The following is a 72089-nucleotide window of genomic DNA, read 5'->3' on the forward strand; positions in this document are numbered from 1 at the left end:
CACCACACTCACTGACACACCCCACAGGAGAAGGTGACGTACAACCGCAGACAGTATCAGCTAACTGAAGGGGAACAGGCATGCCTGCATATCCTAACCCTGATGGAGGATACGGTGCTTAGTATTATTGAAGTGGCCATGGCCAGCGGCAGGGTTGGACCCATTGAAGATGACGGTATCCTCATACCTAATGCTCCTTCTTACATCCCACTTCCTGCTCATCCCACAATCCCTTCTGGTTTACAAGTTGCACATGGTCCACTGCCATTCGGCCCATCATGTCTGTGCTGCTCAAAAATGAGCTATCCAGCCTAATCCCACTTTCCAGCTCTTGGTCCGTAGCCTTGACGGGTATGACACTTCAAGTGCATATCCAAGTACTTTTTAAATGTGGTGAGGGTTTCTGCCTCTACCACCCTTTCAGGCAGTGAGTTCCAAATCCCCACCACCCTCTGGGTGAAAAAAGTTCTCCTCAACTCGCATCTAATCCTTCTATCAATTCTACTTTAAATCTATGCCCCTTAGTATTGACCTCTCTGCGAGGGGAAATAGGTCCTTCCTATCCACTCAATCTAGGCCATTCATAATTTTATACACCTTAATTAAGTCTCCTCCTCAGCCTCTTCTGTTTCAAAGAAAACAACTCCAGCCTATCTAATCTTACTTCATAGCTAAAATGCTCCAGTCCTGGCAACATCCTCGTAAATCTCCTCTGTACCCTCTCTAATGGTATCTTTCCTGTAATCTGGTGACCTAACTCTATGTAGTGCTCTAGCTGTGGCCTAACTAGTCACTTATAATCTATACCTCAACTAATAAAGGAATGTATCCTGCATGCCGCCTTAAGGCGTAAGCGTGCACCTCTTGCTTCCCCCCCCCTGCCCCACCCCACCTCCCCTCGTGTCTTTTTCCTTTCAAACACACAAGAACTCTAATAAGAACATAAGAAATAGGAACAGGAATAGGCCATATGGCCTCTCGAGCCTGCTCCACCATTCAATAAGATCATGGCTGATCCGATCATAGACTCAGCTCAACTTCCCCGCCCACTCCCCATAACCCCTTATCACCTTATCAATTAAGAAACTGTTTGAATAAATTTAAGACAGAGATAATGTCCCAGCTTCCACAGCTCTCTGAGGCAGCAAATTCCACAGATTTACAACTCTCTGAGAAGAAATTTTTCCTCATCTCAGTTTTAAATGGGTGGCCCCTTATTCTAAGATCATGCCCTCTAGTCTCCCCCATCAGTGGAAACATCCTCTCTGCATCCACCTTGTCAAGCCCCCTCATAATCTTATACGTTTTGATAAGATCACTTCTCATTCTTCTGAATTCCAATGAGTAGAGGCCCAACTTACTCAACCTTTCCTCATAAGTCAACCCCCTCATCCCCGGAATCAACCTAGTGAACCTTCTCTGAACTGCCTCCAAAGCAAATATATCCTTTCGTAAATATGGAAACCAAAACTGCACGCAGTATTCCAGATGTGGCCTCACCAATACGTTATATAGCTGTAGCAAGACATTTCTGCTTTTATACTCCATTCCCTTTGCAATAAAGGCCAAGATACAGTGGCCTTCCTGATCACTTGCTGTACCTGCATACTATCCTTTTGTGTTTCATGCACAAGTACCCCCAGGTCCCACTGTACTGCGGCACTTTGCAATCGTTCTCCATTTAAATAATAACTTGCTCTTTGATTTTTTTTTCTGCCAAAGTGCATGACCTCACACTTTCCAACATTATACTCCATCTGCCAAATTTTTGCCCACTCACTTAGCTTGTCTATGTCCTTTTGCAGATTTTTTGTGTCCTCCTCACACATTGCTTTTCCTCCATCTTTGTATCATCAGCAAACTTGGTCACATTACACTCAGTCCCTTCTTCCAAGTCGTTAATATAGATTGTAAATAGTTGGATTCCCAGCACCGATCCCTGTTACTGGTTGCCAACCAGAGAATGAACCATTTATTCCGACTCTGTTTTCTGTTAGTTTGCCAATCCTCTATCCATGCTAATATATTACTCCCAACCCCGTGAACTTTTATCTTGTGCCTTTTATGTGGCACCTTGTCAAAATGCCTTCTGGAAATCCAAATACACATTCACTGGTTCCCCTTTATCCACCCTGTTCGTTACATCCTCGAAGAATTCCAGCAAATTTGTCAAACATGACTTCCCCTTCATAAATCCATGCTGACTCTGCCTGACCGAATTTTAATTTTCCAAATGTCCTGCTTCCTTAATAATGGACTCCAGCATTTTCCCAACGACAGATGTTAGGCTAACTGGTCAATAGTTTCCTGCTTTTTGTCTCCCTCCTTTTTTAAATAGGGGCGGTACATTTGCGATTTTCCAATCCGCTGGGCCCGCCGCAGAATCCAGGGAATTTTGGTAGATTACAACCAATACATCCACTATCTCTGCAGCCACTTCTTTTAAGACCCTAGGATGCAGGCCATCAGGTCCAGGGAACTTGTCCACCTTTAGTCCCATTATTTTACCAAGTACTACTTCTTTGGTGATAGTGATTGTATTAAGTTCCTCCCTCTCTATAGTCCCTTGATTATCCACTATTGGGATGTTTTTAGTGCCTTCTACCCTGAAGACCGATACAAAATATTTGTTCAACGTCCCTTCCATTTCACTGTTCTCCATTACTAATTTCCCAGACTCATCTTCTAAGAGACCAACATTTACTTTAGCCGCTATTTTTCTTTTTATATACCTATCGAAACTCTTGCTATCTGTTTTTATATTTATGCTAGTTTACTGTCATAGTCTATCTTCCCTTTCTTAATCATATTTTTAGTCATTCTTTGCTGGCTTTTAAAAGCTTCCCAGTCTTCTGTCCTCCCACTAGTTTTGGATACTTTGTATGCCCTTGTTTTTAATTGGATACCCCTTTATTTCTTTAGTTAACCACAGATGGCTATCTTTTCTTTTACACCCTTTCCTCCTCACTGGAATATATTTTTCTTGAGAATTGTGAAATATCTCCTTAAATGTACACCACTGTTCATCAACCGTCCTACACTTTAATCTATTTTCCCAGTCCACTTTAGCCAACTCTGCCCTCATACCTTCATAGTCTCCTTTATTTAAACTTAGTACACTGGTTAGAGATCCAACTTTCTCATCCTCCATCTCAATTTGAAATTCAATCATGCTATGGTCACTCATTCCGAGGGGATCCTTTATGAGGAGATTGTTTATTAATCCTGTCTCATTACACAGGACCAGATCTAAGATAGCCTGCTCCCTGGTTGGTCCTACGCCCAACCATTATCAGCTGCTTCATCAATGACCTATCCTCCATCATAAGGTCAGAAATGGGAATGTTCGCTGATGACTGCACAGTGTTCAGTGCCATTCGCAACTCTTCAGATAATGAAATAGTTCGGGCCCACATGCAGCAAGACCTGGACAACATTCGGTTTAGGCTGATAAGTGTCAAGTAACATACATGCCACACAACAACCAGTCAATAATTATCTCCAACAAGCGAGAGTCGAACAAGCACCCCGTGACATTCAACAGCATTACCATCGCCGAATCCCCACCATCAACATCCTGGGGGTCACCATTGACCAGAAACTTAACTGGACCAGCCACATAAATACAGGTCAGAGGCTGGGTATTCTGCGGCAAGTGTCTCACCTCCTGACTCCCCAAAGCCTTTCCATCATCTACAAGGCACAAGTGATGGAGCGTGATGGAACCAACTGGGGGACAGGATATTTTACATCTAGTATTGTACATTGAGAAAGTGTTAATTGATAACCTTGTAGTAAAGGGGCCTTTAGGGAAGAGTGACCATAATATGATAGAATTTTATATTAAGTTTGAAAGTGATTCAGTTAAATCCGAAACTAGGGTCTTAAATCTAAACAAAGCAAACTATGTAGGTATGAAGGACGAGTTGGCTCAGATAGATTGGAAAAATACATTAAAATGTATGATGGTAGACAATCAATAGCTAGCATTTAAAGAATTAATACACAATTTACAACAAACATACATTCCTTCAAGGCACATAAACCCCACATGGGGTCTAACCATGTCTAACAAAAGAAGTTAAAGATGGTATTAGATCAAAGGAAGAGGCTAATAATGTTGCCAAAAAGAGTAGACCTGAGGATTGGGAGGATTGAAGGACCAAGAAATTGATAAAGAAAGGGAAAATACAATGAGAGTAAACTAGCGAAAGACATAAAAACAGACTGCAAATGCTTCGATAGGTATGTAAAAAGGAAAAGTTTAGTAAAAGTAAATGTGGGTCCCTTACAAGCTGAGATAGGAGAAATTATAATGGGGAATAAGGAATTGGCAGAGAAATTAAACAAATACTTTGTGTCTGTCTTCATGGAAGAAGATGTAAAAAACCTCCAGGAAATAGTGGAGAACCAAGGGTCTAGCGAGAATGAGGAACTGAAAGAAATTAGTATTAGTAAAAAATAGTACTGGGGAAATTAATGGGCCTGAAAGCCAACAAATCCCCTGCATCCTAGGGTTTTGAAAGAGATAGTAGATGCATTGGTTGTCATCTTTCAAAATTCCATAGATTCTCGAACTGTTCCCGCAGATTGGAAGGTAGAAAATGTAACTCATCTATTTAAGAAAGGAGGGAGAGAATAAACGGGGAACTACAGACCTATTAGCCTGACATCAGTAGGAGAAATGCTAGAATCTATTATTAAGACGTGGTAACAGATCACTTACAAAATAACAGGATTGGGCGGAGTCAACATGAATTTATGAAAGGGAAATCATGTCGGATAATATTTTGAGATTGTAACTAGCAGAATAGATAACGGGGGAACCAGTGGATGTGGTGTATTTGAATTTTCGAAGGCATTCAAAAAGGGGATATAGACAGGCTAAGTGAATGGGCAAGAACATGGCAAATGGAGTATAATGTGGAGAAATATGAAGTTATCCACTTTGGTAGGAAAAATAGAAAAGCAGAGTATTTTTTAAATGGTGAGAGATTGTGAAATGTTGGTGTTCAGAGGGACCTGGATGTCCTTGTACACGAATCACTGAAAGTTAACCTGCAGGTACAGCAAGCAATTAAGAAAGCAAATGGTATGTTGGCCTTTATTACAAGAGGATTTGAGTATAAGAGTAAAGATGTCTTATTGCAATTATATGATGCCCTGGTGAGACCGCACCTGGAGTGGCTCATGTACAAGTCTTAAGAGAAGTGGCTGCAGAGATAGTGGATGCATTGGTTGTAATCTACCAAAATTCCCTGGATTCTGGGGCGGTCCCAGCAGATTGGAAAACCGCAAACGTAACGCCCTTATTTTAAAAAGGAGGCAGACAGAAAGCAGGAAACTATAAACCAGTTCGCCTAACATCTGTCATTCGAAAAATGCTAAAGTTCATTATTAAGGAAGCAATAGTGGGACATTTGAAAAAGCATGATTCAATCAAGCAGTCAGCATGGTTTTATGAAAGGAAAATCATTTTGACAAATTTTCTGGAGTTTTTTGACGATGTAACGAGCAGGGTGGATAAGGGGGAACCAGTGGATATGGTGTATTTGGATTTCCAGAAGGCATTCGATAAGGTGCCACATAAAAGCTCACTGGCTTGGGGGTAATATATTAGCATGGATAGAAGATTGGCTAACTAACAGTAAATAGAGAATCGGGATAAATAGGTCATTTTCTGGTTGGCAAACAGTGACTAGTGGTGTGCTGCAGGAATCGGTGCTGGGTCCTCAACTATTTACAATCTCTATTGATGACTTGGATGAAGGGACTGAGTGTAATGTAGCCAAGTTTGCTGCTCATAGGACAATTCCCCCCATTCCAGGAATCAGTCAGGTGAACCTTTGTTGCACTCCCTCTATACAAGTATATCCTCCCTGAGGTAAGACGACCAAACATAAGAACATAAGAACACAAGAAATAGGAACAGGAGTCGGGGACCGGTGGTGGGGAAGGGTTCGGGACCAGCGCAGTTGGGGCGGGTCGGGACTGGCGCGGTCCAGGGGGGCTCGTGACCAGGGGGGTCAGGACCAGCGCAGTCAGGGGGGATCGGGACCAGGGGGAGTCAGGTCCGGCAGGGGTGCTGGACCGACGCGGTCCGGGGGAGGGTGGTGTCGGGACCAGGGGGGCTCGGGACCAGGGGTTCAGGGCCAGTGCAGTCGGGGGGAGTCGGGACCAGGGGGGTCAGGACCAGTGCAGTCGGGGGGGTCGGGACCGGGGGGGGTCGGGACCGGCGCGGCCCGGGGGAGGGGGGGTTGCGGTTTGGGACCGGCGGGTCCGGGGTGGGGAGAGTGGGGGGGAGGACTAGCACGGTTGGGTATGGAACAGACGGACAAGGCACGGCGGAGTGTCGAGGTCGGAGCCCAGAGGTGGAGCAGCGTGGACATGACCAAGGGAAGGTGCAGCACGGGCCGATAGCGAGGCTGTGACGTGGTGAGGCTGTGAATTCCACGTGGAGCGAGGTCCTGTGGGATGGAGGACAGTAAGAGTATGATTGAGTGTGTGTGTATGTATTGGTACATGTGGCGGAGCCTGGTCTCCAGTCGGACCCCTTTGCCACTGGACCAAGACCTTGCTCCGTCAAGCCCGTGTAGTGCAACGGCCACCCCACGTTAAAAGAACTCACGCACAGGCATTTTCCTCCATTTAAAATGAGTTCATCAGTCAGCTGAGTACTCATTTTGAGTGTGGAAACCAGCCATCCTCGGCCCCGAGGGACTGCCTATGATGCTGATGATGACCCACCATCTGCACCACAAGTATCACACAATGCTCCACACTCCCACCACTCACCTTCCAACAATCTCTACCTATCACCACTCATATGTCAGTCATAGCTTCACTTCCCCCTCAACCTTACCACTGCTGCAACACTCAAACCCACATCTCGCACCTTGCACACACTGACAGCTATTCAATTATTGCAGCAACATCAGCCAAACACATTACACTACACTCACGGACACACTTCCCTTTCTCTTGCATGCAAAGGTGGCACAGAACAGGAGGGAGCAGTGGCTGCCAAGAGGCGGCCAAGCTGCTATACGGAAGCACAGCAACCTCGTGGAATCTGTCCTTGACATAATTGGAAGGGCAGTGATGGATTCCGTGGCAACGGAAGAAGTTGAAGCCATTGCTGATAATGACGGTCATACCAATCTTTCTGCTCACTTCCCGCAATCTTGTCTCACTTACAGGCTGCTGATGGTTTATGCACGGATATCTTGTTTCAGCCCCCTCCCCGCACCACACCCTGATCCTTGTGCCCTTCTGCTTTCAGAGACCCAAGAGCTGCTACCAGCACAGCCTGTCCCTGAAATTATGGAGTAGAGTGATGGAGGAGAAGATGAAGACACTGCGTCACTGCATCTGACACCTTCAGAAAATGGCACTGCCCTGAATTTAGAGTGTAGTATAGAGGCAGGATCTGCACATGGTGAGGCACAGGGCATGAGTGGGCTGCAACAAGGCCAGGGGAAAGGGTAGCTCGGGGGCTAGCTCCCCAGAGGGCAAGTTTGCACACGACTTCTGCTGCACAGGACTCTGATGATGACCTCAGAAAAAGGGTGCTGGGTATGCAAACGGAAGTGCTAGGTGCAATGGGAATCCTACCAGATAACCTCAATGTCGAGGAGCATGGAGGATCCTGCTCCCAACAACTCCAGGAGACACCTTGTGGACCCAGCCATAATGTTGTGTGTGATGGGCGAGGTCGCAGCTTCCGTTACAGCACAGGCGGAAGTGACCCAAGGTCTCAGTGCTGCCCTCCTGCAGTCTCCGCTTGCTGCCACACAAGCTCAGACTGCTCTCGTGATTAAGAAGGCGGTAAGTGGAGTGGCAGTGGCAGAAATGGCAAAAAGTGCGTCAAGTGATCTTTTCACACTCACTGGTGTCATGATCTGCCTCATTTCCAGTTCTGTAGCGAGCGCAGGCAACAGAAGTGCTGCCAACCTGCCCAAAATGGAGGTGGCCGCGGGGCCCACCGGAAGCGAAGTGGCCGCCTTGTTCTTCATAAGGACCAATGCTAATCTCCTGAATTTCTGGACCACAGAATCTTACAGCACAGATGGTGTCTATTCGACCCATCGTGCCTGTGCCAACTCTTTGGAAGAGCGATCCAATTTAGTCCCATACCCTAGCTTTTTCCCCATAACCCTGCAAATTAGTCCATTTCAAATATATGTCGAATTGCCTTTTTGAAAGTTCCTATGGAATCTGACTCCACCACCATTTCAAGTAGCACATTCCAAATCATTACAGCCCTCTCGGCGGGGAAAAAATGTATCTTCAGCCCCTCTAGTTCTTTTGACAATTATTTTAAATCTCTGACCTCTGGTTACTGACACACTTGTCAGAGGAAACAGTTTCTCCCTACCTGCTGTATCAAAACCCCATTAATTTTGAATACCTCTATCAAATCTTCCTTTATCCTTCTCAGCTCTAAGGAGAACAATCCCAGCTTCTCCAAATAACTGAATCGCTCATCCTGTCATGTATGTAACCATCATGCAACGGTAACCTTCATGTAACTGTAACCTTCATGCAACCCCTGTACACTGTACTCATACCCTAGAAATACACACCCTGACCACAGTGGGTGAACTTGTGGGAGACACTCCTCACCTGGGTTTCCAGGTATAAAAGGGGAGGTTCCACTCCTTGGTCTTGGGAATCGAGGTTGTCACGTAGTGATTGTGTCTGCAGTACATGCCTCATGTGATTCAGTAGCAAGGTGCAGAGACACCACATTTGGCGACGAGAAACGAGAATCACCAAACCACAAGGATGGCCACCGGTAGCACAGAGGAATGTTACTGTGTGGGTGAGGACTGGGATGACTTCGTGGAGAGATTCCAGCAGAGCTTTGTCATGAAGGACTGGCTGGGAGCAGCAGCGGCTGACAAGCAGAGGGTGCATCTACTGACCAGCTGTGGACCACAGACGTATGCGCTGATGAAAGACCAGCTCGCACCCCAATAGCCAGCGGACAAGTCCTTTGAAGAGCTCAGCCGGCTGATCAGTGAGCATCTCAAGCCGGCGAGTAGCGTACACGTGGCCCAGCACCGGTTCTACACACACCGGCGTCGGGAGGGACAAAACATCTCGGACTTCTTTGCGGATCTGTGGCGCTTGGCCAGTCTCTGTAAGTTCACAGACGTCTGCAGGGGGGAGATGTTAAGGAATTTCTTCATTAAGGGTATTAACCATGCCGGGATTTTCAGGAAGCTCATAGAGACGAAGGACTTGACTTTAGAAGGGGCGGCATTGATAGCTCAGTCCTTCATGGCATGGGAAGAGGAGACCAAGCTAATTTACGCGTGCAGCCCTGGTCCCAACGTGGCGATGGACCAGGGAGTTAACATGGTGAACGCGGCTCGGGACCCCGCAGGCAGGCAAGGGCATTTCGAAACCGCCCAGGCAGCAACAGGCTCTAGGGTGGGCCCGCAACAGGGACAATGGAAAGGGGATCAGCAATTCACGCCATCACGAGGAACAATGCGTCCCGCGATGAGACCATTAACACCCACCATCAGAGTGCCTAGAAACAACCAAACTGGGCAATCAGAGAGGAATGCCTGGTAACAGTCCCTTTGTTAACAACAATCTCAGCTCATGCTGGAGGTGCGGGGTTAGACATACTGTGAAAAGCTGCAGGTTTCAGCAATTTACCTGTAGGATTTGTAACGTCAGTGGACACTTGGCCAGGATGTGCAAAAAGGCTGCAGCGAGGCTAATCTGCGAGACAGAGGAACCAGACGAGGGGTCTGCAATGCAGGATGGTGCCTGGGGAAAAGCCATGGATGCTGAAGTTCAGCGGGTTCATGTGGCTGATGTCCACAGCTCATACACTATAAAACGCCACCCATGATGATGGAAGTTTTATTGAATGGCATGGAGCTGGATACGGGAGCTAGCCAGTCACTTATGAGCGCCCAACAATTTGAGAGACTATGGCCACGCAGAGCTAGCAGGCCCAAACTGGAACGCATTGACACGTAGCTATGGATGTACACCAAAGAGATCATCCCAGTGCTAGGCAGTGCAAACTTGGTGGGAACACATAATGGATCACAGAACCAACTGTCACTCTGGATCATCCTGGAAAATGGCCCCGCGCTCTTGGGGAGGAGTTGGCTCGCCGAGATGAATTGGAAATGGGGGGTGTGCACGCCATTTCATCTGTGGAGCGAAGTTCATGCTCACAGGTCCTACAAAAATTCGGGTCACTGTTTCAACCCGCTGTCGGAGCGTTCAAGGGCACCAAAGTAGTGATACGCATCACCCCGGACGCCAGATCAGTGCACCACAAAGCCAGAGCGGTGCAGTATGTGATGCGTGAGGAAATTGAAAGTGAATTGGACAGGCTGCTCAGAGAGGGCATAAACTCGGCAATTGAATTCAGTGACTGGGCAAACCCCATCGTTCCTGTCCTTAAAGCGGATGGCTCGGTCAGGATTTGTGGCGACTACAAGGCCACCATCAACCGAGTGTCACTACAGGACCAATACCCACTCCCGAGAGCGGAGGACCTTTTTGTCACGCTGGCAGGTGGCAAGCTGTTCACGAAGCTGGACCTCACTTCGGCCTACATCACTCAGGAACTGGCTGAAGAATCCAAGCTTCCGACCACCATCACGACGCACAAGGGATTATTTATCTACAACAGGTGTCCGTTTGGTATTCGTTCAGCGGCAGCTATCTTTCAGAGGAACATGGAAAGCTTGCTCAAATCCATTCCTGGAACAATCGTGTTTCAAGACAACATCCTTATAATGGGTCGAGACATCAAGGAACCCTCCACAACCTGGAGGAGGTGCTACGCCGACTGGACCGGGTAGGTTTGCGGCTAAAAAAGGCCAAGTGTGTGTTTTTGGCCCCAGAGGTCGAGTTTTTGGGCAGGAGGGTTGCCGCAGACGGGATCCGGCCCACTGAATCAAAAACCCAGGCCCAGCAACACGTCGGAAGTGCGATCATTCCTGGGACTTTTGAACTATTTCGGGAACTTTCTGCTGAACTTAAGCACATTATTGGAGCCGTTACACATGCTCCTGCGTAAGGGTTGTGAATGGCTTTGGGGGGACTGTCAAGAATGAGCTTTCAATAAGGTGAGGAACCTGCTGTGTTCCAACAAACTGTTGACTTTGTATGACCCCTGTAAAAAACTGGTTTTAATGTGCGATGCATCATCCTATGGGGTTGGGTGTGTGTTGCAGCAGGATAATGATGACGGCCGACTCCAACTGGTGGCTTATGCCTCCAGGTCACTCTCCCAGCAGAGCGTGGGTACGGCATGGTCGAAAAGGAAGCACTCACTTGTGTTTATGGGGTGAAAAAGATGCACCAGTACCTTTTCGGTCGACGGTTCGAGCTAGAAACGGACCACAAGCCGTTAACATCCCTGTTGTCCGACAGCAAGGCTGTCAATGCCAATGCGTCAGCTCGCATACAGCGATGGGCTCTCACGCTGGCTGCATATGACTAAGCCATACGGCACCGGTCAGGCACCGAAAATTGCGCTGACGCGCTCAGCAGGCTCCCACTGGCCACCACTGAGGGGCGTCGGAGCAAAGTGCTGAGATGGTCATGGCCGTTGAGGCTTTTGACACCACAGGCTCCCCCATCACAGCCCACCAGATCAAACTCTGGACTAACAGAGACCCCTCCTATCCATGATAAAGAAATGTGTTCTGACTGGGGATTGGGCACTCGCACATGGGGCGTGCCCTGAGGAGGTCAGGCCGTTTCAGAGACGGATGGATGAGCTCTCCATCCAAGCCGACTGCCTGCTATGGGGCAGTTGGGTAGTCATGCCCCAGAAATGAAGGGAAACTTTCATCAGGGAACTCCACAGCGAGCACCCTGGCATCGTGTTAATGAAGGCCATTGCTCGGTCACATGTATGATGGCCGGGGATTGGCTCAGACCTGGAACACTGGGTTCGCAGGTGCATGACGTATGCCCAGCTGGGCAATGCCCCCAGGTAGGCCCCGCTCAGCCCGTGGCCCTGCCCACCATGCCATGGTCACATATTCACGTAGACTATGCGGGCCCGTTCATGGGGAAAATGTTCCTGATCATTGTCGATGCAAAAGGAGTTAGATGAGGTCCTTACTACTAGGGGGATCAAGGGGTATGGCGAGAAAGCAGGAATGGGGTACTGAAGTTGAATGTTCAGCCATGAACTCATTGAATGGCGGTGCAGGCTAGAAGGGCTGAATGGCCTACTCCTGCACCTATTTTCTATGTTTTCTACTCGAAATAGATCGAGTGCATCATATTAAACTCGTGCACAACATCCATCACCGTGGAGAGTCTGCATACGGTTTTCGCGAACCACGGCTTGCCAGACATCCTGGTCAGTGACAATGGCCCGTGTTTCACCAGCCATAAATTCCAGGACTTTATGTCGGGCAATGGTATCAAACGCGTCCAGACAGCGCCATTCAAGCCGGCTTCCAATACGGAACGTGAGGTCCAAGTCATAAAACAAGGCATGCTACGCATCCAAGGACCCTCCCTTCAGTACCGCCTATCACGCCTCCTGCTGGCCTACAGATCCTGCCCGCACTCGCTCACGGGAGTCCCGCCAGCGGAATTCCTCATGAAACGCACGCTTAAAACGCGGCAGTCCCTCATTCACCCAGCCCTGGCAGACATTGTTGAGGGCAAGCGCCAGTCCCAAACCAAGTTCCATGATCGAAACTCAAGGGGGTGGTAGATAGAAATGGATGACCCGATATTTGTTCTTAACCATGCTTTGGGACCCAAGTGGCTTGAGGGCACAGTAATTGGCAAAGAAGGAAATAGGGTCATAGTGGTCAGACTCAACAATGGGCAGATATGCCGCAAACACTTGGACCAAGTAAAGAAAAGGTTCAGCATAGACATGGAGGAACCTGAAGAAGAGCATGAGATGTCACCTACACCACTGCCAGTGGATGAGCAACAAGGACAATCCACAGCATGCACAGTCCCTGCGGCCAGCCCGGACAGGCCGGAATCACCTCAGACGACAGAGACGCATGCCAAGGCTCAGCCACCAGAGCCCCAACTGCGGCGCTCCACGAGAAAGCGTCGACCGCCTGAAAGACTTAACCTTTGACACAAAAAGACGTAAGGGGGGAGGTGATGTCATGTATGTAACCATCATGCAAATGTAACCTTCATGTAAATGTAACCTTCATGCAACTCCTGTACACTGTACTTATACCCTAGAAATACACACCCTGACCACAGGGGGTGAACTTGTGGGAGACACTCCTCACCTGGGTTTCCAGGTATAAAAGGGGAGATCCCACCCAGGGTCTGCACTCCTTGGTCCTGGGGAATAGAGGTTAAGGTCACGTAGTGACTGTGTCTGCAGTACATGCCTCGTGTGAGTTTGTAGTAAGGTGCAGGGACACCACACATCCCCCTCTACCCTCTCCAAGGCCTTGGCATCCTTCTGAATATGTCGTACCCAGAATCATGCACAACATTCCTGTTGAGGCCTAACCAGAGATTTGTAAAGGTTTAACATGGCTTCCTTGTTTTTGCATTCAATGCCCCTATTTACAAAGCCAAGTATCCCATACACTTTCTAAATACCTTATCAACTTGCCCTCCCACCTTCAAGGATTTGTGAATATGCACCCCCAGGTCTTGCACCCCTCTCAGAAGTGTGCCATTTAGATTAGATTGCCTCGCCAAGTTCTTTTTCCCAAAGTGTATCACTTCACATTTATCTGTATTAACTTGCATCTGCCATTTCACCAGTCTGTCTACGTTTTCCTGAGGTCTGCTACTATCCTGCTCACTATTTACTGCGTTGCCAAGATTTGTACCATCCGCAAACTCCGACATTGCAGTCTCTGGCCTGGAGTTCCCACTGGGTTGCGCTGGTTTATTTTCCAGCACAATTTGCCCAAAATCGGCCAAACCAGTGCAAAAGATCAAGGAATTTACAGTGCAAATTACGGCCAGTGCAAGTAGCATTTCTGTGATCCTTTGCACTGGTTTTAAAAACATCATGCTGGAAGATGTCCCTGCCCCCAGATTGAGTTAATTCCCATCACTCGTTTCCACTAATTGAGCCAGTTTGCTGGCCTACGAGGAGGCTTTTAAAATGAACCATCTTTTTTAAAGGTACAAGGACCCTAATTAATGCATTTTAAAAGCTTTTAAATATTAAAAAAATATTTAATTGACTAAGAAACTGTTCACCAATGAAACTAGTAAATGGTTCTGGATAGATTTTTAAAACTCTTTTGCTTATTTAAAATTGGGCTACTCACTGGTGATAGACTTTATTAAAAAATGCTTATTTTTTGCGATAAACCCATTTCCAGCTGTATTAATCAAACTGCAGCTGGTTAACACTCAAATATATAAAGGAATATTTTTGAAGCAACAAAAATGAACAATTACATTCTAAAATGCTGCCTGATTTCGCTGGTTCAGGGAAGGTTTTATGTTTGGCAGATGAGCTTGAGTGGAAACTTGAGCAAAATGTTCAATTCGAAAAACGAGTACAATTGAGAGCAACTTGCACTGTACAGCCGATTGCGCCAAAGCGGAAACTCTACCCCTCTAAACCCAAGTCCAGGTCATTTCTATAAACAAGAAAAGCAATGGTCCTAATACCGACCTCACTGCAGACTTCTTTCTAGTCAGAAAAACATCTGTTCACATCAGTTATCATCATCCCTTTAATATCATGTGCTTCTATGGTCCGAATCATGGTTATATGGTACTTTATCAAATGCCTTTTAAAATTCCATACATAAAAGTACTGCACTCCATCAACCCTTTGCTACTTCATCAAAGAAGAACCCAATCAGGCAGCATTTATTCGAGACATTCTCTGAAGACTACACTTCAAAAGAGTAAGTGATGTGCTACTCCACTTTATTGGACAACTTAAAGGAGTCACCATGAGAAAGGGAGTGTTTGGTCATGGGCATCTTGTTAGTGATCCACCTAGGTCTGGACGAGGAATGGGAAGAGGACATAGGGCCAGGCAGAGCAGCACCAGCTGCTGCAGGGGAGAGGGACAGGAGGGCGAGGCGGCGGCCTAGGAGGTGAGAGTAGAGGGGTTTAAGAAGATGGTTGGTAGAGGAAAAGAGAAGCCGGGGATTATCTTTGCATTCCAGGTTGATCAGTCTTGGCAGAGGCGAGTAGGACCCAATAATGCTTGATGTGGTCGAGCTACATCTACTGATGAATGGCTAAACCAGTTCTGCATCAGAGATGCTCAAGTCTGTGTCATGCCTGGGGAAACAACCAGGGTGGAAGAGCGTAAGCATTTTATTGGGGACAAGGCATCAAAAGTTTTCAAGGGGGCATAATATTTAAATTAGAGCCAGGACATTCAGGAGTAAAATTACATAAAGGGTAGTGGAAATCTGGAACTGTGGATTCTACGACAATTGGAGCTTTCAAGACTGAGACAGATAGAATTTTAATAGGTGAGGGTACTAAGGAATGTAGAGCAAAGGTAAATGTTGAGGTGCAGATCAGCCATGATCTAAGTGAATGGCAGAGCAAACCCAAAGGGCTGAATGTCCTCCTCCTGTTGCTATGAGAGAGTTTTTTAATGTAGGGATTGGAAAGATGTGGAGGGTTGTGGGTGATGCGAGGAATTAGTCAGAGATGGGTTTGCCAGTGATTGAGACAATGGGGTCAAGTTTCGGGCTGCGCCTAGAAAGGTCACGCCTGATTTCTGCGCTCAAAACCGCGCCGAAAACTTACCTCGGTATTCTCCACGATCCCTCAGGTCGATCCAGGCCCTCGGCGCAGCGCAGCACAAGCTGTGGGGGGCGGAGCCAGGTCCCTGCGCTGAAAACAGTGCCGGGACCTCTGCACAGGCACGCTACAGTGGGCGCGCATGTGCAGTAGCTCCAAGCGCCCGAAACTGTGTGAGAGGGGCCCAAAGCACGCCGCCCCTGGCCCTGGCCGAATGGGCTCACTGGGGCGATGTGGATCAGGCTGCACCTCCCTCCTCGAGCTCCTGCTCTGGCTCCGGCTCCGGCTCCCCACACGCACCCCCCCCCCCCATCAGCTCCCACTCCCTCTGGCTCTCTCCCGCACCCCCCACCCCCGCCCCTCCCCGGTTCAGCTCCCGCTCTGTTGCCTGCCACTACCCCCACCCCCAGCCCCCCTCCCCCTTCAGGTCCGGTCCGCTCTCTCTTCACGTCTTCGGTGGGGCCCACCCAGCCGGCATCATGCTGGGGGCGGGCTCTGCCCGAAGTCTTCGGCCCGGCTTCTTCTCATCGGCTGGGCCCATTCAGCCTCCCCCCTCACCTCCCTCTCCCTCCCTTTCCCCCCCTCCCTCCCCCCTCCCTCTCCCCCCCTCCCTCTCCTCTCCCTCTCCCCCTCCCTTTCCTCTCCTCTCCCTCCCTCCCCTCCCTCTCCTCTCCCTCTCCCCCCTCCCTCTCCTCTCCCTCCCTCCCCCTCCCTCTCCTCTCCCTCTCCCTCTCCCCCCCTCCTCCCTCCCTCCTCCCCTTCCCTCCCTCTCCTCTCCCTCCCTCCCCCTCCCTCTCCTCCTCCCTCCCCCTCCTCCCCCCACCCCTCGCTGTCAGAAACATAGAGACACTGACAGACAGAGACACTGACACAGAAAGAGGGAGAGAGAGACACTGACAGACAGAGAGAGAGAGAGACACTGACAGAGACAGAGAGAGTGACACTGGGGGGGCCCCATCCCAACACGCTGTTGGAGGGCTCCCGGTGCTGCAGTCGGTGAGTAGAAACTTAATTTTTTATTTATTGATTTTTTTTAATTTTTAATTTTTTAATTTTTTTGATTGATTTATTGGTTGATTTATTGATTTATTTGTTTCATTTATTATTAATGATGGCTCTTTATTTGTAAAAGTGAAGTGTTTAATGTTTGTAAACTTCCCTTCCCCCACCACCCCCATCTCTCGTTCCCTACGCCTGATTTATAAGTGTAGGCAAGGTTTTTCTGAGCGTACAAAAATCTACACTTACTCCATTCTAAGTTAGTTTGGAGTAAGTTTTTGCTGCCTAAACTTGCAAAACAGGCGTAAGTGGCCGGACACGCCCCCTTTTGAAAAAAATACCTGTTCTAAAATGAAACTATTCTAACTCACTAGAACTGGAGCAAACTAAATGCCGAGAATTGCAATTTCTAAGATACTCCATTCTAAACTAGTTGCTCAAAAAAAATAGGAGCAACTCAGGCCGAAACTTGAGCCAATGGAAGCAGTGAAGCCAGGGAAGATGGTAAAGTTGTGTGGGTAGCTGTGAGTTTAAGGGACCACAGGAGCATAGTAAAATCAGAGGATTTTAAAGGAGAGATGAGTGGAACAAGTGCTCTGATGTCACAACAACTTCCTCACAACATCATGAAGCAGCTTCAATCCCTTTAGAGCTTACTTCCTGCCAACATACAACAACTTGTATTTATATAGTGTCAACATAATAAAATGTCCCAAGGCACTTCACAGGAACATTCTAAAACAACATTTGACACCGAGCCACACAAGGAGATGTTAGGGCAGTCGACCAAAAGCTTGGGCAAAGAGGTAGGTTTTAAGCAGCGTCTTAAAGGAGGAAAGAGAGATTGAGAAGGAGTCCTCTGAATTTACCATTCCAATAGTGGAAGCTCGAGGCTATATCACCTCCCTGCTGCCCAACGACACATCAGGTTAGTTCCAGACAATCTATCTCTCTACAGGAAACAATCAGGGCATTTTTGCAGCAGAGGCCAGGATTTTCCCATTACCCACCCACACATGCGGGGGGCGGGGGGTCAGTCCAGTAGATGGCGAAACTCCCCGCACTTTGGAGTTTTAATCTGAGTGTGACATAATGGGTAGGTTCCCCGCCTGGAGGTTAGCCTGATTAACAGGCTGGCTTCCATTCGGGTGGGAAATGCTGACTAGGATACCACAGGACCAGGTAGGTGCTGGGTCCAGATGAGGTGGGGCAGGTGGGGGCGGGGCAAGCTTAATAAAGACCATGAGGGAGAAATTCAACAGCCACTGTGCTCCTGCAAAACATCATTAAAAGACATGGCAGTGAACTTCTGGACCCGATCTCAGACTTGATGTGCTGAGCATTCAGTTGAAGTCAGTTCGTTATGAGGAGGTGAAACTTTTGGTTCTACGGAGTATCGCCATACTGGCCTCACACAACACAGCAACAGTTGTGTCCTATCTCCTCACGTATTGCCCTGTCCCTTTGGACAAGTGCGTCAGTGACGTGTGGCGATCACTGGTCGAGGACACAGAATGTGCCACAAGTAAATGGGAGAGCTGCTGGATGTGGGAGCACAAGCCCACATTTCTGAAACACTTTGTTCGGCACAGTCTGGAGATATCGAAAGGGTTAAAGGTTGGAAGATTTAAGTTTGGATTAAAGCATGATGTTTGGTCTAAACAGGCTGCTAGACGATATGGAGCCAGTTAGCCATTCAAATGTGTCTATCTGATTGCCTGTGTGTTTACAGTACTTCATGGTGGGAGTCGATTTATGGCAGTGAGGCTTGACTTCAGGATAATGAAGTCCTGGCTGGTCATTTATCTGTATGTTGAATGTTTGAGTGTAACTTGTTACTTTGCGAATAATAATCTGAGTTGTGTATCATAATTCATGACATTGTCTGTATTTGAGAATAATAATCTGATGACATCATCTGTATGTTAAACGATCTGGTTTGTGTATAGTAATTCAGAAAGCAGTTAGTCGTGATTTCAGGACAATGCCATTTTGATTCTACATCATCTACATGTTAATTGTCTAAATGTACTATACAAAGTTCAAAGGCTTTTTTGGTATAAAGATGAGAGTTTGACACACAAATATTAGACACTAGACATTGGACATTCGGAAGATGTGTGCCTCATGAGCAGCCACGGAAATCGGAGCAAGCAGAGAGCTGCCTTTGTGACATGTCTCAGTAACTTTCATACTTGGTTTGTATAGCATGAATGTCTGAATAAAAGACCTGATTCTGCCTTTACTACAACTGAGTGTGTATGTAATTCAACGTTTAAAGCAACAAAGCGAAAAGAGCAAGAAAGCTGTATAACACTGGACAGACTGCGAAAAGCACAACCTATCCCATCAGAGATAAGACAACCCAGCATTCGACCCTTGAATGCCTGGCTGCCATCGATGGTCTGCATGAAATGATAACTGAGCCTGAGTCGGAAAGCGGTGTTTACGTTATTCCCGCAGATATTTAGTGCCCTACTCATTAATCTGAAGTCTTGTGTGAATGTTTGTCTGGGCAGTGGTTTTACTCCTGATGATCAATCGCAGCAGAGAGAATTCTCAGTTGAGCCTCTAACACCTGAAAGCAGCACTGTGTGTGTGGACCGTGTGGAGACACTGAAGGACCTGCTAGCTCAGATAGATAATGAACCAGTGCCTAATGTCATGCTGCAAAGTGGAGGATGGGACCAGATGCTGGATCTCTGCAAGTCCGACAAGCGTGTCCTGCTGGCCAGAGCAATGGTGAAATATGCTGGCCCCAGACTGACTGGCATTGTGAAACAGCTGGCAGCTCAAAATCTTACGGTCCAAGATTGTCAGCCAATCACCGTGGTTTTCTTTGGAGAGCTTTTAAAATCTCCCCTGGTTTCACAGCTGCAGCTCACAGACACTCTGGTGAGCAGATTGCTAAGATGTTTGCTCTATGTTTGCCCAGCTGCTGTGTGTCAGGTGCCTGAGCAACATTACAATTGGAACACATCACAAGACTGAAAGCTGGTCCTGGAAAGTGATGCACACAGTGATTGCTCTGTTGGGGAAGCAAGAAAACCAGAAGGAGGTGCTAATATTTGAGGTGCTGTCGTGCCTCTCGAAACACTTCATTCAGTTGTGAGAAAACACCATACAACCCTTTGGAAGGAAATTCCTCGCCAGGATTCAACCACTCTTTGAGGCAGAGTGTGATCACGTGCGGGTTGAAGCATTCAGCGTGTTGGGGAACTCGGCCAAATGTGGAATCAGAGGTTCCCGATCCTCCTCCTTCCAATGGGTCCACTCCGACCTGGTGCGATTGTTGTTGTACCTGATGGACAGAGTGAGGAGGTCACCAGGTCTTGTTGTTCAACACTACGGTTGTCATTGGCTCTGTCGAGGCTTCCTCGTTGATTGAGGAGTATCAGGAGAAGCCCACCAGGAGCTACATGCACTTCCTAAGTGCCTTTCACAGCAGTTGGCTCAAGATATCCTCAAATGGATCATCTCACATGTCACTGATTGTGAGTCCTACTTCCAGAACCCCCAGGAGTAACTGTGATCACATGCAGTGGCCTTTGCATCTTTACTTCACCGAGGGTCAGGACCTGTCCAACGCACACGGAGGGTCACCTGGTGGAACATGTGCGTCATGACCTGCTGCTGTTCACCATCAGACTGAAGACTAAAGGCTCAGGCCACCAACCTTCTCCACCTCCTCTTCGCAGCAAACTGATCATTCATTTAACATCATTTGTGAATTGTAAATAAATCGATATCCTGTTGTGCCATTGTAACTATCAGTGGATTTTCAAATGGTGCAGGTCCCACTGTAGTGTGACTGGGAGTGAACTCTCCTAATTCTCGCTCTTACTCTCAGACTCATACTTGCCATTAGATACAGATTCTGTCCCCCTCACTCCATGCAATTCCTCACTGGATCACCATGCTACTCCTTGGACACTGTTCCCTTACAAACTGTGCTGGGATTTGCCTGTGGGCATTCTCGGGCCGTGTCAGCCCAGGGCGGGGGAATATGTTTCATACATTACAACAATGACTACTCTTCAAAAAATACTTCACTAGCTGTAAAGCACTTTGGGATGTCCGGTGGTCATGAAAGGTGCTATATAAATGCAATTTGCTCTTTTATGGTCTTCCTGGGTCAGCCCAGGGCAGAGGGTGGGACTATGAGCACCCTGGGGCACCTTGAAAAGATAACATGGACTCAGGCACAATAAAGCGAGCTATTGGAAAAACAAGGGCGAGGAAGAGTTAAAATTTAAAAACATATTGAGACATTGGACCAAACTGTAAATATTTATTTATTCCTCGCTGGATTACCATGTTACTCTATTTATAGACACAGTACCCTTACAAACTGCTGGGATTTGCCTGTGGGTGGGTCTCGGGCCTTGTCAGCCCAGGGCAAGGGGACTATGGGCTTCTTGGGGCCGCGCAAGCCGGTGGGGGAAGGGGAGTGGTGGCTATGGTCTCCCTGGGATATCTTGAAATGATAACATGGACTCGGGCACAATATGGGATATTTACAAAAAAGGTCCAAGTAGTCCCAAGTAAAATAAACAAAATATATTGAGTCATTGGACCAACTGTGAATATTTATTGGACAGTAAAGTTTCTCCAAGGTTCTTGAATAAGATGAAATGTTAATATAATGGTTGTATAATTTGGACATGAGGATGTGACTGAGGGAATGATAGAAACAGGAAAATTACACTGCCAACTGGGGTCTAAGGTCATCACCTAAGGAATTATGGGTGTATTCCAGAACCCAACCAAAGGGGTTATAGAAAGGATGTGTGAGTGCATCCATGAGAAGCATAAATCACCTGGGCATGTTTCACCAAAAGATGTCCAGCTGGTATCAACACACAATCTAGTGAAAGCCAGGAATGTATGGTTAAGAATAGTTAATTGATGATTTCCTCTTGAAGATGGTAGTGTTCTTGCCTATGCTAAATAACGATGAAAATAAATGTAATAGCCTGGCCACTACCTGAGACATTGGGACCATGTAGGGGAAGATAAGCAAAGACCTCCAAACATCCCATCGATCTGTTGATCAGATATCTGAAAGCACAGGAATAGCTGTTATTTGAAGTTACATGTGATATGATTTTGGAATACTGGTGTGTGCAAATGTGATATGCTGACAAAGATAGGCATTGTAGGCAGTTTAGATGAAAGCATAAAATTACAAAGGGATATCGATAGATTAAGTGAATTGGCAAAACTGTGGCAAATGGAATTCAATGTCGGCAAATATAAAGTCATCCACTTTAGATGTTAAAAGGTGAAAAGCTAAAAACAGTGGATACAAAGAGACTTGAAGATCCAGGTACATAGATCACTAAAATGTCAAGAACAGGTACAGAAAATAATCAAAAAGACTAATAGAATGTTGGCCTTTATATCTAGATAATTAGAATACAAGGGGGTAAAAGTTATGCTGCAGCTATACAAAGCCCTGGTCAGACCACACCTGGAGCACTGTGAGCCGTTCTGGGCACCACACCTTCGGGAGGATATATTGGCCTTGGAGGGAGACAGCGTAGGTTTACCAGAATGATACACAGACTCTCAAGAGTTAAATTACGAGGAGAGATTACGCAAATTAGGGTTGTATTCCCTAGAATTTAGAAGGTTAAGGGGTGACCTGATCTAAGTTTTCAAGATATTATGGGGAACAGATAGGATAGATAGAGAGACACTATTTCTGCTGGTTGGAGAGTCTAGAACTAAGAGGCATAATCTAAAAATTAGAGACAGACCTTTCAGGAATTAAATTAGGAAACAGATGCTAGATCAATTGTTAATTTTAAATTTGAGATTGATAGATTTTTGTTCAGCAAAGGTGGGTATATAGAACTTGGTCACAGATCAGTTATAATCGAATTGTATAGCGGAACAGGCTCGAGGAGTTAAATGGCCACGCATGAGGCAACTAGGATGTGGAATGAATGAAGAAGATGCACTGAAGCTTAACATTGGTGGTGGTGCAATTCCTAGAGACAACAAAACCAATTAGCCCTTGGAAAAATATAGGTTAATAAATTAAAGTCAGCACGGACCTGCCAAAGGCAAATTATGTCTGACCAATCCGACTGAATTCCTCGATGAAGTAACAGAGGCGATTGGTGAGGGAAGCGCAACTGATGCTGTGCACATGGATCTCCAAAAGGCTTCCGACTTGTACCCACCAGTACTGTACCCCAGTGTTATACAGCGACAGACCTGTACCCACCAGTACTGTACCCCAGTGTTATACAGTGACAGACCTGTACCCACCAGTAGTGTACCCCAGTGTTATACAGTGACAGACCTGTACCCACCAGTAGTGTACCCCAGTGTTATACAGTGACAGACCTGTACCCACCAGTACTGTACCCCAGTGGTATACAGTGACAGACCTGTACCCACCAGTACTGTACCCCAGTGGTATACAGTGACAGACCTGTACCCACCAGTACTGTACCCCAGTGTTATACAGTGACAGACCTGTACCCACCAGTACTGTACCCCAGTGTTATACAGTGACAGACCTGTACCCACCAGTACTGTACCCTAGTGTTATACAGTGACAGACCTGTACCCACCAGTACTGTACCCCAGTGTTATACAGCGACAGACCTGTACCCACCAATACTGTATCCCAGTGTTATACAGTGACAGACCTGTACCCACCAATACTGTATCCCAGTGTTATACAGTGACAGACCTGTATCCACCAATACTGTATCCCAGTGTTATACAGTGACAGACCTGTACCCACCAATACTGTATCCCAGTGTTATACAGTGACAGACCTGTACCCACCAATACTGTATCCCAGTGTTATACAGTGACAGACCTGTATCCACCAATACTGTATCCCAGTGTTATACAGCGACAGACCTGTACCCACCAATACTGTATCCCAGTGTTATACAGTGACAGACCTGTACCCACCAGTACTGTACCCCAGTGTTATACAGTGACAGACCTGTACCCACCAGTACTGTACCCCAGTGTTATACAGTGACAGACCTGTACCCACCAGTACTGTACCCCAGTGTTATACAGCGACAGACCTGTACCCACCAATACTGTATCCCAGTGTTATACAGTGACAGACCTGTACCCACCAATACTGTATCCCAGTGTTATACAGTGACAGACCTGTATCCACCAATACTGTATCCCAGTGTTATACAGTGACAGACCTGTACCCACCAGTACTGTACCCCAGTGTTATACAGCGACAGACCTGTACCCACCAGTACTGCACCCCAGTGTTATACAGCGACAGACCTGTACCCACCAGTACTGTACCCCAGTGTTATAGTGACTGATCTGTACCCACTAGTACTGTACCCCAGTGTTATACAGCGACAGACCTGTACCCACCAGTACTGCACCCCAGTGTTATACAGCGACAGACCTGTACCCACCAGTACTGTACCCCAGTGTTATACAGTAACAGATCTGTACCCACCAGTACTGTACCCCAGTGTTATACAGCGACAGACCTGTACCCACCAGTACTGCACCCCAGTGTTATACAGCGACAGACCTGTACCCACCAGTACTGTACCCCAGTGTTATACAGCGACAGACCTGTACCCACCAGTACTGTACCCCAGTGTTATACAGTGACAGACCTGTACCCACCAATACTGTACCCCAGTGTTATACAGCGACAGATCTGTACCCACCAGTACTGTACCCCAGTGTTATACAGCGACAGACCTGTACCCACCAGTACTGTACCCCAGTGTTATACAGCGACAGACCTGTACCCACCAGTACTGCACCCCAGTGTTATACAGTGACAGACCTGTACCCACCAGTACTGTACCCCAGTGTTATACAGCGACAGACCTGTACCCACCAGTACTGTACCCCACTGTTATACAGCGACAGATCTGTACCCACCAGTACTGCACCCCAGTGTTATACAGTGACAGACCTGTACCCACCAGTACTGTACCCCAGTGTTATACAGCGACAGACCTGTACCCACCAGTACTGTACCCCACTGTTATACAGCGACAGATCTGTACCCACCAGTACTGTACCCCAGTGTTATACAGCGACAGACCTGTACCCATCAGTACTGTACCCCAGTGTTATATAGTGACAGACCTGTACCCACCAATACTGTACCCCAGTGTTATACAGCGACAGACCTGTACCCACCAGTACTGTACCCCAGTGTTATACAGCGACAGACCTGTACCCACCAGTACTGTACCCCAGTGTTATACAGCGACAGACCTGTACCCATCAGTACTGTACCCCAGTGTTATATAGTGACAGACCTGTACCCACCAGTACTGTACCCCAGTGTTATACAGCGACAGACCTGTACCCACCAGTAATGTACCCCAGTGTTATACAGTGACAGACCTGTACCCATCAGTACTGAACCCCAGTGTTATACAGTGACAGACCTGTACCATCAGAACTGTACCCCAGTGTTATACAGTGACAGACCTGTACCCATCAGTACTGAACCCCAGTGTTATACAGTGACAGACCTGTACCATCAGAACTGTACCCCAGTGTTATACAGTGACAGACCTGTACCCACCAGTACTGTAGCCCAGTGTTATAGGTGACAGACCTGTACCATCAGAACTGTACCCCAGTGTTATACAGTGACAGACCTGTACCCACCAGTACTGTACCCCAGTGTTATACAGTGACAGACCTGTACCATCAGAACTGTACCCCAGTGTTATACAGTGACAGACCTGTACCCACCAGTACTGTACTCCAGTGTTGTACAGCTCACAGTGCTCTCTGCAGATCATCATCATAGGCAGTCCTTCGAAATCGGGGAAGACTTGCTTCCACTCTAAAAGTGAGTTCTCACGTGACTGAACAGTCCAATATGGGAATTACGGTTTCTGTCACAGGTGGGACAGACAGTGGTTGAAGGAAAGGGTGGGTAGGGAGTCTGGTTTGCCACACGCTCCTTCCGCTGGCTGCGCTTGTTTTCTGCATGCTCTCGGTGCTCAGCGCCCTCCCAGATGCTCTTCCTCCACTTAGAATGGCCTTGGGCCAGCGATTCCTAGGTGCCGGTGGGGATGTTATCAAGGAGGTTTTGAGGGTGCCCTTGAATCGTTTCCTCTTCTCACCTGGGGCTCACTTGCTGTATAGAAGTTCCAAATAGAGCGCTTGCTTTGGGAGTCTCGTGTTGGGCATGAGGACGATGTGGCCCGCCCAACGGAGCTGGTCGAATGTAGTCAGTGCTTCGATGCTGGGGATGTTGGCCTGAGCTAGAACACTGACGTTGGTGCGTCTTTCCTCTCAGGGGATTTGCAGGATCTTGTGGAGACATTGTTGGTGGTATTTCTCCAGCGATTTGAGGTCTCTGCAGATATAACCTCTTTAACATGTAATCTATGATTGTCTGGCTGCGTGTCCTTCACAATTCAGGTGGACCCACCATCACACTTTACTGAAATCCCAGTATCAATCCCTTGCCCCTTTTAGTTGATCATTGTAGCTGTTAAGTAAAAGGGTTACAGTCTGCAGTTGAGACATTACCTCATGTAATGCACAAATTTGACAGTCACCCTCTGAAAAGCCACTAGAGCAAACCTCATTTGTGCTATGTTGAGCCGATGATAGTGATGGGACAGAAATTTACCTAAAGGGTTACAAGGGTTTCAGAAAGGATAGGGTGGATCAAAGAGGAGGTGGGGTTGCTATTTTTATCAGTGAGAATCTAACAGCTAGAGAGAGACTTGATGTTGCCTCATCAGGCTCAGCTGGAGCTATCTGGGTCCAAGTGGACCAAGTTCACGGGCAGGGATTAATTATCAGTAATTGTTATAGGCCCCAGGGTCAGACACTTGAATGTGATGAGCTATTATGGAAACAGTTCACTGATGTTTTTAATATAAAATGCCACCTTTGTCTGGTGTGATTTTAATCTTCCTGGCATTCAGTGGCATGATGGTTTACCTGCTGTTGTGGTGGGAAGTGCAACTGAAAAAATAATTGAAAATATACAGGACTGTTTCCTGAGTCAACATGTTAATGAAGTAACTGGGGAAAATCATATATTGGATCTGGTGTTTAATAGTGAGCCTGACCTCGTATCACGCCTCCATGTGGGGGAACATCTGGGCAACAGTGATCACAACATTATACGGTTCCAATTGGCTAATAGAACTAAAAGTACAGAGAACCTGCAACTCTAACTGGATTTCAGAAGGGCAAACTTCTCCAAAATGGCACAGGTTTGGAACAGGTAAATTGGCTCAGGTAAATTGGTGGTGATGCAACCGATGTTGAATATAAATGGAAAATTTTTAAAAATCAAATTAAAAACGTGGTAAACAAATATGTAACCAAAATCAAAGAAAGAAGAAAATGTGGTCAGAAAAAGCCAAGGTGGTTGACTGGGTATGTACAAAGACAAATAAGATGTAAACAGAAATGTTTCTATAATTTAAATAAATTTAGCACTCAAATAAATAGGGTTGAATACAAAGAACAACTAAAGAAAACTAAGGCTGCTATTAGAACAGCAAAAAGACTAATGGAAAAAAGCATTGTAGATAACTATGGCAGTAATGGGAGAAGCTTTTTTAGTCTGGAAGGAAGTTCAAGGACAGGTTACAAATGACTCACTGAGTATGGCGGAAATATTAAATGCGTACTTTGCATCAGTGTTCACCCTCGAAGATGACGCTCAAATATTAGATGTTAATGATACTAGTTTTACTACTGGTAACATTAACATAGATAATAGATAACGAGCCAAAGGCGAGCAGAGGAAACGTTACAAGGACACACTCAAAGCCTCCCTGATAAAGTGCAGCGTCCTCACCAACACCTGGGAGTCTCTGGCCAAAGACCGCCCTAAGTGGAGTAAGTGCATCTGGGAGGGCACTGAGCATCTCGAGTCTCATCGCCGAGGGCATGCAGAAAACAAACGCAGGCAGCGGAAACAGCGTGCGGCAAACCAGTCCCACCCTCCCTTACCCTCAACGACTATCTATCCCACCTGTGACAGGGACTGTGGCTCTCGGATTGGACTCTTCAGCCACCTAAGGACTCATTTTAAGAGTGGAAGCAAGTCTTCCTCGATTCCGAGGGACTGCCTATGAATGAATGAATAAGCATTTTGTTTTTAGAAAGAATGAAGAACTTAAAAATAAATAGAGCAGCAGGGCCAGACGATATCCACCCGAGGGTTCTCCGGGAGATGGGACATGTGTGAGCCCCTGGCCTGTATGTTTAATAGCTCACTGCACTCTGCAATGGTTCCTACAGATTGGAAGGAGGCCAATGTAGTCCCCATTTTTTTAAAAGGTGACAAGGCAGACCTCGGTAACTATAAGCCCATCAGTTTAACATCAGTAATAGGGAAGATGCTTGAAAGAATCATAAGGGATGCAATATATGAATACTTGGATAGGATGGGACATATTCAGGACACCCAACATGGCTTCAGAAAAAAGAGGTCATGTCTCACAAATCTAATTGTATTTTTTGAAGAAGTTACAAAGTTGGTGGATGAGGGAAGCCCAGTAGACATTGTCTACTTACATTTCCAAAAAACTTTTGATAAGGTACCGTACAAGAGGCTTCTCTATAAGATCGGAGCCTTTGGAATTAGTGAAAATATAGTGAGCTGAATTCAGAACTGGCTGGCAGGACGCAGGCAAAGAGCAGTTATAGATGGATTTGGATCTGTTTGGAGACCGGTCACCAGTGGTGTCCTGCAGGGATCAATGTTGGGACCGTTGCTTTTTACTATTTTTATTAATGATCTGGACTCAGGGGTTGGCGGCACAATTTGCAAATGATACCAAGATCTGTGCGAGTGCTCGAATGGTAGAAGAGGCTCATCTGATTTAGGCAGATCTTAATGTGTTGGGAGACTGGATTCATGACTGCAAAATGAGGTATAACTTAGATAAATGCAGTGTTACACATGTGGGCAGTGCAAATGCTCAACATTCATACACCCTCCAGGGAAAGGCATTAAAGATGGTGGATGTCATATCTTCGGAGAGCGCACAACACACAACCTGTAAGCTGGCTGCAGGTTCTGGAAACTTCTGATCTGCTGGTCAGGTGACCTGATCTTTATTAAACAGCACTGCTGCAGTAACACAGGTGTCCACAGTGTGGAGCTACAGACATTACACTTCTCCCTCCTTAATGAAGAAGTTATTATAACAACAATCATCATACATAACTTGCATGGTTATACATGACACAGGATATAGGCTTATTTTTTTCTATATTTACAAATTTAGCTTAACCAATTGTTTTCTGTTTCGAAGAAGATACCTTCGCTCTCGAACAGAACCTTCCAAACATGGTGTCGAATTTATACTCATTCGAGGCTGATCCTGAGGGAAGTTTTCCTCCAAGGAATGCCCTTGATTTCCATTTGAACTCTCTCTAACTTCAGACTGTTTGTTTCCTGACTCGGACTCAGACTTAAATTCTGACTTTCTCTTGGATTTGTTTCCAGTACATTGGGTGTAGGATATGCTACTGGTGTATCAAAACTATCTGATGAGTCAGAATAATTGAATCATTCTCACCTTCAACTCCTTCCATGTCTGTGGGTAAAATATGATCAATGTGAACAAACCTAACCTGTCCATGATCAAACACTTTGACCAAATATGTGCGAGGATCACATATTTTCACCACTCTTCCTGGTAACCACTTTACCCATTTATGGTGATGGTTCTTCACTCTCACCTTCTGATTTAATTTCACACTTCTCTCTTTTACTCTATCTCTATCATGATTTTCTTTCTGTCTTAATTGTGTCTCTTCTACGGACTGTGCCAAGTTTGGTTTTAACAACGAGAATCTGGTTCGTGGCTGTCGTTTGAGAAACAACTCTGCTGGTGTTCTACTAGTAGTTGTGCGAGGAGTATTACGATACGTTATTAGAAAACTAGCCAATTTGTGATCCAATGACAACTGCCGATTCTTTGGATCTGGATCCAACATTTGTTTGATGAGGGCACGTTTTACAATTTGTACAGTGTGCTCTGCTGCACCATTCAAAGCAGGGTAGTACGGTGGAACCTTGGTATGTTTCATACCATTTTTGCTCGTGAACTGTGCAAATTCTTCTGAACGAAATTGTGGTCCATTATCCGAAACAATTTCTTCAGGGAGGCCAAGCGAAGAAAATAATTTTCGCAAAATGTCTAATGTTTTACTTGTTGTTATATTCCACGTTGGAAACACCTTGACCCACTTCGAATGGCTATAAATCACAATGAACAATTGTTGTCCTTCTAGTTCAGCTAAATCAATATGTAACCTTTGCCACACCCTGGGAGGCCATTTCCATGGCTGTAATGGTGGTTGCTTGCTTACCGATTGACATGTCATACACTGACTTACGATGTACTCTATATCTATGGCCACCATAAGTAACTACGTGCAAAACTCTTAGTCAAGCACATTCCCAGTTGCTGGTCATGGAGGTCTCCTAATAATTTGGACCTGAATTTATTTGGTATAACCACTCTTGCACCTCACATGATACACTCTTTATCGACTGATAATTCAGTTCTACGAATGAAGAATGAAGAATGGATGAATATCTTTGTCTGTTACCTGGTTTGGCCATCCATTTGCAATATAATCATACACCTTTGACATAACTGGGTCACATTTGGTTTCTCTACCAATCTCTTCAGCTGTGACTGGCAGTTCATCAATGTATGAAAAATAGAACACCTCTTCCCTATTGGGTGTAACTTGTGATGGGGAAGGCAATCTAGACATAGCAAGAGCATTACTGTGATCAGCTGATCGTCTGTATTCAATATCATATGTATATGCTGACAAAATCAAAGCCCATCTCTGCATTCGGGCTGCAGCTAATGTTGGAAGTGGGGACTTTGGAAGGAGGATTGCTGTCAGGGGCTTATGATCCATAACGATTGTAAACTTACGACCATACAAGTATTTGTGGAACTTCTTGACCCCAAAAATTAATGCCAAAGCTTCCCTTTCAATTTGCGCATAATTATTCTTACTGGCACTGAGAGTGCGTGAAGCAAAAGCAATTGATCTCTCCTTCCCACTACGTAATACGAGAGATTACGACTCCAACTCCATACGGAGAGGCATCACATGCTTGCTGGATCTCCTGAGATACGTCATAGTGAACTAACATAGTGCTCTCTACCAATTGGCTTTTACACCCCTTGAATGCTGTATCACATTTGTTTGACCACTTCCAATGAACCTGTTTTTTCAATAGGTCATTCAGTGGATGTAATACTGTAGCCAAATTTAGTAAGAACTTCCCATAATAGTTCAAAAGACCCAAAAATGATCGAAGTTCAGTGACATTCTTAGGAGTGGGTGCATTTCTGATTGCATCCAGCTTTCCCATGGTTGCAATCTCCTGCCACTATTATTCGAGGTAAGCTCTGAACTTGATCCTTGTATTTCACCGGTACGGTGATATGACCTACCACCGGAATGTTCTCTCCCGAGTAGCCTCGCAGCACTATCTTGGCTTTCTCCAATGGGAAATCCTGCAATTTGTTGAGGTATAGCGACTCCGGTACTACACTCACAGATGCTCCAGTGTCGATATCCATGGGTATCTTGAACCCTGCAACATCTATGTGGATTATGACACTTTTTGAATCGCCGTCTGTTAATCTCGTGCTCCTGATGATGTTTAACTCTAACATCTCCTCGTCCTGTTGTTGTTCTTCCATGCTGTGTAGTCTCTGGGGATTTCTACTCATAGCTTTGAAAGCTGGTTTACCCTTCATTCGGCATGCCTTCGCAAGGTGCCCGGTTTTCCTGCAGAAGAAACACTCTGCCTTCTCATATGGACAACTTTGAGCAATGTGTTGTCCCAGGCACCGATAGCAGGACGTCAATACTCTGTTCCCATTTCCAGTTTCTGAGACTTTGGGGCCGCACTGCCTTTTACTTTGAACCTGCAGGCGATTCACCTCGGTTGTCTGATGACTGAAATTAGTATGAAATTCTTGGGAATATTGGTCGGCCATGCTCATCGATCTAGCTGTCTGACAAGCTAAATCAAAAGTCAAGTTAGGCGTCGTCAATAACTCGCATCATTTTTCATCCCACAAACAAAGCGGTCTCGCAATGCTCGGTTCTGAAAGTCTCCGAAATGACAGTGAATGGCTAGCTTTTTTAATGCTACAGTGTACTCACTGATATTTTCTTCGGCCTTCTGATTTCATATTCCGGAACAATAACTTTCAGCCATTTCTAACGGAACGGGGCTATAATGTTGTTCTAACTTAGTTAGAATCTGTTTCAGCATTGTATCCTTTAGCTTGTCAGGCACAAGCAAATTTATCAGCGTTTCATACAACTTAGGCCCGGCCTCAGTTAAGAATATAGCTCTTTTTCGTTCCAACACAGCCCGGTTATTGTCTTCATTACCGGGGATTTCAATGATATTATTTGCAGTGAAAAACATTTCTAGCTGATTCACTTACGCTCTGAAACTTTCGCGGTCGTGTTGAAATGCCCCCAAATGCCCTATAACTCTCATAGGGGCAGCCATTTTGACTCTGGCAGTTTAACCAAGTGTGCTCATAATTTATCTCGGATATATAGCTGTTTCCAAAAACAGAAAAGCTCTCAAAGTCTCTCTGTTGGCTGGCTGAATCCTTCACCAACAAAAATTTCAGCTTTGTATTATCCGATTACATCCCATTTTTGTCGCCAAATGTCATATCTTCAGAGAGCTTACAACACACAACCTGTAAGATGGCTACGGGTTCCAGAAACTTCTGACCAGCTGGTCAGGTGACCTGCTCTTTATTAAACAGCACTGCTACAGTAACACAGGCTACAGACATTACAGAGAAGATAGAAAGAGATTTGGGCATTCTAGCGCATACGTCTTTAAAGGTACACGAGCAATGCCATTAGCGATAGCTAGAGCAAATAGGGTGTTGGGGTGTATCGATAGGACAATTGAGTATAAGACGAGGCATACGGTTCTGTCCTTGTACAAGACCTTAGTCAGACCGCACTTGGAATACCGTGCCCAGTTTTGGTCTCCACACACGGCGGGTGAGATTGAGGCTCTGGAAAGGGTGCAGAAGAGGACCACTAGACTAATTCCAAGTCTAAAGCTTCTTAGTTATCAAGATAGATTAAAAAAGTTGGGTCTCTTTACCTTAGAGCAGTGTGGTGGGGGCGGGGCGGTGGGATATGATTGAGGTCTATAAGATAATGAAGCAAATAGACAGTGTTCCAGCTGACCATTTATTTCAACTAAATAGGTTAGGCAGGACCAGGGGGCACAAATTTAAGTTGTATAAGGCCAAATCCAGGTTAGACGTCAGGAGGTGGTTCCTTTCCCAAGAATAGTAGACCTCTGGAACAAGCTGCCCTCTCCTGTGGTGGATGCAGACTCACTGAATTCCTTCAAGCAAAAGCTGTATTTGTTTCTGGCTGCGGCAGAGATCACCTCTAACAGAAGGTAGGTACTGCAGGGAATTTAATGGCTAGCGTGATCTCCTGGACTAGCTTCATTCACCTCGATGGGTCGGAGAGGAATTTTCCAGATTTTTTTCCCAAATTGACCTGGGTTTTTTAATCTGTTTTTTTGCCTCTCCCAGGAGATCACAGTGTTTTGGGTGGGGTGGAGTGTATATTTTGTGATACACAAGGTATCGCAATTGTGTGGGATAGGCTCAATGGACCAGATGGTCTTTACCTGTCTGTCATTGTTTGTATGTTTGTAATCATATTGACTGTGCAAATTTCAGTCATATTCCACAATCTGTGTACAGGAAATAGAGGGTATGGGAAGAGGCAGTTATTGATTTAATGTTCACATCATGCCAGCACTATTGCAGTTCGATTCTTGGAAAAAGTGGCGTGCATTGAAAAAGAAAGAAAGAGATGCATTTAAATAGCGACTTTTACAATCACTGGATGTCTCAAAGTGCTTTACAGTCAAAGAAGTGCTTTTGGAGTGTAATCACTTTTGTAATGTAGGAAATGCGGCAGCCAATGTGTACACATCAAGCTTCCACAAACAACAATGTGATAATGGCCAGATCATCTGTTTTTGTTATGTTGATTGAGGGATAAATATTGGCCAGGGCACTGGGGAGTTCTCCCCTGCTCTTCTTCGAAGTAGTGCCTTGGGATCTTTTACGTCCACCTGAGAGAGCAGACAGGGCCTCAGTTTAACGTCTCATCTGAAAGACGGCACCTCCGACAGTGCAGCACTCTCTCAGCAAAACGCTGGAATGTCAGCCTAGATTTTTGTGCTCCAGTCCCTGGAGTGGGACTTGAACCCACAGCCTTCTGACTTGAATTTGTAAACAACTGTGTGAGCAGTAAAGGTTCTATGCGGTGAACTTTGAGTGTGTGTGACAAAATATTCGTAGGCAATTTAATTAGGACAGGGTTGAAATGTATGTCCATGGCACTTGTTCCTCCATGTATTTCCTGAAGCACTTGATTTATCGTCGTGTGACATATTTCACATAGTGACCATGCCACTAGGATAATTCTGTAATGCAAGGACTGTGCTGTGAGTGTGGGTCTTCACCAACTATATGTTGAGTTGTTGGCAGTGACGAGTACAGTGAAACAGCATGTTTGGGGCATGAGAGCGGCACCTGCGTGAGATCCGAGGGCTACGTGTGTGAAAGCAGAGCTGCAGCTATCTCAATGGGTATGAGAGGAAGGGAAGCTCTGCCAAATATTTAATGGCAACATTTTAGCTGGAGCTGTCATGGCCAACATTTATCCCTCAACCAACAACACTAAACACAGATGATCTGGTCATTTATCACATTGCTGTTTGTGGGAGCTTGCTGTGTGCAAATTGGCTGCCGTGTTTCCTATACTACAACAGTGAGTATACTTCAAAAGTACTTCATTGGCTGTAAAGCACTTTGGGATGCCCTGAGGTTGTGAAAGACACTATATAAATGCAAGTCTTTCTTTCTTTTACAAATCCTTTCCCCAATTTGATGAATTTCTTGGGGTAGCCTATATTTCTCAGTTCTGTGGATTTACAGTTGAATCCTACAATACAATAAACTACAGGGAAACTATTCAAGCATTGTGAGCTATACGATTTTGGAGAAATTGGTTTCCAGATAAAGAGCAGTATAATCTACAGATGCATAAGTCCCAGAGCATGGGGTAGGCACGTGCTGGGCTAACCCGGCTGGTAATTAAGCTGCCGATTCTTATGTTTTTATGGTGTAATAGAAAGTGGGGCAGTGGCAAGCCAGATCTGTAGGGGGACTATTATGAATAAGTGGTTATGGGGAACGGGAAAGGAAGTGGAGCTGAGTCCATGATCAGATCAGCCATGATCTTATTGAATGGCGGAGCAGGCTCGAGGGGCATTATGGCCTACTCCTGCTGCTATTTCTTATCTTCTTATGAATCTCTGAGATGTGGCCATCGCTGGCCAGGCCAGCATTTATTGCCCATTCCTAATTGCCCTTCAAAAGGGGCTGGTGAGCTGCCTTCTTGAACTGCTGCAGTCCATTTTTTGCAGTGGTTTGGTATAACTAAGCTAGGCCATTTCAGCCGGCAGGTAAGAGTCAATCACATTGCTACAGTTCTGGAGTCACATATAGGCCAGGCCAGGTAAGGATGACAGATTTCCTTTTCTATCGGACATTAATTAACTAGACGGGTTTTTACAGCGATCCACTAGTTTCACGGTCACCATTAATTAACTGAATTTAAATTCCCCAGCTGGCATGGTGGGATTTAAACTCGCATTTCTGGATTATTAGTCCAGGCCTCTGGATTACTAATCCAGTAACATAACCACTATGCTACCGTACAATACTGTTACATTTGACTGATACCAAATCTACCTGGCAAGGGTAGCAACAAGGGAGACCAACAGCATACAGAAAGATCTGGACTAACTCCACAGCTGAAGAATGGCAACTGGATTTTGTTGTAGATAAATGGAAACTAATTTGTACTGGAACCTGTGTACACTGTGAAAGGGCACAATTTAATAAAGAGAGAAATAAACGGGTTTAGACCGTGGCCCGCATCTCTCAAAAATGCTTTCCCGTGGTCCCCTCTGTGGAAGTACTTTATATTCACAGCAATATTAGTTTAGGGACCACTTATCACAAAAATCAATGTTCCCATCTTCAAAAAGTGAGCATTTTGCAGAAATTTTCAATAGAAAATAGGCAGAAATCTCATCAAAACCCAGAGTGATGATGTAATTGTGAGTTACTTAAATAACCAATCACAACTGCTGTATTTGTCAGTAATGCAAAATCAGCCAATTACCATGTCTGTACTAGATCGATTGGAGTCAGTAACTGCATGTACCGAAACAATGGCGTGCGGGAACCAAAGGCAACATCATTTAATTTTCGGACTTTAGCTGGATAAAATTTTTCACGAGTACTCATTAGTGGAAATTTACTGGAACTAGAGAAGCTAAAATTGCAGAGAATGCCATCGCAAGTTTAGATGTGGAACTGGTTATTGCACCAGAAAGACTTGCAACAATCCCACATTTGATTGGATATCATCGCAGTGCTACATGCGTTTCAATGATAAATCCAAGATCGACTGAGCCAAGAAGAGGAAAGGGAAAATCAGAACTAGGAACGTGAGTATGTGATTTTACAGTATTTCCTATGAAACTGTTTCAGCCTACAAATGTTTATATTCAACTTTTGTTCCTCAGTTCAATGGTGATGCCGTTTGACACATTCCATTTCATGGGTCTGCTTCAGCCCATATATTTATTTCTGTGTAGACTGACTGACTTTAACCAAGTTTTTTGACCAAGGGATATTGTCAGTGGGGTTGATTAGAATATCCATTTTATCATTCCTTTGCAGCCATTGCAGAGCCAGTACCGTAAAGAAGAGGAGAGGAGTGAAACCGCCACCAACGTTCAACTGATTTGCTCAAAGACGACAGACCCCAAGGTTATATCTGCAAGGGCTTCCCATCTTCTTCCAATGCAGTGCCTTCTCTGCAAGAAGGACAAGAGCATTGTGGAGCGACACAGCCGAATGAGACGAAAAGAAAGGCTGGTACAATGTGAGACTAAAACTGCAGTTAAGCTGCTCCTTGCAGCAGAAACCCGCAAAGATGAGGCAATCCTGCTGCATATCCGTGGACAAGATCTCGTTGCTCTTGAAGCAAGGTATCATCTTATCTGTTACCAGAGCTACACCAGCTTTCTGACCAGAAAGGAGCAGGAAGACCCTCCTGAAGGTAACCTCTACCAGACAGGATATAGGCACCACTTCTGTGATACAGTGAGAGGGCAGGCTTGTAAACAATCATGAAGTTCTTAGAATGACAAAGCTGAACAGTTTGTTTAAGAAATGCATTTTTGAGAAAGAGGGTATCAATGCTTCTTCTTATAAAACGTATAATCTTAAATGTAGAATGCAGAAATCTTTTCCTGAAATTTGTCAGATCATCACACAGTAAGGAGAGTGATCTTGTTTTTGTAGAAGATCTTGCAACAGAAGAAGTTGTTAAGGAGGCAGTCAGAGATTTGTTTTCAGAAACAAGCACAAGTGAGACCGCGACACAGACATGGATACCAGCCTGGGTCCTGGAGCTAAAGTTCCCATCAGAGGATTGGATTTAAGACCTGATTGCAGACCCCTGTACCATGCTGCTCTGGCACTGAAGCATTTAATGAGAGAGAGGTCTGGTGCTGTCCCTCCGCTGAGCTGGCCACCAACTGCCAAGGAATTAACTCTGGATGCGGCAAAGAATTTGGGACCAGATGAGCTTTTTAATTTCCTGACGTGGACAACGGAAATCACAAATGAGCTTCCGGTAGACAACTCACAGGTAGCAGTAGATGACATCAACAGCCACAAGAGTATTTCTGTTTGCCAAGACATCATGAATCTCGGATTGAAAGGGAGGAGGCTCATGCCCAAACACTCAGCTTTGGTCATGTGTGTCCAGGGCTGAGGTAACATACTCTTGATTCTGATGATGATTCATAGATATGCATTCCTTTTCAGCTTCTAACTTTTTTAGCTGGAGTGGCGCTAAACTACAGAACCAGTGGGAAGCTGTTCAACCTGCACCGTCTCCAGGCCCAGTCCAAAACCACCCCAACCTCTGTCGTCGAGCTACAGTACGCGGACGACGCCTGCATCTGTGCACACACAGAGGCTGAACTCCAGGACATAGTCAACGTATTTACTGAGGCATATGAAAGCATGGGCCTTACGTTAAACATTAGTAAGTCAAAGATCCTCCACCAGCCTGTCCTCGCCGCACAGCACTGCTCCCCAGTCATCAAGATCCATGGCGTGGCCCTGGATAACGTGGACCACTTCCCCTATCTCGGGAGCCTCCTATCAACAAGAGCAGGCATTGATGATGAGATCCAATACCGCCTCCAGTGCGCCAGTGCAGCCTTCAGCCGCCTGAGGAAATGAGTGTTTATAGATCAGTCCCTCAAGACTGTCACCAAGCTCATGGTCTACAGGGCCGTAGTAATACCCGCCCTCCTGTATGGCACAGAGACGTGGACCATGTACAGTAGACACTTCAAATCGCTGGAGAAATACCACCAGCGATGTCTCCGCAAGATCCTGCAAATCCCCTGGGAGGACAGATGCACAGACATTAGCGTCCTCATCCAGGCCAACATTCCCAGCATTGAAGCACTGACCACACTTGATCAGCTCCGCTGCGCAGGCCACATAGTTCGCATGTCAGACACGAGACTCCCAAAGCAAGTGCTCTACTCGGAACTCGTCCACGGCAAATGAGCCAAAGGTGGGCAGAGGAAACGTTACAAGGACACCCTCAAAGCCTCCCTGATAAAGTGCGACATCCCCACTGACACCTGGGAGTCCCTGGCCAAAGACCGCCCTAAGTGGAGGAAGTGCATTCGGGAGAGCGCTGAGCTCCTCGAGTATCGTCGCCGAGAGCATGCAGAAATCAAACGCAGGCAGCGGAAGGAGCGTGTGACAAACCAGGCTCCCTGCCCACCCTTTCCCTCAATGACTATCTGCTCCACCTGTGACAGAAACTGTGGTTCTCGTATTGGACTGTTCAGCCCCCTAAGAACTCATGCTAAGAGTGGAAGCAAGTCTTCCTCGATCCCGAGGGACTGCCTATGATGATGATGATATGTGGTGGGATGAGGGGGGTCTTGTCGGAGGAGTGCAAGAGGTCAGGTTTAATCATGAAGATGCCAGAATGGACTGTACTGGTCTGCTAGAAACTGATGCGAGCACACTAAATCTGTACTGTACTGGTCTGGTAGAAACTGACCTCAGGAAACTTAATCTGTACTCTATTGGTCTGGTAGAAACTAACTGCAACATACTAATTCTGTACTATCTGCTTGTTTGTAAGGAGATGATGATGCAAGGAGTTTGGAGATTCTGGGGAACAGTTATTTGGAGCAGGAGACATTTTGATTAATCTCGAGTTCAACAAGATGAAGATGAAAAGCATGAAGGTGAACATAGTTGGAGCTTACAAGGAGTAATAAGGAAAAATTCAGAGCAGCATTGACTATAGTAGTATTTATACAAAGAAAGGTTGTGATATCAAGTTTCGACACTGCAGGGGAAAGGATTGTTAAATCGAAAGTTATATACCCCAGAGTGCGAGAGGTGTCAGCAGAACCTTCCTTGCCATGGGAGCAGTATTCAGGAGTCTTTAGAAAGTTAAGGAAAAAGGAAGTGTTGGTCATGAAATAGGAAACTGAGTTTTGTCAAGGCATCTTTACTGATGGAGGAGGTGTGGGAGCCCCAGTTCTGGTTACAGGAGATTGAGAGGCCTAGATTGTTGCTGGATTAATAGCCTAGGAAATTCAAATTATATGGGGAGGGGAGTGGGTGCAATATGCTAAAATGCTTTATCCATACAGCCGTGTCCCCTTTTAATGCCTGTAACATCTCACATTCCAGAGATCCAGTCATTGTTTCCCTCTGACTAGAGACTGATTGAAACAAAGAACTTGCAATTAAAAAGTGCCTTTCTTGACCTCATGACATCCCAAAGCACCTTGCAGCCAATGAACTAGATTGCTTAGTTTATCAGCGGTAGACATGAAAACAACAGCTTAATAAATTGAACACAGTGGGTGCTGTTGATAATGAAATCCAACGTACTCAATAACACTGTTTTGTTCTTCAAAGGCCCTTTTATATTGTCTCATTCAGATGGCTCCAAGGCAAATGTAAGACTGTTGGAGCTCATTTAAACCTGCTAAAACAGGTCTATATGGCAGCTGGAGTTGGCAAGCCCCACATTTTATATTTGGCTTGTAACGGGCTGCATGACCCAAACTGTGGGATCTCTGGCATGATCAAAGTGCCTCTGGTAATAAGGTTTCCATTTGACGAGGTTCAAACTCTGCTGAAATCTGCAGCCATTATGTGGTTAAAATCCTATGCAGTTTTGGTTAGGAGTTTTTAATGATGTCATGTGTCACTCTGGAAACTCCTGCGTTGTCCTTAGGATTTCAGAACATTTTCAAACACTGTCGACATGAACTGTGGGAAAAGTTCCAGCTCTATAATTATGGCTTTGGTCCATCCTGTTATGTAATGATGTGTGTATCGTCCCAGTACCTTAAATGTAATGTAAGTACTATGCCACACCACAGAGGGCGCTGCGGTGGGAAACCCTGGTAGTACCTGTAACAAGGACTATATAAGGGTGACCACCACACCTGGGAGGCACTCTGGAGCTGAACAATAAAAGGACGAAGGTCACAGCAGTTAGACTTACACCAGACCGTGGGTGGAGTCAGTGATTTGTGTGCTACATACACTACACATCCAATTCTGGCTTCTGTCTGGACAGAGTATTTAATAGAGGTTTTAAAAATTAGGAAGGATTTTGATAAGGTTAGTAGAGAAAGACCATTTCTGCTGGTTGAGGAATCAGTAATGAGGAATCATCACTTTGTCACTTAAGAGAGTGAGGAAAAGGGTTAAGAGAAATTTCTTTACAAAGACGATTGTTAAAACATGGAATATGTTGCACAAGGAGTAGTTGAAGCAAAGACCACTGCGACTTTTAGGGGAACGGTAGAGAAACGTTTGTAGCAGGGGAAGGAAGCTACTGAGCTGTGGAGGGAGAGCAGAGGATTAGTTTTGGATTGTGCTAGCAAAGAACTATTACAGGGACTGAACGGCTTCTTCCTGTGCTGTTATCTTCAAAAACTCTATTAAACTGTATAACATTGGGGTAAAGTACTGGTGGATGTCGATCTGATACTAGTAGTGGGAGCAATGTGAGGCATATCCCACAGGAAATCAACCACACAACATTTAAATTTCCCTACATAGTACTTTGATATTGAGTCAGAAGTTTGTAGGTTCAAGTCCCACAAAATTTCCTATGACCTGAACATAGTCCTGCCATGAACTAGCATATCAACTGCATCGATTTAAAAATGAGGCTCCCTTTTGATTTCCTTATCCCAAAAAAGACTGTTAAAGCTCAATGTGCAGAGTCCAGGCTTGGATCAGTAACCCTGTGAGTGGAGGTCTGACTGGTGCATCTTTCAGGGAACTTGGGAATTCCCAATTGAAGACCTAAGTGTAAGTTTGCAACTCTCGTTTTCCCAGCTCTCATTTATATCTTTAAAACATTAAAAAAGGGTTGGCTGGCCCAGTGAGATTTTCTTCCTCTTTCTGTTGCCGTGGCTTGTTCAGTCTTTCACTCTAGGTGTTCCTTTGCATAGAAAAAAAACAGATACTTGCATTTATATAGCGCCTGCCAAACCCTCAGGATGTCCCAATGCACTTTATAGCCAATACAGTACTTTTGAAGTGTCGTCACTGTTGGAATATATGAAACGTGGCACCCAATCTATGTACAGCAAGCTCCCACAAACAGCAATGAGATAATGACCAGATCACCTGTTTTAGTGATGTTGGTCGAAGGGTAAAATTAATCGGGACACTAAGGTATTAAACTAAAGCGGCATCACAACTGAGCCCAATCCTCTCCTTGTGTTTTTAAATATTTATTCTCTGGATATGCGTCTCTCTGGCAATGCCAGCATTTATTGCCCTTCTCTCGTCTCCCTTGAGGTGGTGGGGGGCCCTTCTCCTTTGAACTACTGCAGTTTGTGAGGTGAAGGTGCTCCCACAATATTGTTAGGTAGGGAGTCCCAGGATTTTGTTCCAGCCATGATGAAGTAACAACAAAAACAACTTGTATTTATATAGCGCCTTTAATGCAGTGAAATGTCCCAAGGCGCTCCACAGGAGTATTATGAGATTTTAAAAATTGACACCGATCTGCATAAGGAGAAATTAGGGCAGGTGACCAAAAGCTTGGCTAAAGAGGTAGGTTTTAAGGAGCGTCTTGAAGGAGGAAAGACAGGAAGAGAGGCAGAGAGGTTTAGGCAGGGTGTTCCAGAGCTTGGGGCCGAGGCAACAGAAGGCACGGCCACTAATGTTTAATCCACACTTGTCCAAATGACTGTTAATTTTGTCCCTGATTATCGCTCCAAAAGCTTCCCCACTACCGAGGTTAAACTGACTGGCCTGTGGTTGCAGGGTTTATCCTTACACCCTTTTTTAAGCGAGGCTATAATATTTGCAATTTTCCAGTCCTCTGGCACCACTGTAAGATATTTCCTTATGACAGATATTAGAAGTTAGAATTAAGAAGCTTATTTTACACATCTTTAATTAATGAATAACCGTTATGTTTATAACTTCCTTTATATGCATTAATTGTATGTAAAACTCACTTATAAATGATAGAAAATGGCCTATGGGTTTTAAACTGGAGAAAGGCTGAGAAGCAAAGCTTGATGGTAAATGAACCATCCTAAGTAATCAAAACAGGTGTTGAACTGAAGGTTCATTGCGATGTGCGCGGGTTAGTACAGAATAACAAAGAACATCAGGTTCTTCTTAGCTCAGCATACCTTATCAGTAGAAAGGCAGTATATATCTTGAGACTGTTCAGGCTGGTGGAAGATACGGAGATTAACGGCTCTGCCTAGGAGATGGAATGTATCCTTTTCAAGGTTTCAAAGCTCGGACATTGAAAACATGAGATATGCCAGGTCTCATTTTACTAGCTTGCCACATTGGCACAAAAAGGGTATAAAGAAAGCAACTCTTCTACTCAGAAGGCAGTGCGAATCAAGGCAACGGAAAGAAAGAATCTTCAGAAGGAAACGAGAGGACGCTATCGAGAATCAGGCTGTGATTATAATTTGTTAACATAGAAACATAGAAACATAGAAAATAGGTGCAGGAGTAGGCCATTCGGCCCTTCGAGCCTGCACCACCATTCAATGAGTTCATGGCTGAACATGCAACTTCAGTACCCCATTCCAGCTTTCTCGCCATATTCCTTGATCCCCCTAGTAATAAGGACTACATCTAACTCCTTGTTGAATATGTTTAGTTAATTGGCCTCAACAACTTTCTGTGGTAGAGAATTCTACAGGTTCACCACTCTCTGGGTGAAGAAGTTTCTCCTCATCTCGGTCCTAAATGGCTTACCCTTTATCCTTAGACTGTGACCCCTGGTTCAGGACTTCCCCAACATTGGGAACATTCTTCCTGCATCTAACCTGTCTAAACCTATCAGAATTTTAAACGTTTCTATGAGATCCCCTCTCATCCTTCTGAATTCTAGTGAATACAAGCCCAGCTGACCCAATTTTCTTGATATGTCAGTCCCGTCATCCCGGGAATCAGTCTGGTGAACCTTCGCTGCACTCCCTCAATAGCAAGAATGTCCTTCCTCAAGTTAGGAGACCAAAATTGTACACAATAGTCCAGGTGTGGCCTCACCAAGGCCCTGTACAACTGTAGTAACACCTCCCTGCCCCTGTACTCAAATCCCCTTGCTATGAAGGCCAACATGCCATTTGCTTTCTTAACCGCCTGCTGTACCTGCATGTCAACCTTCAATGACTGATGTACCATGACACCCAGGTCTCGTTGCACCTCCCCTTTTCCTAATCTGTCACCATGCAGATAATAGTCTGTCTCTCTGCTTTTACCACCAAAGTGGATAACCTCACATTTATCCACATTATACTTCATCTGCCATGCATTTGCCCACTCACCTAACCTATCCAAGTCACTCTGCAGCCTCGTAGCATCCTCCTCGCAGCTCACACTGCCACCCAACTTAGTGTCATCTGCAAATTTGGAGATACTACATTTAATCCCCTCATCTAAATCATTAATGTACAATGTCAACAGCTGGGGCCCCAGCACAGAACCTTGTGGTACCCCACTAGTCACTGCCTACCATTCTGAAAAGTACCCATTTACTCCTACTCTTTGCTTCCTGACTGACAACCAGTTCTCAATTCACATCAGCATACTACCCCCAATCCTATGTGCTTTAATTTTGCACATTAATCTCTTGTGTGGGACCTTGTCGAAAGCTTTCTGAAAGTCCAAATACACCACATCAACTGGTTCTCCCTTGTCCACTCTACTGGAAACATCCTCAAAAAATACCAGAAGATTTGTCAAGCATGATTTTCCTTTCACAAATCCATGGTGACTTGGACCTATCATGTCACCTCTTTCCAAATGCGCTGCTATGACATCCTTAATAATTGATTCCATCATTTTACCCACTACCGATGTCAGGCTGACCGGTCTATAATTCCCTGTTTTCTCTCTCCCTCCTTTTTTAAAAAGTGGGGTTACATTGGCTACCCTTCACTCCATAGGAACTGATCCAGAGTCTATGGAATGTTGGAAAATGACTGTCAATGCATCCGCTATTTCCAAGGCCACCTCCTTAAGTACTCTGGGATGCAGTCCATCAGGCCCTGGGGATTTACTGACCTACAATCCCATCAATTTCCCCAACACAATTTCCCAACTAATAAGGATTTCCCTCAGTTCCTCCTTCTTACTAGACCCTCTGACCCCTTTTATATCCGGAAGGTTGTTTGTATCCTCCTTAGTGAATACCGAACCAAAGTACTTGTTCAATTGGTCTGCCATTTCTTTGTTCCCCGTTATGACTTCCACTGATTCTGACTGCAGAGGACCTACGTTTGTCTTTACTAACCTTTTTCTCTTTACATATCTATAGAAACTTTTGCAGTCCGTCTTAATGTTCCCTGCAAGCTTCCTCTTATACTCTATTTTCCCTGCCCGAATCAAACCCTTTGTCCTCCTCTGCTGAGTTCTAAATTTCTCCCAGTCCCTGGGTTCACTGCTATTTCTGGCCAATTTGTATGCCACTTCCTTGGCTTTAATACTATCCCTGATTTCCCTTGATAGCCACGGTTGAGCCACCTTCCCTTTTTTATTTTTACGCCAGACAGGGATGTACAATTGTTGTAGTTCATCCATGCGTTCTCTAAATGTCTGCCATTGCTCATCCACAGTCAACCCCTTAAGTATCATTCGCCAATCTATCCTAGCCAATTCACGCCTCATACCTTCAAAGTTACCCTTCTTTAAGTTCTGGACCATGGTCTCTGAATTAACTGTTTCATTCTCCATCCTAATGTAGAATTCCACCATATTATGGTCACTCTTTCCCAAGGGGCCTCGCACAACGAGATTGCTAATTAATCCTCTCTCATTACACAACACCCAGTATTACATTTAAGTCTTACTTTTTGTAACAGAACGTAATTTACTTGATAAATCTCTCTTGTTTTTACTCAATATACCTGTATTAAAAGCATTTGTTATAATTTGAACAAGAGTCTCCTAGTTTGAATTAAATATAAACCATGAGAATAGTTGAATTGCTGTAATTAGCAAAGTAGCAAAAAGCTGCTAAGTCGTTAAACATTACACCACTCCCATATCGAAGATTTCCTCCTTAACATCGACGTGATGGCCTCAATCCTAGGTGCCTGCAGAGATAATGAATGCATTGGTGGTAATCTACCAAAATTCCCTGGATTCTGGAAGGTCCCAGCGGATTGGAAATCGCAAATGTAACGCCCTTATCCAAAAAAGGAGGGAGACAGAAAACAGGAAACTATAGACCAGTTAGCCTAACATCTGTGGTTGGGAAAATGCTGGAGTCCATTATTAAGGAAGTAGTAGCAGGACATTTAGAAAATCATAATACAATCAAGCAGAGTCAGCATGGTTTTATGAAAGGGAAATCATATTTGACAAATTTGCTAGAGTTCTTTCAGGATGTAATGAGCAGGGTGGATAAAGGGGAACCAGTGGATGTGGTGTATTTGGATTTCCAGAAGGCATTCGATAAGGTGCCACATAAAAGGTTACTGCACAAGGTAAGAGCTCACGGGGTTGGGGTTAATATAGTAGCATGGATAGAGGATTGGCTAACTAACAGAAAACAGAGAGTCGGGATTAATGGGTAATTTTCAGGTTGGCAAACAGTAACTAGTAGGGTGCCACAGGGATCGGTGCTGGGGCCTCAACTATTTACAATCTATATTAATGATTTGGATGAAGGGACCGAGTGTAATGTAGTCAAGTTTGCTGATGATACAAAGATAGGTGGGAAAGCAAATTGTGAAGAATGCACAAAGAATCTGCAAAGGGATATAGACAGGTTAAGTGAGTGGGCAAAAATTTGGCAGATGGAGTATAATGTGGGAAAATGTGAGGTTATCCACTTAGGGAGGAAGAAAAAAATCAAATTATTATTTAAATGGAGAGAGACTACAAAATTCTGCTGCGGGGATCTGTGGGTCCTTGTACATGAAACACAAAAAGTTAGCATGCAGGTACAGCAAGTAATTAGGAAGACAAATGGAATATTGGCCTTTATTGCAAGGGGGCTGGAGTATAAAAGTAGGGGGGTCTTTCTACAACTGTACAGGGCATTGGTAAGACCACACCTGGAGTACTGCGTACAGTTTTGGTCTCCTTATTTAAGGGGGGATTGGAGGCAAACTTGTGGGGAAATCTAGAACTAGGGGGCATAGTTTCAGAAAAAGGGGTTGCCCATTTAGAACTGAGATGAGGAGAAATTTCTTCTCTCAGAGGGTTGTGAATCTTTGGAATTCTTTACCCTAGAGAGCGGTGGAGGCTGGGTTATTGAATATACTTAAGGCGCTTTTGAACAATAGAGCCCAAGGTTCTGGGGAGCGGGCAGGAAAGTGGAGTTGAGGCCCAGATTAGATCAGCCATGATCTTATTGAATGGTGGAGCAGGCTCGAGGGGCCAAAAGGCCTACTCCTGCTCCTATTTCTTATGTTCTTCCTCAGCATGCTAGGATGCATTCCATCCGGTCCTGGTGACTTATCAACTTTAAGTTAAGATAGCCTTTCTGGTACCTCCGCTTTATCAAATCTTATCTCATCCAATACCTCAACTGCCTCTTCTTTCACTATGACTTTGGCAGCATCTTCTTCCTTGGTAAATACAGATGCAAAGTTCTAATTTAGTAGCACAGCCATGCTCTTTGCCTCCAAGAGTAGGTCTCCTTTTTGGTCCTTAATACCCCCACCCCTCTCTAACTACCTGTTTATTATTTATATGCCTATGGAAGAGTTTTGAATTCCCTTTTATGTTAGCTGCCAATTTATTCTCATACTCTCTCTTTGTCTCTCTTATTTTCTTTTTCACTTCCCCTCTGAACTTTCTATATTCAGTCTGATTCTCACTTGCATTCTCAACCTGACATCGGTCATACGCGCTCCTTTTCTGCTTCATCTTACTCTCTATGGGCTAGAACCTCCACTTTTGTGCTTATCAGCCAAAAATGTGTGTTATTCCCGGCATGGGCGGTAAAGAAGGGTTTTCAGATCGCCGGCTTCTCGCCCATTCTCAAACAACCTAGTCTCCACTTTTGAAATGAGCGTTACCGCGAGCAATATGAAATGGGCGGCAGCGTTAAATTTTTTTGACCTTCTGCCGTAAAGTGTGGCTGTCCTTAGCATCAGCATGGCAATGCTCGATTCCTGTGATTCAGGAGGTAAAGGGTCTCAAAGCTTGGGGAAGAGTGACCATAATATGGTAGAATTCTTCATTAAGGTGGAGAGCGACACAGTTAATTCAGAGACTAGGGTCCTGAACTTAAAGAAAGGAAACTTCAATGGTATGAGACGTGATTTGGCTAGGATAGACTGGCAAATGATACTTCAAGGGTTGATGGTGGATAGGCAGTGGCAAACATTTAAAGATCACATGGATGAACTTCAACAATTGTACATCCCTGTCTGGAGTAAAAATAAAACAGGGAAGGTGGCTCAACTTTGGCTAACAAGGGAAATTGGGGATTGTATTAAATCCAAGGAAGAGGCATATAAATTGGCCAGAAAAAGCAGCAAACCTGAGCACTGGGAGAAATGTAGAATTCAGCAGAGGAGGACTAAGGGTTTAATTAGGAGGGGGAAAATAGAGTATGAAAGTAAGCTTGCAGGGAACATAAAAACTGACTGCAAAAGCTTCTATAGATATGTGAAGAGAAAAAGATTAGTGAAGACTAATATAGGTCCCTTGCAGTCAGAATCAGATGAATTCACATTGGGGAACAAGGAAATGGCAGACCAATTGAACAAATACTTTGGTTCTATCTTCACCAAGGAAGACATGAATACCTCCCGAAAATACTAGGGGACCGAGGGTCTAGCGAGACGGGGGAACTGAGGGAAATCCTTATTAGTCAGGAAATGGTGTTAGGGAAACTGATGGGACTGAAGGCCAATAAATCCCCAGGGCCTGATAGTCTGCATCCCAGAGTATTTAAGGAAGTGGCCCCAGAAATAGTGGTTGCATTGGTGGTCATTTTCCAAAATTCCATAGACTCTGGATCAGTACCTATGGATTGGAGGGTAGCTAATGTAATCCCACTTTTTAAAAAAGGAGGGAGAGGAAACAAGGAATTATAGACCGGTTAGCCTGACATCGGTGGTGGGGAAAATGCTGGAATCAATTATTAAAGATGTAATAGCAGCGCATTTGGAAAGCAGTGACAGGATCGGTCCAAGTCAGCATGGATTTATGAAAGGGAAATCATGCTTGACAAATCTTCTAGAGTTTTTTGAGGATGTAACTAGTAAAGTGGATAAGGGAGAACCAGTGGATGTGGTGTATTTGGACTTTCAAAAGGCTTTTGACAAGATCACACACGAGAGATTAGTGTACAAAATTAAGGCACATGGTATTGGGGGTAATGTATTGACATGGATAGAGAACTGGTTGGCAGACAGGAAGCAAAGAGTGGGAATAAACGGGTCCTTTCCAGAATGGCAGGCAGTGACTAGTGGGGTACCGCAAGATTCAGTGCTGGGATCCCAGCTATTTACAATATACATTAATGATTTAGACGAAGGAATTGAAGGTAATATCTCCAAGTTTGCAGATGACACTAAGCTGAGTGGCAGTGTGAGCTGTGAGGAGGATGCTAAGAGGCTGCAGGGTGATTTGGACAGGTTAGGTGAATGGGCAAATGCATGGCAGATGCAGTGAAATGTGGATAAATGTGAGGTTATCCACTTTGGTGGCAAAAACAGGAAGACAGATTATTATCTGCATGGTGACAGATTAGGAAAAGGGGAGGTGCAACGAGACCTGGGTGTCATGGTACATCAGTCACTGAAGGTAGGCATGCAGGTACAGCAGGCAGTAAAGAAAACAAATGGCATGTTGGCCTTCATAGCTAGGGGATTTGGGTATAGGAGCAGGGAGGTCTTACTGCAGTTATAGAGGGCCTTGGTGAGACAACACCTTGAGTATTGTGTGCAGTTTTGTTCATCAAATCTGAGGAAGGATGTGCTTGATATTGGGGGAGTGCAGTGAAGGTTCACCAGACTAACTCCCGGGATGGCAGGCCTGACATATGAAGAAAGACTGGATCGGCTAGGCTTATACTCACTGGAATTTAGAAGAATGAGAGGGATTCTCACAGAAACATATAAAATTATGACGGAACTGGACAGGTTAGATGTAGGAAGAATGTTCCCGATGTTCGGGAAGTCCAGAACCAAGGGTCACAGTTTAAGGAAAAGGGGTTAGCCATATAGGACCGAGATGCGGAGAAACTTTTTCACCCAGAGAGTGGTGAACCTGTGGAATTCTCTAACACAGAAAGTTATTGAGTCCAGTTCATTGGATATATTCAAAAGGGAGTTAGATGTGGCCCTTACGGCTAAGGGGATCAGGGGGTATGGAGAGAAGGTGGGAGTGGGGTACTGAAGTTGCATGATCAGCCATGATCATATTGAATGGCAGTGCAGGCTTGAAGGGCCGAATGGCCTGCTCCTGCACCTATTTTCGATATTGCTATATTTCTGAGGGTCATCATGACATGTGCAGAAGAGGAGACAGAGAGAGAGAGAGCTCAGAGGGACTGAAGGCGTGCCTGGGTGTGGTGTGGCTGCTTTGGGAGGAAGGAGGGAGACTTTAGAGCTTCACAGCAAGTAGGCAAACAAATATTAGCTGTTACCAGCCACATATTTGCCTGAATTTGGTATATAATGGAAAGAGAGGAGGAGGCATCACAGCATGTTGTGGAGACTGAGTCTGGAGAGAGCAGTGAGATGGGAGAAGAGCACATTGGAGGGCGCAAAAGAGCCAGGAGGTTCTCGGACGAAGCAATTGCCTCCCTCCTGCAGGAGGTTGAGTTACGCTGGGGTGATTTGACACAGGGAGGGCGTGGAAAGCCAACCCTAAAGGCCTACCAGAGGATATGGACCAAGATAGCAGAGGTGGTCTCGCCGGCGACCAATGAGGTGCGTGAGGGCTACCAATGCAGCAAATGATGGAGCGACCTTGTGGGATCTGCAAGAGTATTACATTGATTTACATGTACTTATGTATTTATATAATTTGATTTGTAACAGTCATGAGTGACTATCAGCAGACGTGAAGTCTTGCACTAAAACGGGAATGTTTTACTCAAAGCCTGCGGTCACAGTGCACATCTTTAGGTAAAGAATGATAATTATCATAATAATCATGATTACATCTGTCGGTTACGTGTTGTATCAGTGTCTGTGACAGTACCTAGCAATGATGTCACGCAATGATCTCATGCCATGTCGTCCTGTCACCTTTTACAGAAGAAGCTATCGACGATGAAGTCAGTGCAGAGGTGAACGGGTGGAGGGCCACCAGTCCCCAGCGACATCATTGACATGGAGGAGCGGGTGCTCGCACTTGTGGGGAAGCACACCCGGACAACCACGGATGCATCTGCAGACCCTGAAGTGATGCCACGTGAGTAAAGCTTACACCATTGCGTAATGTAAAGTCAATAGATGCCACACCCACTCGTATCCAAACAATCATATATGATGGATGATTTCTAAAATTAGCCGAGAAATAATGATGGCCTAATGAAAATCATTGCAATGCAAATGTGTTGATGGTCATGAAATGTGATGTCTGCGATGATTTTGAGAGCGGTGGTGCTTTTGTCGTGCATATGCTGTGTGTAGCGCTGGACTTACCTTGTGACCCTAGCACCCCCTTCTCCTCTAATAACCTCATTTGTGTTTTGGAGCTCAGCCAGCAGCGCGTCCCATGGCAAGACCAGAAGGTGGGGGCGCGGATCCCGGATCTCTAGACGATCCAACATCTGGTGCTGAGGAGCTCCGATTCTCGCCCGTCAATCTGCTGGGTCTGTTCTCCGCGGATGAGAGCGCAGACTTTGAAGAACCTGCATCGCTATGCTCCAGAAGCCATTCCAGCCCAAGGCCATCTAGTGGTCCTCCGGTCATTCCCGCCTCCACTCTGGAGGAATCGGCCCCAAGCACCTCACCACAGGGCACCCTATTTGTCCCCAGGATGGCGCCAACCCAGCGGAGATCTCGTGAACATGGCAGCTCTGTTCCACGAGTGCCACATGACAGCGGCGAGCTGGTACCGTTGTCCAGAAGGACTGTAGACTTTGGTGACCAGCTCACCGAAGCATTTGGGGGTATGTCCCGACAGCTGGCCACCATGACAGAGTACATTCCACGCATGGCGGAGGCTCTGGATGCGATAGCCAGGAACACCGCTAGCACAGGCCTCCCTGTGGTCCCCGAGCATGGCACTCCACTAGGTTCAACACCACCATTGTGAATGACACATGAGAGCAAGGACCAAGATCCTGCTTCTGCATCAGAGAATGTTGCCCCGTCAGCACCCCCGCTCCCGTACCCGTGCAACGACCGCATCTGCCTTCATCCCCCCCAATGAGGCACCGCCTGAGGAGCTCCTCAGCCAGGCACCGTGGAGCGAGGAGGGGAAGGGGTAGAGTTGGGGAGAAGAAAGAGAGGGGGGAAGGAAAGTGAGGTGCATGTGCGCAGGTGATGGTTGTGTTATATCTCCATCTGGGTGTATGCAATTTGTTGCAATGTATGGGGGCTGGGGACTACGCTCCTGCTTTGCCTTTGTATTCTGTGTTGCTGGACATGCTGAACATTTGATTGATGTCAATGGTGGAAAAAGTGGGATGTGGACAGGGGTTGGGTGTTATTGTCTGTGATACTTATGATTTCAGAGCAATGTTGGTATAAATTTTTTTTTATTGAACATAACCTTGTTGTGCATTGTCTCAGATAGCTGGACCGTTACACACTGGTGATTCCTTAACATGAAAAGGTTAAATACAACTTAACATTAATCAACGTAAACTTTAACTGGCACCAAGGTGATGGGCACCATTGATGTCTGAGCTGCACACACACAGCAGTGTGTCAGTGTTGTCATTCACATCAATGCTCTTTCAGGCAAATCGTTCAGATATCAGCTCCTCACGTTAAGAGTCTTGCAGCTATGTAGCCACCATGGGCGCTTTCCTGCGGTCTGGAGGGGGTCATGGGCATGGTTGCATAGCCAGCCTGATTGTCTGGTCCCAGATCAGCATCCAGCCCCTTGCCATCCTCTTCCTCTCTCTCCTGAGGTGGAACATCGGTGGCTTCTGGCAATTCTTGGCCCCTCCTGATAGCCAGGTTGTGCAGCATGGAGCACACGACCACAAATTTACCTACTTGCTCAGAGTTGTATTGTAGCTCCCCTCCTGAGTGGTCAAGACATCTGAAGTGCTGCATAAACACAGTTATTGTTTGGTGGTCGCATTGCATTGAAAGTATAATAGCGATCGATCAGAAACAATAATTTCCTCACTAAAATATACCTGGAGTAAAGCCCCAATAGTGCAGAGTCTGAAAATATGTCTGTTGAGATGTTCACTTCACCTGAGAAGAACTCCAGAGTCAATGCAAACTCTCCCGAAGTTGAGGCAGCCTTTTGAATGCAGCGATCTGCGAGTTTAAAAATGCCAGCCACACCGCTGGCGTTCATTCAGAACAGTTCCACTTTTTCTGGGCGTTTTTTTGGGCAAGCGATATTGTGGGCGATATGTGTGCGAGATGGTGAAAGTGATGGTGGACGATCTCTGGGCGTTAGTTTCGCCAAATGTGCTCTTTACGACAAAAAAAAGAGGGCGGGCGGTATTATTGAATCTCGGCGTTAATTTCATGCGGAAGTAACGCTGGGTGATATTATGGGCGTTGATTTTGCCCATTCTAATGATTCCGCCCAATAAAAGTGGGCGGGCGGTAATATTTTTTCCCAGCGTTAAGCACATGGGGAAAGTAACATTCAGCGATAAGTTTCTGAAAAATGCCCGTCAGTTTCCATTTTGTGCCAAAATGGGCGCTATCTGGGCATTATACGTCATTTCAGCGGTAAAATGGGCGTTAAGTGGGCGTTAAGAATGAAAAAAAAGTGGAGGTTCTAGCCCTATCTCTTCTGTCATCCAGGGAGATCTGACTTTAATTGCCCTACCTCTCATCCTCATGGGAATGTACCTTGACTGTACCCGAATCATCTCCTCTTTAAAGGCAGCCCATTGTTCGATTACAATTTTGCCTGCTAATCTTCGATTCCAATTTAGCCAGGCCAGATCCGTTTTCAACCCATTGAAATTTGCCTTCCTCCAATGAAGCATTTTTACTCTAGCTATGGGAAAGGACAGGGAGTACTCTAATCTAAACCTTATGATACTATGATCACTGTTCCCTAAATGTTCCCCGACTGACACTTCCTCTACTTGACCCACCTAATTCCCCAGAGGCAGATACAGCGATGCCTCCTTCCTCGTTGGGCTGGAAATGTACTGATCAAGAAAGTTCTACTGAACACACTTCAGAAATTCTTCCCCATCTCTGCCCTTTACACTATTACTATCCCAGTCTATATTAGGATAATTGAAGTCCCCCATTATTACTTCTCTAGTTCTTGCACCTCTCTGTAATTTCCTTGCAAATTTGCTCCTTTGTATCTTTCCCAGTAGTTAGTGGCCACAGAATAAACCTAGTAGTGTAATTGTATCTCTATTGTTTCTTAACTCTAACCAAATACGATTCTGTCCTTGACCCCTCCAGGGCATTCTCTCTCCCCAGCACTATAACATTCTCCTTAACCAATACTGCCACACCACCCCCGTTCTTTCCTTCCCTATCTTTCCTGAATACCTTCTATCCAGGAATATATAAAACCCAATTCTGCCATTTTTTGAGCAAGTTGGGAGCCCTCCTCCCTCTGTGCGCATCTTCTCTTCTTCGCTGCCTCCGCTCCCTCTCCCCAAGATACTCGAACGCAAGGGGACTGCAAGTAGAGCTCCCATGACTGAAAGCAAGTGTTGTGAGTAAAAGCCTTTAAATGAGAATGAAGGCATTCTCCACTTGCATCAACACTCCCTGTCACCTCAGGAACTTTAAACAAGTTGAGAAAACTACAAGTGTTGCAGAAAGTTACACAGAGCTGTTCAAACTGAGAAACCATGTCAGCTGCAAGTTGTTGCTGATGATTCCTTTAAATATCACTGCTGGAGGCTCCTATCTGTTGCTGAATGCTTGGTCAGCTGGTCATGATTAAGAGGGTGGTAAATGGAGCAGCGACAACGAAAGTGGCAGATCGTGCATCAAGTGAGCATTTCACACTCATTGACATCATGATCTACCTCATTTCCATTTCTGCAGTCAGCACAGACAACGGCAGCGCTGCCGAACTGCCCAAAATGGTGGCTGCCACAGGACCTGCCAGAAGTGGGCAGAAGTGAGGCGGCCGCAATTCTTTCTTCAAAACGGGTCTTAATGGCTTGCGATAAATCCCCGAATTTCTACGCCGTAGTGTCTAATAAGATACCTATGCTTTTGAGTAAACCTGGCATGAAAGAGGAACAAATGAAACTTGACATAGAACATGATAAGGCAACTATTTGGGGGAAATTGGTTCATCTGCAGATTACCTAATCAGGACATTATTGTATCCCTTTAACAAAACCTGATGTTTTTCATCAGAGTGTTCATGGCATCTAGCAATAAGGATAAGAGAGAAAAAAGTTACAAAGACAATTTGCACACCCTACTTTAAAATTCCTGCTAAAAGATGCAGGTGTACTTGATGAGGGGTATACAAGGATAATAGTAGAGATTAGTGAGAACTTTGAAATCTGTAAAAAGTATAGGACACCGCTTCGACCTATTGTAGGTCTTACATTGGCATGTGACTTTAACGAGGTAATTGCCATAGCTCTACAAGTATGGGACAATGACAAAAATGTTTTGGTCTTACATTTATTGACCTGGCTACGAGATTTAGTATTTCCACACTAATATATAGTAAGGATAATATTATAGATGAAATTATGGAAAAATGGATAAGGACTGGATTGAGGACACCAGCAAAGTTTTTGACCGATAATGGAGGTGAATCCGCTAATGAGGAGTTCAGAGATACGTGTGAAAATATGACTATCATTTTCAGGAATGCAGCAGCTGAGAGCTTTGTGAAAGGAATCATGCTGTGATTGACAACATGGTGCAAAAAGAATTGGCTGATCGACCAGAGTGGGCAGTTCACACAAAGAACTCTCTTCAGATGGTTGGAGGATGTAGCCCTTTCCAACTAGTCTATGGCCGCAATCCTAATTACCCTCTCTTCTTTGTGATAATCCTCCTGCTCTAGAAGTTGCTAAAATTAGTCCCTTTTTTCTGAGCAATTAAATGCTTCACATATATGGAGACAGGCTTTTATCCAGGCTGAGATATCAGAGAAAATTCGTATCACACTGAGGCATCGTATTGGACCATCTGAGACAGTAAAATTCAGGAGATTTGGTATACTATAAAAGAGAGGGGCATAGGGAATGGAATTGCTCTGATAAGGTAATAGGTCGTGGTGGTAAGACTGTTGAGGTTCATTCCTTAAAAGGAATTGGAATTAATTATAAAATCTCAGACTCTGAGCAGTTAATAGCAGTAAGCAAGACACCTTGTACCTCAAACATTCATGATGTTTTGATGAGGGTCCTGAGGAACCGAATGAGGTAGATCAAGGGTTGAACAGTGGTAATGTGAGTGATCATGACACACATGACAGAGCTAACACATTAAAAGAACAATTACCCAAAGTGGGCACACGGGTGTCATTATGTTCCAGAAGGGAACTAATGAATGGAGATATGCGACAATTTTGGGATATACAGGAAAAGTTACTGGTAGGTTCAAACTTTGGTTGAATGTTCAGGTTGATGGCCAAGAAACAAGGTCCATGGACTGGCAGAATGAGGTGAAAGAGTGGAAAACAAGAATGTGCAGTACAAGTAGTGGTAGGGGGTCTGGAAATGAATCTCATGTCAGAAAATGTTGACGAATTAGAGAAAGGGCCTCCGATAGTGCAAGAGGGAGATCTCGCAGTAGTAGTCCCTACAGACATAGAAGTGGATGTAGAGAGCGTAGCTTGAATAGATCAAACAATCAAACAAAGACCACAGAACAGTCACGTAACAGAAATAGATGTCCTCATAATCATGAAGTTTTGGTGGCTGCCAATAAACTTGAGGAAAAACAAATAAGAGAAGCAAAACAAAAAGAGTTAGATAGTTGGAAAGAATTTGGAGTTTATTCTGATGTACCAGATAAGTGTCAACCAATTTTGTCACATAGATGGAATTGTACTGATGGGACTTAAGGCTAAAGCGAGGTTGGTAGCTAGGGGGTTTGAAGAGAATCTGGGTGATACAGATATTAGAGTGGACTCTCCCACTGCTGGAAAAGTAATCTTAAAAATCTTTTTGGCTTTTCTGGCCACATATTCATGGGAGTGTAGGTCAATTGACATAAAAACCACATTGTTGCAGGGCGATACTTTTCAGAGAGAAGTGTTTTTAAAACTGCTTAAAGTGGCAACAGATACAGAAAAAAAACTATGGAAAGTAAACAAATGCGTCTATGACCTGAATGATGCTTCCGCCATATGTTTTTTTCAGTGAGATCTGTATTGCTGAGAATAAGTTGTGTTCAACTAAAATCAGATCCCGCAATGTTTTATTGGTTCCATAAAGGAAAACTTTAAGGCATCTTCATGAACATGTTGATGATTTCTTATGGAGTGGTACTGCGGAATTTGAGAAATTCGTCATGAATAAGATTAGAGTAGAATTTAAAATTGGGAGTCAGGCTTGTGGGGTTTAGATATTGAGCAAAGTGTGTCTGGTATAACTTTAAATCAACAGTCCTATTTAGAGAGTGTTACTCCCATCCCAGTTAATCGTACTAGGTGATGTTATAAGTAAAGAAGAGACAGAGCAATTGCGAAGCTTGATTGGTCAGTTGAACACTCAGACTAGACCAGATGCTAGTTTTGATGTGTTGGAGTTAAGTACTTCAATGAAACAACCTGTTATATATGCAGACTATAGATATAGTCTCTGTGTAATCATTGTATAGTTGCATAAGATGTTTACCTGATGGACTATCAATAAGGTTTACACTGTGTATATACATGCTGGCACCACGAGAGGGTGCAACTGGTGGAGACCGGGGTTTCCTGCCCTGGTGGCAGGGGCTGTATAAAAGGGTAGGCACCATGCGGCTGCCTCACTCTGGAGTTTGGAATAAAAGACCAAGGTCACTACAGTTTGAGTACAACACATTGCTTCGTGGAGTCATTCATAGGTACATTACAGGCATAACAACTGGCGACAAGAATACGAACTTTCACGTGATTGTGGCGACCTTTGACACACTAAAAGACTTCACAGAGGGTGATGATTGGGATGCCTTCACGGAAAGGCTCGAGCTATATTTCATGGCAAACGACCTGGCAGGGGAGACGGACATATTGGCGGAGAAGCGCAAGGCTATACTGCTGACCAGTTGTGGGCCTGAGGTCTACCACCTCATCAGGGACTTGCTGGCGCCCACGAAGGCCAGGGATAAAACATACGATGAGCTGACTGAACTAATTTGCGACCAACTAAAACCAAAAGAGAGCATCCTCAGGGCCAGGCACAGATTCTACACTCACCACAGACCTGAGGTCCAGGAGATTGCAAAATATGCTGCCGACTTCAGGAGACTTGCGGCACCGTGTGAATTTGGCAGGCACCTCAACGAAGCATTGCAAAACATTTTCGTTATGGGAATTGGCCACGAGGCCCTCCTTCACAAGCTATTATTTGCCGACACCACAGTCAACCTGCAGAAGGCCATCAGCATCAGTCAGGTGTTCATGACCTCGACCTGCAGCACCAAGCAAATTATTCATCCTGTGGACTCAAACCTGGCAAGTACTGTACACAAAATGATGCCTTTCACAGGCAAGACTGTAGAACGTGGCTCTGCCCAGGGCAGAGAGCACAGACCTCAGGGTTCCAGAACTCAGAGTCCGCCGAGGGGTGCTAATTGAGTAGCACCATGCTGGCATTGCAGAGGAAACCATAGGGCTCACCAGTGTCGGCTTGCTGAGTACGTATGCAAAGCCTGTAACACGAAGGGCCACCTTCAGCGTATGTGTAAAAGAAATACGACTGACCGTCTAGCAGAGGAGTTGGTAAATGACTTTGAATCCAGCGGGGAGTATGATGATTTGGCCAGAGAGGCAACTCAGCCCCAAGAAGAAGTGTATGGAGTGTATACCTGCACCACCGATTGTCCTCCAGTGAAGATGGAAGTCGAGATAAACGGCGTTCCAGTCTTCATGGAAGTGGACACGGAAGTGAGCCAGTCAGTGATGAGCCAGGATTCCTTTGAGAGGTTATGGAATGAAAAACGACCCGAGCTGGTTCCATTACAGGAAAAGTTGCACACCTACACCAAGGAGCTGATCCCAGTCCTTGGTAGTGCGGATGTAAGTGTAATCCATAATGGCGTGGTGCACAAGTTACCTCTGTGGATTGTTGCAGGTGATGGTCCAATGCTACTAAGAAGAAGGTGGATGGGGAAGATCCAGTGGAAATGCGAAGACCTCTTCACTCCAGCAATCGATGTCCCCCGTGCTCAGAGGCAGAGCAAAACCTCACCTTCGCTTGGGCCAGGCACCAGAGAACAGACCAGCGCAGCACCTGAGGCACAGACCGTCCATCACGACTGCGTGGCAATGATCTGACCAGAACGACCTAAAAGTACCTTCCCGGTTCCAGTGGCAGGACTCCTGGGGAGGAAGACCGACTTCACAGGCACTCTTCCAGCTTTTGTGGCAGAATCACGGAAGAGAAGGATCAAGGCAGTCGACGTCGAGAACAGAGGCAAGATGGCATCCCTGCTGCAGCGAGGTGCAGCGTGGCGGAAAAAAAAGATGGCCGCGGCAATACCACGAGGTGCAACGTTGAGGGATCAACACGTGGCGTCTAACAAAGGATTTGATTGGGGTAAAGCCAGCAGGGTTTTCTTAAAGGAGACCTGCAACCAACTGAACTTAGAGACATTGTATGCATGGCAATCATGTAACGAACCGATTAAGATTGTGAACAAAATGTTGTTGCAAGATGTCAGTACTATTCCTAATGTAAAGAACAAAATGTCGTTGTGAGATGTCGGGAATAGCGTGTCCCCAAAAGTAGCAAGTGAGCGAATTCAGGAGGGTAAAGGCGCTGATCATGATTCCCTGCCCCAGGTGTCCCCACAAGTTATAGGCCAGCAACCTCAGGAGGGTGAAGGCACTGATCCTGATACCCTGCCCCAGGTCTATCCCACGATGCAGGCACCCAGTGGCACTATTCGCCACGGACCTGGAAACGAAAACGGCACCAATGGGCGCAGTCGGCCGCCGTTACCCACCACCCAGGTGGAGACGGTGCAGCCCCCAGACCTAGTCACCACCTCGACCATGTCCGGGAGTGAAAAGTCAGAACTAATGAGTTCCCCAAATGGGACCTGGAACAGCCAAGTTCCCAACACCGTTAGAGAGCAGGCAGAAGATTCTGCAGCCCTCAAAGGAGGACAGGGAGACCACATACATCTGTGGCTCTGCCCACCACTAGGTAACGGCAAAGCCCCTGAGTCCTGGCATGGGGAGTGAACCAAGCCCACCCCACCAGCAGGGGGCGCAGCGCCGTCATCAGATGACTAGGACCCTGTCCGGTTGCTCTGGAACCAGTGTCCTTGCATACCTGTACTGCTACCTCAGTACTGACCATGACTGAACCATGAATGCAATCTACCCAATCCTGGCGCACGACCGTAAAACATAACGAATGTAAGTCACTGAACCAAGGTGTCATGATACAAACGTTTTTTTTTTCTTTCTTTCCTTGTACTTGCACTGTGTCTGATCCTCTATGTTAATGTAATGGTCCAGCTGCATGATCTCGCTGTGTGGGGGGTGGGGGGGTTGTAAATGGATGTTTGTAGCCATGGACACACACATGGATCACACGCAGAACCCTCTGGAACCTCCACTGCATCATCGAACCATCCAAACTGGTAACTGTTATGTATGTAAACCGGTAATTACCATGTCTAACCACCAGAGGGCTTATCCCCTGGAGTCCCAAGGAATCCCACAATCACTTGGGAGCACAATCCCTTGGGAGCACCTGTATATAAGGAGGCCTCACAGGCTGGAGAGGCACTCTGAGATCTGTAATAAAGGACTACGGTCACACTTACTTTGAGCTTGCAGTATCTAGGCTGACTCTTTATTCAAGACATAACAACTGGTGACGAGATACAGATCACGAACTTCAACGCAACAATGCAGAGAGCTGTCGCCATCCTGGAGAAATTTTCTGAGGGCGATGATTGGGAAACCTTCGTGGAGCGAATTGACCAATACTTCATGGCCAACGAACTGGAAGGAGAAGGGAACGCTGCCAAACGAAGGGCGATCCTCCTCACCGTTTGTGGGGCACCAACGTATGGCCTCATAAAAAACCTGCTCGCTCCAGCAAAACCCTCAGACAAGTCGTACGATGAGTTGTACACACTGGTCCGGGGGCATCTAAACCTGAAGGAAAGCATTCTGATGACGAGGTACCGGTTTTACACGTACAAGAGGTCTGAATGCCAGGAAGTGGCGAGCTACGTCGCCGAGCTAAGGCACCTTGCAGGACATTGCAAATCTGAAGGACACTTGGAGCATATGCTCAGGGACTTCTTTGTACTTGGCATTGGCCATGAAGTAATACTTCGCAAACTTTTGACTGTAGAGACTCCAACCTTGAGTGAAGCCATAGCGATAGCCCAGACGTTTATCTCCACCAGTGACAATACCAAACAAATTTCCCAGCATACTAGTGCTGCTGCAAGTACTGTGAATAAAGTAACTTTGTTTTCAAATTGAAATGCACATGGCAGAACTTACACACCTGTCGCTGCACGTCCGCAGATGACTCAGAGTCCGCCATCAAGGGTGGTGAATACAAGGTCATTAACATCTTGTTGGCGCTGCAGGGGTGATCATCGATTCCATTCATGCCGCTTCAAAGAATACATTTGCAAGGGCTGTGGAACAATGGGACACCTCCAACGTATGTACAGGCGAGCTGCAAATCTGCTAATTCTGCAAACCACCATGTTGCAGAGGAGGACAGATCCACGGTGGATCGTGACGAACCAGAGCCTCAGACCGAGGAGGCAGAGGTATATGGGTTGCGCACATTTACCACAAAGCGTCCCCCGATAATGCAGAAGGTTGAATTAAATGGACTCCCAGTGTCCATGGAGCTGGACACGAGCGCAAACCAGTCCATAATGAGTAAAAAGACTTTCGATAAGTTGTGGTGCAACAAGGTTTCAAGGCTAGTCCTGACTCCTATTCGTACCAAACTTAGAACGTACACAAAGGAACTGATTCCCGTAATTGGCAGTGCTACCGTAAAGGTCTCCTATGATGGAGCGGTGCACGACTTACCACTCTGGGTGGTACCGGGCAATGGCCCCACGCTGTTTGGCAGGAGCTGGCTGGGAAAGATACGCTGGAACTGGGATGACGTTCAAGCGCTTTCGTCTGTCGACGACACCTCATGTGCCCAGGACCTAAGCAAGTTCCCCATGCTGTTCGAATCAGGCATCGGGAAGTTCCAAGGAGCAAAAGTGCAGATTCCAGGGGCGCGATACATCCAGCACAAGGCGAGATCTTACATGATGAGAGAGAGGGTGGAGATCGAGCTGCAACGAGAGGACATCATTTTGCCAATCAAATTCAATGAGTGGGCCAGTTCGATTGTTTCAGTCCTCAAGGGAGACGGCACCATTCGAATCTGTGGTGATTACAAAGTAACTATCAATCATTTCTCACTGCAGGATCAATACCTGCTACCAAAGTCAGACGACCCATTGGCGATGCTGGTGGGAGGGAAAACATTCACGAAGCTGGACTTGACCTCGGCCTACATGACGCAAGAGCTGGAGGAATCTTCGAAAGGCCTCACCTGTATCAACACGCACAAAGGTCTTTTCGTTTACAACAGATGCCCGTTTGGGATTCGATTGGCCGCGGCATTATTTCAGAGGAACATGGAAAGCTTACTGAAGTCAGTCCCGCGCACCGTGGTCTTCCAGGACGACATCTTGGTTACAGGTTGGGACACCGTTGAGTACGTGCAGAACCTGGAGGAAGTTCTTAGTCGGCTTAATTGTGTGGGGCTCAGGCTAAAATGCTCGAAGTGCATTTTCCTGGCATCTGAAGTGGAGTTCCTGGGAAGAAGAATCACGGCGGACGGTATCAGGCCCACCGATTCGAAGATGCAGGCAATCAAGAACATACCAAGACCACAGAACGTGACGGAGCTGCGGTCGTTTCTAGGACTCCTGAACTACTTTGTAACTTCTTACCGGGTCTTAGCACATTGTTAGAACCCCTGCACTCTTTACTGCGTAAAGGAGGTGAATGGGTATGGGGCACAAGCCAAGAAAATGCCTTTGAGAAAGCTAGGAAGCTGTTATGTTCAAACAAATTGCTTGTGTTGTACGATCCATGTAAGCGTTTGGTACTAGCATGTGATGCGTCGTTATATGGGGTCAGGTGTGTATTGCAGCAAGCTAATGAATTTGGGAAATTGCAACCAGTTGCTTATGCATCCAGAAGTCTGTCTAAAGCCGAGTGGGCCTACAATATGATCGAAAAAGAAGCGTTAGCGTGTGTTTACGGGTAAAGAAAATGCATCAATATCTGTTCGGGCTCAAATTTGAATTGGAAATCGACCATAAGCTGCTTATATCACTCTTTTCTGAAAATAAGGGGATAAATACAAATGCATCGGCCCGCATCCAAAGATGGATGCTCACATTGTCCGTATACAACTACGCCATCCGCCACAGGCCAGGCACAGAAAACTGTGCCAATGCTCTCAGTAGGCTACCATTGCCCACCACTGTGGTGGAGATGGCACAGCCTGCAGATCTAGTTATGGTAATGGAAGCATTCGAGAGTGAGCAATCACCTGTTACCGCCCGACAGATTAGAAACTGGACGAGCCAGGACCCCTTACTGTCCTCAGTAAAAAACTGTGTGCTCCACAGGAGTTGGTCTAGTGTCCCGTTAGAGATGCAGGAAGAAATAAAGCCATACCAGCAGCGCAAAGATGAAATGTCTATATAGGCAGACTGCCTCCTATGGGGTAATCGGGTAGTTGTGCCAAAAAAGGGCAGGGACACCTTCATTAGTGATCTCCACAGTACCCACCAAGGCATTGTAATGATGAAAGCGATAGCCAGATCCCACGTGTGGTGGCCCGGTATCGATGCAGACTTAGAGTCCTGTGTGCACAAATGTAATACATGTTCCAAGTTAAGCAATGCACCCAGGGAGGCGCCACTAAGTTTATAGTCTTGGCCCTCCAAACCATGCTCTTGGATTCATTTCGACTATGCAGGCCCATTCTTGGGAAAAATGTTTTTAGTGGTTGTAGAGGCGTACTCCAAGTGGATTGAATGTGTGATAATGTCGGCTAGCACGTCTGCTGCCACCATTTAAAGCCTACGTGCCATGTTTGCCACGCACGGCCTGCCTATGTCCTTGTAAGTGACAATGGGCCGTGCTTTACCAGTGCTGAATTCAAGGAATTCATGACCTGCAATGGGGTCAAACATGTCACGTCTGCCCTGTTTAAGCCAGTGTCCAACCTGTCAGGCAGAACGATCAGTTCAAACAATCAAGCAGAAAAGGGTAACTGAAGGCTCACTGCAGACTCGCTCATCCCGAGTCCTGCTTAGTTACCGCACAAGACCCCACTCACTCACCGGAGTCCCTCACGCTGAACTTCTCATGAAAAGGGCACTTAAGACAAGGCTCTCGTTAGTCCACCCTGATCTACACAAACAGGTAGAGAGCAGGCAGCTTCAACAGAATACCTAACATGATCACGCAAATTTGTCGCGAGAAATTGAAGTAAATGATCCTGTATTTGTGTTGAACTATGGACAAGGTCCCAAATGGATTGCTGGCACTGTTTTGGTCAAAGATGGGATTAGGGTGTTTGTGGTCACACTCGCAAATGGACTCACCTGCAGAAAACACTTGGACCAAATCAAACTCAGATTTATGGACTATCCAGAACAACCCACAATAGACTCTACCTTCTTCGATCCTCCAACACACACACAAGTGGCAACCGACCCAGCAGTTGACCACAAAACAGGACCCATCACCCACAGTAGTCCAGCAAGATTCACCACTCCCAACAGCCCAGCGAAGACCCAACAAATGACTCACCAACACCAGCATTTGCACCGAGATGATTAACCAGGGAAAGGAAGGCCCCAGATCTACTCACATTGTAAATAGTTACACTATTGACTTTGGTGGGGGAGTGTTGTTATGTATGTAAACCTGTAATTACCATGTCTAACCACCAGAGGGCTTATCCCTTGGAGTCCCAAGGGATCTCACAATCCCTTGGGAGTACCTGTATATAAGGAGCCCTCACAGGCTGGAGAGGCACTCTGAGATCTGTAATAAAGGACTACGGTCACACTTTCTTTGAGCTTGCAGTATCTAGTCTGACTCTTCATTCAAGACATAAAAGTAATCACTACCCAACACTGTGGCAAAAGGACTTGGAGGTTAACAGGGAGAGAGCTAAGCCAAAGCCAGCCAAGGTGCAAGGGCTATTGGCACTTAAGTCTGGGGCGAGCTAAGCCAGAGCACATATTGCAAAGGTAATTGGCACAAAGGACTTGGGGGAGAGTGATGTTATATATGCAAACTATAGATATACTCTCTGTGTAGTCACTGTATAGTTGCATAAGATGAAGACCTGTTTACCTGACGTATTATCAATAAGGTTTACACTGTATATACTATGCTGGCACCACTAGAGGGTGCAACTGGTGGAGACCGGGGTTTCCTGCCCTGGTGACAGGTATAAAAGGGTAGCCACTATGCGGTTGCCTTACTCTGGAGTTACGAATAAAGGACCAAGGTCACTACAGTTTGAGTTCAACACATTGTCTCGTGGAGTCATTCATAGGTACATTACAGACATAAAACGTTCTCTACTATGGGTTGTGTTAAGAGCAAATAAAACATTAAGGGGTCGAAATTGGGATTTATACGACACCCGTTATTGCGCACGGGAGGCGGCTAATGGATGGCAAAAGCCTACGTTGTCAGTAAGCGGCATCGATGCCGCAATCTAAATTGAGTCGGCTCTTTAGCAGAGGTGCCAAGAGGCAATGCTGCGCCGGCTAATGCCACCCACGTGGTGACGTCATTCAGCGTACAACGCCTCTGGTGAGCCATTTGCTTTGCACGTCTGCTGCACAAACAGGTAGCTGTCGAGCAAGGAAAAAGCAGTTGTTAAAGAGCGGATCCCGGGCGGAATTGCCCAGAAAGGAAGGTCAATTTTTCTCTTTATTTATTTCTGCATGTTTTCATTACTTTTAAGAGTGGGGAAGTGTGTGTGTGAATCGGAGAAGTTTTAGTTTTTTTTTTCTAGCACGGCGGCAGCCTCCTGTTGGGAAATTCAGTGGGCCTCCGGAGCTCCTGCCTGAGGATGAGTGTACAACGCCACTTTTTAGCGCTGCTCTCATCTTTGGGTGTAAAAACTGAATTTCGGACTTTGAGGCTGCACCTAACACCCGATGCTAAAATCAGCACTTGGGCGGTGACACCGCCTCAAAAACAGCGGCACTGAATTTCGACCCCTACGAAAATTAAATCAGGATAAATGTGCACTTAAGTTCCCATCCTTAGGTGACCCAAAGAACCTGAAGCTAGTTATCATTAGTGATGCTTCACATGCTAATCTTCCTGATGGGTATTCTAGTGCAACTGGTTTCATACTATTTCCTAGGATCGCAAATGGAAAATGTTGTCCTTTAGCTTGCGAAGCTAAGAAAATAAAAAGGATTGTTAAAAGTACTCTGGCTGCTGAAACACTGGCTCATGTGGAGACAGTTAATATGGGACACTATTTAGCAAATATCTTGAGTGGCATCTTGTACAATGGGAGTACTGAAGATAGTATACCCATTGAATGTTATGTAGACAATCGTTCAGTGTAGGATAATGTACAGCCTACGAAAAATGTGAGTGTGAAAAGATTAAGGATTGACCTTGCTAGTTTGAAACAAATGTTGGAGAGAAAGGAAATCTCAAAGTAAGTGGGTGGATTCAAACCATCAACTGTTGGATTGTTTTACTAAAAGAAATGCAGGTATGAAGAAATTATTAGGGGTCCTGGAGTAAGATCACTTCACAATGTAATATACTTAAAGTTTAGTTTCTTACTTTCATTCAGAGAGAAAGAAATCTGTTAAATGTACTAACGGGAACGGTAGCATAGTGGTTATGTTACTGGATTAATAATCCAGAGACCTCGACTAATAATCCGGATGTGTGAGTTCAAAGCCCGGCAGCTATAGAATTTAAATTCAGTTAATTAAATAAAACTGGACCATGAAACTACCGGATTGCCATTCACTCATGCCCTTTATGATGATGATGATTAGGGATGGAAATCTGCCATCCTTACCTGGTTTGTCCTATATGTGACTCCAGACCCACAACGTGGTTGACTCTGAACTGTCCTCCTGAAATAGCTTAGCAAGCCACTCAGTTGTAACAAACCACTACAAGAAACAATAAGAATAAAACCGGACAGACTACCTAGCAACGACCTTGGCACCAGCTTCAGACACGACAACGGCAAAACCAGCGAAGTCGACCCTGCAAAGTCCACTTCACTAACATCTGGGGACTTGTGCCAAAATAGGGAGAGCTGCTCCACAGACTAGTGAAGCAACAGCCCGACATAGTCATACTCACAGAATCATACCTTTCAGCCAATGTCCCAGACTCCTCTATCACAATCCCTGGGTATGTCCTGTCCCACCGGCAGCACAGACCCACACAAGGTGCCGGCTCAGTGGTATATGTTATGTATGTAACTATGTAATACTTGCCACCAGACTGTTGAAGTCCTAATAGTCACCTGCACACACACGTGCAGGGCCAGTATAAAAGGTTGACTGCCATGTTGTTTACACACCCTGGAGTTGTAATAAAGATGACGAAGGTCACACTAAGTTTAGCTCACAGTACTCAGCCTCGTAAAATTCTTCTATACATAACAACTGGTGACGAGTTACAGAATAAGAATCTTCACACAACCATGGTTGCCGTTGGAATATTAGAGAGATTCGTAGAGGGTGATGATTGGGAAGCCTTCGTCGAGCATCTCGACCAGTACTTCATGGTCAACGAGCTGGAAGGAGACACTAACGCGCAGGGCGGTTCTCCTCACCGTCTGTGGGCCTAAAATATGCGGCCTCATCAAGAATCTGCTCGCACCGACAAAACCAACGGAGAAGGAATATACAGAGTTGTGCACGCTGGTTCGGGATCACCTCAAGCTGAAGGAGGGTATCCTCATGGCCAGATATTGTTTTTACACGCACCATCGCTCCAGGGGCCAGGACGTGGCGGATTATGTCGCCGACCTGAGACCCCTCGCTGGACCTTGCGATTTTGGACCTGCGTTGGGGCAAATGCTGCGGGACTTTTTCATGCTGGGCATCAGCCACGAGGTCATTCTTGGAAAGCTGCTGGCTGCCGAAACCCTAGATCTGATCAGGCCATCGCGATTGCCCAGGCATGCATGGCCACGGACGATAACACCAAACAGATATCTTCTCAACATCGAAGCTCACCGGCAAGTACTGTGCATAAAATGACATCGCTAGCAGGCCGAACTGCATATGGCAGGGCCTATACGTCTGCGGCTGCCAGACCTGTGATGACTCAGAGTCTGCCATTGGGGGTGAATGTTAATCAATTAGCACCATTTTTGGTGCTGCGGGGGTAATCATCGGGCCCATCAATGTCGATTCAAGCACTACGTGTATAAAGGCTGCACAACGATGGGGCACCTCCAGCGAATGTGCAAACGTGCTGCGACATACCACGTGGCAGAGGATGATCGACCGGCGCGGATCACGCAGCACAGGCAACTCAATCCGAGGAAGAAGTGTATGGGGTATATACCTTCACCACCAAGAGCCCTTCTATAATGCTGAAAGTCAAATTAAATAGAGTTCCAGTATCCATGGAGTTGGACACGGGGCGAGTCAGTCAATTATGAGCCAGAGGCTTTCGAGACACTGTGGGGCAATAAAGCACAAAGGCCCAAACTGAGCAAAGCTGCGTACCTACACCAAAGAGCTCATACCAGTCATTGGAAGAGCGGCAGTGAAGGTATCATATGATGGAGCTATGCATGATCTTTGTGGATTGTTCCAGGCAATGTTCGGCAGAAGCTGGTTAGAAAAGATTAGATGGAATTGAAATGACATCAAAGCACTATCTTCAGTGGATGATGTCTCGTGCGCTCGAGTGCTGAGCAAGTTTACCTCGTTATTCGAACCAGGCATCGGCAACTTCACAGGCGCCAAGGTACAGATCCATCTCGGCCCCGATGCACGGCCCGTCCATCACAAGGCTCGGGCGGTTCCGTACATGATGAGGGAGAAAGTCGAGATCGAGCTGGACAGACTCCAACGTGAAGGAATCATATCGCCAGTCGAGTGGGCCAGTGCAATTGTTCCGGTGTTGAAAAGCGATGGCACGGTCAGAATCTGTGGAGACCACAAGGTAACGATTAACCGAGTCTCACTACAGGGCCAGTACCCGCTGCCCAAGGCAGATGACCAGTTCGCAACATTGGCGGGGGGGGGGGAGTCGTTTAGCAAGTTGGACCTAACCCCTCCGCCTACATGACACAGAAACTGGCTGAATCTTCGAAAAGACTGACCTGCATCAACACACACAAAGGGCTGTTCATATACCACAGGTGCCCTTTCAGGATTCGCCTGGCTGAAGCCATTTTCCAGAGAAACATGGAGAGTTTGCTGAAATCTGTTCCACGCACATATGTGTTTCAAGACGACATCTTGATCACTGGTCATGACACAATCGAACATCTACACAGCCTGGAAGAGGTTCTAAGTCGCCTAGACAGAGTGGGACTCAGGCTGAAATGCTCCAAGTGTGTTTTCCTGGCGCCAAAAGTCGAATTTTTGGGGAGAAAGATTGCAGCAGACGGCATCAGGCCCACGGACTCAAAGACAGAGGCCATCAAGAATGCACCCAGACCAAAGAATGTGATGGAGCTGCATTCGTTCCTGGAACTCCTCAACTATTTTACTAACTTTCTACCTGGGTTGAGCACATTGTTAGAGCCTTTGCACATGTTGCTACATAAGGGTGACGACTGGGTTTGGGGAAAATCTCAAGACACAGCCTTTGAGAAGGCCAGGAACCTGCTATGTTCAAATAAATTACTTGTACACTATGACCCATGTAAACGTTGTCATGTATGTACATGCTGTTTGTAGCCACCAGATGGTGTTATTGTTGGAGGCCACTGAGCAGCACGCACATGGTGCTGCTCTGGTATAAAAGGCCAGCCATTTTGTGAATCAGACACTTTGGGCCAAAATAAAACAGAAGCAAGGGTGTACCTTGCTTAGTTAAAAAGTACTCAGTTTCTGCATACATAACATTTGGCGACGAGAATACAAGAACCTGTTTGCAAAATGAGCACGATTGGATTTTTAGAGCGATTCGTGGAGGGAGAAGATTGGGCAGACTTTGTGAGCCGTTTTAACCAGTACTTCGTGGCCAACAAAATGAAGGGGGTCGACGATGCAGATCGGCGCCGGGCCGTGTTCCTCACTGTGTGCAGTTCAAAGATCGACGGTCTGATAAAGAATCTACTCATGCCTAGTGATCCAACAGAGAAAACGTACGAGGAGTTGTGTAAATTGGTACGGGAGCACCTCAAGCCAGACGGCAGCATCATCATCTCTAGATACAGGTTTTATACACATGTTCGATCGGAGGGCCAGAACAAGGCAGAATTCGTTGCCGACCTGAGACGTCTAGCGAGACCGTGCAAGTTCGGGACAGTGTGGGCAGACATGCTGCGGGACTTCTTTGTTATCGGCATCAACCACGAGGTGATCCTGCACAAACTTCTGGCGGTGGAGGAGTTGGATTTAAAAAGGGCCATCCAGATCGCTCAATCATGTATAATCATGTAGGAGTCTAAAGCAAATAGCGGTGAAGAACTGAACCTCGGCAAGTACTGTAAATGCGATTGATTCGGCATTCGGTAGACCGGCACATGGCAGGGCCTATCCGGCTGCGTTCGCGAATGATTCGGCGTTCAGCTGAGCGGCACATGGCAGGCCCTATCTGACTGCGTTCTCGAAATCTGTGGCTGCTCAAAGTTCGCCAGCAGGAATGTATCCGACTTCTCCGTGTTGGCGTTGTGGGGGAAATCATTGGAACTAGCAGTGCCAATTTAAGCAATATACTTACAAAGGCTGTCTGAGAGCGGGGCAGCTCCAGTGTCCACAGATGAGCAAGCGAGCTGCGACACACCACGTGGAGGCTGAGAGCCAGACTAGCCCGGATCTGGATACGCAATCCGAGATGCCAGAGGAGGAAGTGTATGGACTGTACTCTTTCATAACCAAGAGTAAACCAATTTTGATTAATGTGAAGTATAACGCGATACCGGTATCGATGGAACTGGACACAGGGGCATGTCAATCGATCATGAATGAGAGGGTATTTAATAAGCTGTGGGATACTAAGACTGTGAGGCCCAGGCTGAGCCCTGTTAATGCCAAGCTGTGCACGTACACCAAAGAACTGATAAAGGTGATTGGCAGTGCACAAATTAATGTGTCGTATAACAGTGCAGTACCACTGTGGATTGTTCCAGACAATGGCCCAACGCTGCTCGGCAGGAGCTGGTTGGAGAAAATCTGATGCGACTGGAACAACATAAAGTTATTGTCGTCGGAGGAAGATACATGTGCCCAAGTATTGAGCAAGTTCCCCTCGCTGTTCGAACCGGGTATCGGCAACTTCACGGGAGCCAAGGCGCAGATCCACGTGGACTCAGATGCAAGACCCGTCCATCATAAAGCTCAGGCAGTGCCGTATATGATGAGGGAGAAGGTCAAAATTGAATTGGACAGTCTCCAGCGTGAAGGGATCATATCACCGGTCGAATTTAATGAATGGGCCAGCCCCATTGTTCCTGTGCTGAAAAGTAATGGCACAGTCAGAATCTGTGGAGACTACAAGGCTACGATCAACAGGGTTTCGAAACAAGATCCATTACCGAAGGCTGATGACTTATTTGCTGTGCAAGCCGGGGGCAAGTCGATCGCAAAACTGGACTTGACGTTGGCTTATATGATGCAGGAGCTGGTCGAGACATCGAAGAGACTTACGTGTACTAACATGCACAAAGGACTGTTTATTTACCACAGGTGCCCGTTCGGAATTCGCTCGGCTGCAGCAATATTCCAGAGGAATATGGAAAGTCTACTGAAGTCTGTTCCCAGAATCGTCGAGTTCCAAGATGACATCCTGATCACCAGTCGTGACTCCAAGGAACATCTGAACAACCTGGAAGAGGTTCTATTTCGTTTGGACAGAGTGGGACTCAGACTTAAACGCCCGAAGTGCGCTTTCATCGCACCGGAAGTCGAATTCCTCAGGAGGAAAATAGCCGCTGATGGCATCAGACCTACTGACATGAAAACCAAAGCCATCAAGAATGCACTCATGCCGCAGAACGTGACGGAGCTGTGTTCGTTCCTGGGTTTACTCAACTATTTTGGTAACTTCCTACTTAAATTGAGCACCTTACTTGAACCACTGCACATGCTATTGAGAAATGGCAACAACTGGGTGTGGGGCGCATTGCAAGTGTAAGGGGTTTTCTCAGGGAGT

Source organism: Pristiophorus japonicus, chromosome 15, assembly GCF_044704955.1.
Source record: "Pristiophorus japonicus isolate sPriJap1 chromosome 15, sPriJap1.hap1, whole genome shotgun sequence".
In the NCBI taxonomy this organism is placed as follows: domain Eukaryota; kingdom Metazoa; phylum Chordata; class Chondrichthyes; family Pristiophoridae; genus Pristiophorus; species Pristiophorus japonicus.